Genomic DNA, 72,089 nt, shown 5'->3' on the forward strand with positions numbered 1-72,089 from the left:
AGCAATGTGACAATCCCCATATAAAATACCTAATAAGGTGTTAGAAGTGTTTCTCGTGGCTGGTCACACAAATGGGTTGATAGTAGAATCACGCGTTGCCAGATGCTCACTTCTTTTGCAATTTATTTCAAACTGAAATTCATTCAAAACAGTTGATCGTCAGGCCATTTTCTTATCGTTTTTACATATTTGTGGTATCCTGTTGTTAAGTACTTTTTTGTTCACATATAGCGTTCAGAAAACCAACTCGATGCGATCACCAAATGACATGACACGTTCATTTTGTCAAAAAATCTCTTTTGTGTTAGAAAATAATGACAGTGTTCCACTTTATATAACGAACATCTAGGATTAAAGTATTATTTGCTAACAGCATGGTGCCTGTGTTTTTGTGTTTGTCCATCGACAGAGATAGTATGACCTTCCTTGTTTGAACCATAAATAACATCCCCGTTCTTTATGTGTATTGTCTGTATCACAGTCAGCTGGCGCACAACTGATATAATAAAATAAATGCGATATTTACTATATGGGGCCGCCATCTTGAATGCCGCATAAAACTAAATAAGAGACAAGTTCTGAAACGCGTTTTTCAGAATCCTACAAATCAGGACAAAAATACCAATTTTTCACCGAAAACACGGTCCGTTGGGGTTATATTAAGCCAACCGATAACAAAATTCGGCGGAATTCGTCGTTTCTGTGTGGAAAAATCCCTTAAATACTAACACAGACTTCTTTCTCAACTATTGAACAAGTTGGCAAGGAAGGAATTCTAACCCACAACATGGTCCACAGAGGAATTAGGGATTAAAAGGACCATTTCAATTTGTATTTATGTAAATTGATACACGTCAAGTGATGTTCATATGTTCGCTGAGTTTTTGTGGTTTTGTGCGAATTTGTGTGATTTGCACACTAAATCTTCATACACTACCTGTACGTGGAATCAGCAATCTAAGTAACATCATATCATATTAGGTTATGTACCGTGTCTCAGTCCACAATCGATGACCAAGTACAGTCACTTCAATATCCACCACCTACATGTAGTATCAATGTGCAAGCATCATGCGATAATTCAGTAATATTTACAGGACGTAAGAATGAAGTATAGTGCAGTTAGAAAACAATAGTTATTGAAAGAAACGTTATATAGCGAACTATTTTCAGTTAAAAGTTATTTTCAGTTCTTTTCGAAGAGAAGAGAATTTAACATGATGTTGTATTGTTAGTTGACAAGACATTTAATCAATGTACAGAAATTGAAGTTTTTCACTATGATCAAAAATATAAAATGGTAACACAATTATTGCGAGAATTCCAAAAAGCGCCGTAATGTGACAGACGGTACTAAATATTACCATGTGAGGCATCAAACTCGTAGAAACCGTCAATGAAATAGGACAGTTTTAATATGATAAAATGATGATATGTGAACGTTCGTAAATATTTACCATGGGAATGGGACTGTCAAAATGGAATGATGTGTACGAATGATATGTTATTAGTTTGTGCAAATCACATTGTAATTCTTGGATGTAGTATGTACTATAAATTGGTCATAAAAACACTCAGTCTGACACCTATTGAAATCAACTTGTATGTTATTCAGGATATCGTGGACCGTTAATATGACTCCAAAAATGGTATGTATTATATAAATCGAAATCGCACTACAAATACAAGTCATTCAGTGGCGGACGAATCACAGTACACAATACAGAATCAGTTCGCCAGCTTTTCAACTGCAGACAAATCACAGTTCACATTACAGAATCAATTCACCAGCTTTTCAGTGGCGAACGAGTCCCAGTTCACATCACAAAATCCGTTCAGTGAGTTCATCGTTATATGAAAGCGAGAGTTGGCCTCAACAAAGCATTAAATAAGACAAACCATATTTTAAAATATCATTATATCCAATCGCATTCATGTATATCTACAGGACAGCTAAATACTGAATACATTACGAAGGTAATGGGATAATGCAAATGCTACATATCGGGCGACATTTTCATATCGTTTTCTCATAATATAAATAGCAGTATGTATACTAGAGATTTAATGAAAACTTATTTCATTTTCAATATTCGTTTAGAAGCAAATAAAATCAATGAAATGATAACATTCTGATTGTTATACTTTGTAACACTTGTTTTGTTTGACATATGCATGTCATGTAGGTATGTTCTTTTGTTATTGAACAAATAAATGCAAAGCTGTAGCATTACGCCCAGACGTAAAGACGTCGTCGAAATAGTGTGAACATTTCAAGACAAACTGACAAAAACTGTGAGAGCTAATTAAGTTTCAATCTCTCTGACCAGTCAGAAAATACGAACGGAGATAATGTCCGTTTTATGAAATCTCATACCTCATCCATAGAGTGCCTCAGTACAAGAGGTCGCCGAGCACGCCAATAGAACATACTTTGTGACATCGCGACCGGTACATGCTAGCTGACAAGGGGGTTTCCGATCAAAGTAACATCACTACAGAGTGCTTGAATTTTTCGTGGTGTTTATAAACAGCATATAGTTGTCGATTTAGTTATAATTTGGATGTAGCCGGAATTTTAACTTTCAATTTTTAATTGTGCCAAATACAAACGTGCACTTATGAGTGGTGAATCTGACAGGGATATTTCAATAATTTTTGAAAGGGTGCTCGACTATGCGCCTACTCCCTAAATAAATCATCAGTGATTTTCTGAGATAAGGTCACTAAACGCTTACACGGTCGGATACAATGTTATTTTTCAACTCTAAAAAGTGTTATTGATTTCTCAAAAAAACGAGCCTAATTGATATAACCGTACCAAATGTTTACGAGCATGATCATGGTCGCATTAATACTGTAAATTTGAAGTATTATCCAGCAATGTGACAATCCCGAAATAAAATACCTATATTAGGTATTAGTAGGGTTTCTCGTGGCTGGTCACACAAATGGGTCGATAGTAGAATCACGCGTTGCCAGATGCTCACTTCTTTTGCAATATTTCCCAAACTGAAATTCGTTCAACATTATTGTTCAAAACAGTTGATCGTCATGCCATTTTCATATCGTGTTGACATATTTGTGGTATCCGGTTGTCAAGTACTTTTTTGTTCACATATAGCGTGCAAAAAAACCAACACAATAAGATCATCTAAAACATGACACCATGTAATCTCTTTTGTGTTAGAAAATAATGAGTGTTCCACTTCATATAACGTACATATGGGATTACAGCGTTATTCGCTAACAGCATGGTGCCTGTGTTTTTGTGTTTGTCCTACGACAGAGATAGCATTACATTTAGAGTTGAACAGTTTTTTTTTTAGATTTACTTCAACAGACAAACAGTCTCATGTTAGAAAAATATACCAGAAAACATTTTAAACGTGACATTTTCATGTTGTATGGTTTATACTTGATATACAAATAACACGCATATAGTCAAAACTGAATTGTCATTGTTTGAACCATAAATAACATCCCCGCTGTATTAGTACTTGTTTATTTATGTGTATTGTCTGTACAAACTAAATCCCCCTGACCCTGACCCGGTTGACCTAGGCGATAGTACAAAGTACGGAAATGTCGCCTGGCACAAACAACTTTTTTTAAAACAAATATTACTAAATAAATTTCCCCTTGGTACCACGACGATCAATTTGGCCTGGTGTCACATGTATTGACCAATAAAAAAAATGACATATTAACACGCGACACTTGAATAATAATCTATATTGTGTCAATCACCACGTCTCCCAGACGTGAACTTTAACGCACAAGAGAGGGAACTTCTGTAAGTATTCTTATATTTAAAATGATAACTCTGTAATGTAGTTCTCAAATAGTCCCATGCAATACATACATTCGGCGTACCAATTTGGAATAACAATACAGATCCATTTCTTGGGCCGAATGCGTTCGAAATATCTGTTCCGCGTGTAGTTAGAATGACGCGGCAATGTGAATCTGTTTACATTTCTAGAACGAAAATACTGACTGTCTGCGTAACCCAAAACATTAGTACGTCTTGGATGTTAACGCGAACTATGTAAAAAGTGTCATATTATGGTTAGGAATCCGATTTGTGAGTATAAGCGTACCTCCACTGTATAATATATTTGAGCTTGCAGAAAAGAAAACAATTAATCCAATAGTGTTTATTCATGTAATCACATCGTGCATACATAATCATGACACAATTTGAAATAGTATATAAATTTAATAATAAGGTATGAGCTATTAATTTCGGCGTCATTGATTGTGCTTTTGATACTGGCACCATTAAATTAACTAAGACAATTGCAGCATGAAATATCTTATATCTTTTAGCGTGACAGGTCGCGCGTACTTTCGTCATGTGACGTTTACGTGGACATTTTAGTTGTGAGCCATTATTTTAGCTGTCATTTCTTATTGTTCCTCTCCTTTTCACGTTTGTGAGCATGCGTAATAAATACGTCACAACTTTTATATCATAAATACACCATGTATTCATTCAGATCATCATCATCATTTGTATCGTACATAGAATGTACAGTCTCTGATTTAGTTGAAGATATCAAAGTTCGGCATGGCAAAAATCGCTATATTTGTTTCGATATGTGTTATAATTGCATCGCTATGTAATGATGTACACGGAAAAAGCGTGAAAAAAAGAGCGGAAGCGGAAGCAGAAGTTACCGGGACTGATGCGGGTGTAAGTTAATGATTTTATTTTTATCTAGATGTTATAATAACTCTGTGTTGCAAAAATTCTAGTTGCAGGACTACATATTCAGTTTTTTAAAATATGTCCCCATTTTCACACATCCTCTGGCTTTATTTAGAATTATTGAAAATATTACTCTATAAGTTCATAGTTTCAGAAGAAGTTTGTTCTTTCGTGATCAAAGTGGAGATGCAACTTCGTCATTTTCTTACTTTACTTTTTAAACTTGAATTGAAGCAAATCTATGAGATAGTCAAATACGCCATATATGCTTTGTACATATTGCCTTTTTCGAGTGTCGTAATTGGGAAACCTTGTAGGCGTCCCATGAATATACAAATAAAATATACGAAAATTACCTTTTAATGGAACAATAGCTACAATTAGTAATTTTAACATAACATAACAACCTAATAAATTGCTCATTTCTGTAATGAACATGGCTGACGAGTTTACTATATACTGTCTGTATAAACACAGTACATATTTTTGTCGGAAGTCGAGGGTTCAGATGATCGATGATTGAAAACAACAAAAAACAACTATTTGGTAGAAAACAAAATTGGTTTTAAGTTCCAGGCTTAGGCATAGCTCGACTAATGAGATCTGAAGAACGTAGATGGTATTTCTTGCTACTGGTAGTAGAACTGTTCAAATTTTAAAGATGTTTTATGATCATGAAACTCGGGTATTTTTCGCACCAAATCCACCGCGAGATATTTCGTTTTACGCACAATGGAGGACGTGGATAACCGGACTTGAGCTCCGGTGCGAGTTTCCCAATTTCATAAAAATAATTGTATTCGAATCTCAGGCTAGCTAATTTGGAGTGGTGAGGAGCATACAGGCATTTATACCGCCTGGGGGAACGAACAACCAACTGGTCAAATAAAAATAAATACAAATGTAAAGTAAACAGATTTAATATTTTAACTAGTAATTCACTCAATATAGAAACGCCATAGCAACAACATGTCTAAGTACAACGACAATTTCTGAAATTACAAAATGCGTGCTTTACAGAAATTTGTCAGTGAAAACACAATAGCTTTACCGCTATCGTCAGTTCTCATAAAATGATACATAACACAATAATAAACTCATGTCAACAAAATCGCCAACCAGTTCACAACGTTCTGTACAGTCCTGTACAGTAAATTCGCTGACCACGAGGCAAGTATAATCAGCGATGACGCAATGGCGTCGCCAGAGAACACGGTCACTCCACAGTCACTTGGGGGCTGAAAATCAATAAATACTAATTTTCAATAAAAATCATCCGCTATACGTATATAAATAAACAAGTTGTGAAACACGGCACCGAGTAAATCGACACCCTGTCGGTTTCAAATGTCGATTTCTTACCGTAAAATGCGAAACAAACATTTTAGAGGGGATCAGGTGTTACGTTAATAACCATTGTTCATAATTGCTAACTTGGTTTTATTCAAAACTGCACAAATCCCGCGTTTTCTGACGATATCCGACGATTTCATGAACGAAAATGGCCAGCAGCCAGAATCAAGGGGGATTCGCATAGAGTTCTGGGTAAATCAAGGAAATACTCGCAGTTACGGCACGCCTGATTGGCTGAAAATGAGTATGCGCACTTGATTTACCCATAACTCTGCGCGAATCCCCCTTGATTCTGGCTGCTGGCCATTTTCGATCATGAAATTGTCGGATATCACCAGAAAACTCGCGATTTGTGCCGTTTTGAATAAAACCAAGTTAGCGATTATGAACAATGGTTATTAACATAACACCTGACCCCCTCTGCACTTTTTGTTTCGCATTTTAAGGTAAGAAATCGACATTTGAAACCGACAGGGTGTCGATTTACTCTGTGCCGTGTTTCACAACTTGTTTATTTATATACGTATAGCGGATGATTTTTTTTTGAAAATTAGTATTTATTGATTTTCAGCCCCCAAGTGACTGTGGGTCACTCTCAGGAAATCACAACTACTCCTGATGATTCTAGGCTCCTCGATCTGATGTACGTCAAGTTCATTGAGCCGTACGTTGCAAAAGATCACTCACCGCTCATCGATCAGTCCCCGAGTCGCATCAATTTGGTCATCGACGACACAGTCCAACGCTGTATGTCCACAAATTTGGTGCAACGCAAGTTCGACAGTCATTTTGATTTCTTCGCAGTACGGGAATAACATAAACTCGTCCGTGGGCTGCAACACCCTGAACTCAGTTCTTTCCCAGCTTTTCGTACGCTGACTTGGTGCTTTCCAGAACACGTTCGTGTTCACGGTTCCAACACAATCCCGTTTTCGGCTGCTGCCATCTTTGTCTGTCCTGCCCCCTCTTCTCTTGCGCGCGAAGTGGCGTGACATCCCGGGACGCACCAATCAGTGTAGCGCGTCTCAACAGGCGTCGATTATGAGACCAAAACTTGTCCATGACGTCACAAATACGGGTTTCCTTAATAAATAACGCACGGGCCCGTAGTAACAAGAAATATAAAGAAAACTACCTAGATTTAAAGAAACAGTAAAGTTACCCTGGTTTCAATCAGTTAAATTAAAAATCTGTTGTGGTCGAGTATCAGTTTTCGTCAGGGCTTGCACAGTCGTCTTAGGTACGGCGTAGATTGTATTTGTTCTACAGTGGAACATAGAAGCTATGCCTAAATGACACTATCTTTTGACTCCCTTCCGACAAAGAAAATACCACAGATATGAGATGCCAAAGTTGGTGAAAGAGGAAATGTAATGTGAAAATAAGCTCATCTCATTTTCGGACAATGTCGAACATGCTCTCTTTAACTCATATAGAAGAAATCGGACATGAATCATCATTACTGTTCATTGCGAGTTTTTACGTTGTGCTCTATCTATTAAATGCAGGAATTTGCAACGGGTACGTTTCATTCTAGTATACTATTACATGGCCAACCCTGTGTGTTTATTCCGGTATCTAGTTTTGAATTGAAGATGACATTTAAACGGGATAACGGGTGTCTTGCTACCAATACATGCTCCTTATTTTTTCTATCTTCAATCTAATAAATCGTCTGTAATTTTCCGAGGGGGGCGGGCATTTTCTATGATTATTTTAAATGACAGTGCGGTTGACCAAATGGAACACTGGTACATATAAAAGTGGTGGATATACTTCGCGTGACTAGCTCAGCCGTGGCCATTCATTTCGCATTCAATTCAACGCATAATTTGATAACGAAAACTGTATTTCTAAAATATGTTTTTACTTCAGAGACGGTGCTTGTTCTACATTAAAAGCATTGAATTTATGCCATTGTTCTAGCGATTAAAGTGACGTACACCTTGCCAATAAAACCGCTTAGTTTTCTAAACTAATAGATCAAAAACAAACTATAAATATAATTTCTTTCTACTATATTTTCTCCTCTGATGGCGCTGTAAACAATTGTTTAAAGTAGTCGTTTTCGTTTGTCAGTAATAGTGTCTTTATATTTGTTCTTATATTGAAAAAATAATCATTGATCGAACCTTGGTGTCGACTGCTGGGGTGTTTACTTTCTATTTTTATGCTGGGTGAATATATCGCCCCCTAGTGACCAAAACGCAAAACTTGGGGCTGGGACCATCCTTGCCTGGTATGCGTAAACGAACGCTTCGTTTCTCTCACCTGTTTCTTTTTCGTGTTCACTGAATACACGAATCGCTTATTTTTCAAGAAATTAAGTAGGGCTTTTAGTGTGTTAGCGTCAACAAATACTTAAAATGCTTAATCCTGGCCAATATATCCAGTGGTTTTGAATCTTGCAAATTGCGACCTGTTATAATTATTTTTTTCTAAACCAAAGAAATACTTTTTATTCAACTGTCAAGCACCTATTGACCCATCAATAATATATTTATATTCAACTTGTAAATTGTAATTGTAACATCTTTGCGCTCATTTAGCCACGGAACGAATTTGTGTAATAATCAAAAACGTGTAGTAGTTATGAAGCGATACTATCCATAAATTCCAAGTACCAGAATCCACGTTTTGACTCTTTTACCCGAGTAGAAAGTGTAATGGAGGAGTGATCTGAAAGTGCACATTGGAGTATTAATGACTGAAAATTACAGATAACATCGAAATAATGGAGGTTGTTTTCAACGAAAGATCCCGACTTCTTCAAATAAATATATATTTGGCGAACATGTATTATGGCATTGCATTCTAACCGCGTATAATTAATGGTCGTGGGGAAAAATGACAGAAGACTGTTAAACTGAGCCTGGAGATGTTTTTTCGATCTCAAGCAACGCTAATATCTGCATGTTATTTATATACAGATAACACTAATGTCTTTAGAGGAAGCTGTAGAAAACTACAATCTTGGTGGGACAGAATTTTCTAAAAGACAGCTGCCTCCTATACACCCGGGTAAGGTTTATTCACTTTAAAGATATAGACGAAAACATATATTGCTATTTGATACTGCGTACTGTAGTCCAAATCGAACAATAGTTCATCAGCAACTAAAAATTGATGTGTTTGCATGTCTCAAAAAAGTATTCGTTTGATCAAAAATCAAAACTTGTATTGTACGTACAAATTAAATAGTGTACATGCTTATTAGTATTTATGCTTATTTCATTGTTTCTTTGAACGAACGCACAAATGTGTGTTAAAAAAACAGTATATTGCAATATTGTTATGATAAATCATCAAAACAAAACTATAGAAATTTACATGTTCTCAGCGATATTGCATCCCCAAACAAATATTTGGCAAAATTAATCTTATCTGACTCCTTTTTATATTGTATTTGAGATGATATTCCATTTAGATGGAATGGCGGTATGTACTAAAGCATGAACCATTCAAAATGAGTAGCGCTGATTATCGTTATTATTGTCGGTATTAGCTTGAACATAACTGTGATCATACACGTCTTGAATATTGTGTATCTGTAAGAATAGTAGGATACACTGTGTTTGAATAATATCCGTGTTAAATGTAGCTCAGTAAAATAAACAATCAATTGACAACACCAAAATAAATAATGATCATACAATATGTATATTATGTATTCATTAGATACTGTGATGGTATAAATAATTAACATAGAATATGCATACTGTAAAACATGCCTTTTTTGCGAGCATGTCTTTTTCGCGAATTTAGGTAGAAAACTGACTGCTAATTCAGAATGTCGCTAATGACTTTATTATCAATTCAAAATGGTCGCCAAACAAAGAAATCAACAATGACAAGAGAAATTCGCTAAATCAACATTTCGCTATTACGTCATTTTACTACAATTCGCTAAATTTGCATGCCTCTTTTTTAACATGTATATTATGCATTGATTGGATACTGTGATGGTATAAATAATTAACATACAATATGTATATTATAAATTCATTAGATACTGTGATGGTATAAATAATTAGCATACATTATCTATATTATGTATTCATTAGATACTGTGATGGTATAAATAATTAACATACAATATGTACATGTATATTATGCATTCATTAGATACTGTGATGGTATAAATAATTAACACACATTATGTATATTATGTATTCATTAGATACTGTGACGTTATAAATAATTAACATACAATATGTATATTATGCATTCATTAGATACTGTGATGGTATAAATAATTAACATACAATATGTATATTATGCATTCATTAGACACTGTGATGGTATATATAATTAACATACAATATGTATAATATGTATTCGTTAGATACTGCGATAGTATAAATAATTTACATACAATATGTATATTATGCATTCATTAGATACTGTGACGTTGTAAATAATTAACATACAATATGTATATTATGCATTCATTAGATTCTGTGATGGTATAAATAATTAACATACAATATGTATATTATGCATTCATTAGATACTGTGGTGTTATAAATAATTAACATACAATATGTATATTATGCATTCATTAGATACTGTGACGTTATAAATAATTAACATACAATATGTATATTATGCATTCATTAGATACTATGATGCTATAAATAATTAACATACAATATGTATATTATATATTCATTAGATACTGTGATAGTATAAATAATTAACATACAATATGTAGATTATGCATTCATTAGATACTATGATGCTATAAATAATTAACATACAATATGTATATTATATATTCATTAGATACTGTGATAGTATAAATAATTAACATACAATATGTATATTATGCATTCATTAGATACTATGATGCTATAAATAATTAACATACAATATGTATATTATGCATTCATTAGATACTATGATGCTATAAATAATTAACATATAATATGTATATTATGCATTCATTAGATACTATGATGCTATAAATAATTAACATACAATATGTAGATTATGCATTCATTAGATACTATGATGCTATAAATAATTAACATACAATATGTATATTATATATTCATTAGATACTGTGATAGTATAAATAATTAACATACAATATGTATATTATGCATTCATTAGATACTATGATGCTATAAATAATTAACATACAATATGTATATTATGCATTCATTAGATACTATGATGCTATAAATAATTAACATACAATATGTATATTATATATTCATTAGATACTGTGATAGTATAAATAATTAACATACAATATGTATATTATGCATTCATTAGATACTATGATGCTATAAATAATTAACATATAATATGTATATTATGCATTCATTAGATACTATGATGCTATAAATAATTAACATACAATATGTATATTATATATTTATTAGATACTGTGGTGTTATACGTACTATTTGCGACGTGTACTCATGTAATATTTTGGATAAGTGACTTTACCGATGAGTTTATTGGAGGCGTAATGCAGATTAAATATGCAACTGATCTTACCGATATGCCGACTACCTGGACAGACATTAATCAAAACACATTCTATCTCTTTGGTCGTCCATTATGGACTATTGAGATTGGACCCTATAAACCATGCACCACAGTGCACATCAGTGCTCAATTAGAAAAGAATGGCGACACAAACTATTTGGGTAATTTTAGTGTAACGACTGGTACGTATAATATTCAAATAAAACAAATTTGTTTTTTTATCCGAATAATATGTAATTTTCAAATTGGCACCCTTGTGTATCGCAACGAATGTAGTGCATTTAACTCTGAATGTATTATTCTCAGTACACAGTTTGCTCCAGATATGTGTTAGCGTATTAGCTTGACAATTGATTGCCACTTTTTTTCAAATTTAATTGGAATTTATAAAGAGGAAGTGGAATTGTTGTGTTATGTATAGTATGAACAAAGTTAGAATTGTCTGAATAAAGCTTAGAGTTAAAGAAAGATTTTGGTATACCATTATTGTACACGAAGAATAGTATTGGCTCCATATATTGAAATATTGGTATATAAAATAGCTTTTAAACATTAAACAATATAACCCCATGGGCCATAGTGCACACTTTTTGAAATCAAAATAAAGTTATTTATCGTATCAAGAAAATTATTTCAGTATTCCGTAGGACGGACCCCTCTTATCAATCTCGTCCAACATCTTAAAATAAAACCAACAAGAGAATTTTAGGTATAGGAATATGACGTATATTATTTGCATGACAAAACAAAAACAACAATTTCAATAATTATATCTCTTATTTCAATGAATCACACACGTTGTTATTTACAGATTGTCCATGTGATTGTACAAGCTGTATAGGCGAGCCACACTACACCACCTTCCAGAATATCCGGTTTGATTTCAATGGTCCTTGTAGTTACATTCTGACTGACACATGTCTACCAGCAAGTCATTCATTGAAAATGATTGTCAAACACGTGTTTGTTAAAGCCAATGTTGAGAGTATAGAGAGTGCGACTGTGATTGCTGATGGTAATACTCTCGATCTTTTAGATGATGGGTCCATACAGGTATGTGAAAATCAAATAGCATACGATCCCCGTCTGGTATGTAAGTCGTGATCTCTATACGAAGTCCAACTGGATTCGGTCTGAGCGTGTCTTATAAACGATTGAGGTAACATCCTGAGAGGCTAACTGACAAAATCGGTCAAACAGTGTCCGGGAAATTGGGAGAATACACACACAAAATAAAACAAAATGGCGTCTAGTTGACTACTTTAACAGAGTCGTGTAGCAATGGGGTCAACCGTTTGAAATCAACGAGTATGGCTGGAAGAGTGGTACCAATACGATTGTTTTATATGTTCCAACATGCCTTTTTTACTGTCTAGCGCAAATTCCAGACACCGCCATGATTTCAAATGCTAAACCCAAAGATATTTCTAACATTGAATATGGTATTCAAGGCATGTCTGTAAATAGCTGAATAATGTAGGTCGAAAGTGGCTATCAAGTAGTTATTAAAGTAAATTATTGATATTAGCCCACAGTATGGTGATGAACAAAATCCTAGGAATACAATAGAGTGAAATTATTGTCATAACTGTTGCCAATAACTACATACAAATATACGATATTCTGATTACTAGCATATGAGTATATGTATTCGTTAATACAAATGTTTAAACAGAATTATGTACTATGTTCACACAGGTTGGCGGAGTGTTGGTTTCTGGTACTACATTTATATCTAATGATGGAAATATTCAAGTTCAGGTCATTAGTCAATACGTGAAGGCGATTTTCTCTGTAACTGCAAAATGGTGGATTTTATGGATCAAGAATCCACAGACTAATCGCAATGAAATACGTTTTGACATACACGACAACTCAGTTCTTGTTGAGAAACAGTGTGGAATGCTTGGTCCTAAGTATCTCGACAAAACACAACACCCGTTTTTAGGATTCATAATGCCAAATGGAGCTATCACAAATGACGCAATCGAGCATGGCAACAGCTGGGTGGTGATTGGAAGGTGCGTTTCTTTTATGTAACAAAATAATTGTTCACTCTGTAATTTATCAAACTGGTTCGCTATTATAATTATCTCTTATATAGATAAATTCAACTCGCACACGTTGTATACATTCAATACATTTTTGGCGATATTTCCGTAGCTCAGTTAACATTTCCTTGTTTTGACCCAGAGCGTTGACAATAGAGAGCACTAATAATGTATTTGAAATTATTACATACGATTGAATGTGAGTTGTATTCCAATAATCGAGTGCATCGTATATTGTTGTGTATCATGTATTGTTGTGTACCATGTATTGTTGTGTACCATGTATTGTTGTGTACCATGTATTGTTGTATATCATGTATTGTTGTGTATCATGTATTGTTGTGTATCATGTATTGTTGTGTACCATGTATTGTTGTATATCATGTATTGTTGTGTACCATGTATTGTTGTGTATCATGTATTGTTGTGTACCATGTATTGTTGTATATCATGTATTGTTGTGTACCATGTATTGTTATGTAACATGTATTATTGTGTACCATGTATTGTTGTGTATCATGTATTGTTGTGTACCTTGTATTGCTATGTACCATGTATTGTTGTGTACCATGTATTGTCATGTAACATGTATTATTGTGTACCATGTATTGTTGTGTATCATGTATTGTTGTGTACCTTGTATTGCTATGTACCATGTATTGTCGTGTACCTTGTATTGTTGTGTATCATGTATTGTTGTGTACCATGTATTGTTGTGTATCATGTATTGTTGTGTACCTTGTATTGCTATGTACCATGTATTGTTGTGTACCATGTATTGTTGTGTATCATGTATTGTTGTGTACCTTGTATTGCTATGTACCATGTATTGTTGTGTACCATGTATTGTTGTGTACCTTGTATTGTTGTGTACCTTGTATTGTTGTGTACCATGTATTGTTGTGTATCATGTATTGTTGTGTACCTTGTATTGCTATGTACCATGTATTGTTGTGTACCATGTATTGTTGTGTACCATGTATTGTTGTGTATCATGTTTTGTTGTGTACCTTGTATTGTTGTGTACCTTGTATTGTTGTGTGCAATGTATTGTTGTGTACCATATATTGTTGTGTACTATGTATTGTGTTGTTGTATACCACGTATTGTTGTACAACATGTGTTGTTATGTACCTTGTATTGTTGTATATCATGCATTGTTATGTGCCGTGTGTTGTTGTATACCAAGTGTTGTTGTATACTATGTATTGTTATGTACATTTGTGTCCAAATATGTAGTTTGTTGTTGATTACTCAAATCGATATTGATATATTGTCTGAAACTGTTTTTAATTACAGTTGTCCATAGGAAGATGTGCAGAAAAACTGACTGACAACGCCTCGAATTCGTTACCCAACTTATATTTTAGTGTAATTATCATTAGCATAAACATTATTAAATATTGCTTGCCTTGTAGAATTTCTTATCGGTATTAGAATTTTGAACTGTTTTGAAAGAAGTGACAAACATATGTCAATGTGCTTGTTTTGTTATAATTTACTCGCTGTCAAGTTCTGTTATCACCTGTTACTGTATAACAAATCAGAGATTTGAAATGGTTGATTACTTATGCAGGTTATACGTCAATTAAATTGAATAAATACAGTCTTGTACTTGAACTACGAGCACAATGTATATAATGACTTGCATAAATTCATCAGTCCGAGATGAATCACTTGAAATAATTGAACATTTTTTAGCGAAGGCTGCATGTGCATTTTAGACGTTTTTGTTATTTTCTTTTATTATAGAATAAATAGTTATGCATACAAAATAATAATTATCTGGTGAATACATTCCTTTGTAAAAAAAACAAAAAACAACAATGTAAGTGTAATTGGCCTTCAACGCGGCTGCCAACAGTACAATAATAACAGTGACGTCACTGTTAGACGACTGTTAAACGATTAAACTGGTCGCCTGGATCAAACTGGCCCGGGTTAAAAAAAGACAACTTAGGGAGTTGCTATACATAACACACGCAACACAATGAAGGTTATGATTCCTGAATCCACTCGTGGAAAAAACTATAGAATATATAGATCGTAATTTATCTTATATTTTGATATGGGACTTATTTAAACTTATTTCATTATAAATTATAATTCTTTATAACACTATAGGCTACCGATCTTATTTAGAAAATACCAACAAAGTTAACTGGTCATAGTAATATGAGGTTATTACGAGGGTAACTCGAGGTGTACTGTCTGAGTGCATACTTCGAGGTATCCTCGTAATAACTTTATTATTATTATACAAATTATAATAAAATAAATAAACTAAATAGCGACACAAGTTGAGAAACGTTTTTTTTTTTTTTTCAGACTCCTACGAATCAAGAAAATATCCAAATTTCACAGCCAAACGATCCATTTGGGAAATATAATAGGCCAACCTTTTAATTCGACCGCATTTGTCGTTTTTGCGTGGAAAATCCCCTGACTATGAACACCTCGTGACTCATACAACCTAGAACATTCTCGCGGGTTATTTAAAACCAAAATTAACGTTGAACCTAAGAGCCAATCAGCGACAAACCAGGATGGATCAATGTAAAACACTGTTTCGCAAAGGTCCAATCACAGGGCCAGTCCATTTGACTTGGAAAAGCATTCAATGCGCGTTCGTACTTTTGAACCAATATATTGAATCCTCAAAGTCAATGCTAAGAGCGCCCTCCGCGTTAACATATTGCATATGCACTCAATTCTACTCATCCTCGGGGGCGGACATCCGGGCATTTTCACCGCCTGGCAACCCTCGGCGGTGAAAACAAAGGCCCAAAACTCGCAGAAAACGGTACTTTGGGATGATTGTTGAGACTCCTCTGAACAGTGTAACAAGATTAGCCCTACGTGTGTAACATATATAAATTTGGTTGTTCAGGATTACTTCAAAGTTGAGTTTGTGTTGTTTTCTCGAATTTTCACCGGCTCGACCGGCGTTCCACAGCAGCGCGCACAGAGCCCATAGAAATGCATGTACAGTGGTGCGCGTCGTAGCAACGTGGAACGTCTGGTGACGTAGCTCCGCCCCCGAGGATACAAATAGCGGTACATGAGCATAGATTTTTATAAAAATTGCGCCCTCTATGTCCACTCATCACATATTTTACAAAGTACAAATAGATAAATACGAATGAATATTGTATGAATACTAAGGCAAATTTCACATAAAAAATGCAAATATGTATTATGAATACATTTAGCGAATACAAAGAGAGGCTTCACAAATATACACATGTCATTAATAAATATAAATGTAATTAATTGCACATAAATATTGTAATGTATATTAATTGGCATTCCATGCCGGAGATTCATTTGATAAATTATCTGAGAAAACAGAGTTAAATTTGTGGACTACTAGCTGCCACGCAGAATCAGTGAGCGATGTTGGCCTATGATCAAGCAATCAAGGAAGTGGAATGTCTATTAACAGATTGAATAGGAAGTGTAAAAATACTATAATATGGATGAGGAGCTAAACTTACAATCAGATGCATCTGAAACATATCTAGGTGCAGCCCTGTACAAGAATATACAAGAATAAGTTTTCTTAGTTGAGCATTACCAGATATGCAAATATAGAGAAAGAACTGTTATCGGTAATCTTTATGGAACGATACACAGTACATCTATTGCATTCTATTTACCGTACAGTCTGATCACATACCCTTAGAAATGATTCTTGAGAAGCCATCAGTAATACTCTAATGAAAGTGCAAAGAACGTTGTTGAGATAACAGTATTTTCATGATTATACATCTGTCACCGTAACGCTATAAGTTACAGCCGTAATTTTGCGGTATTTTACTGGGTATTTTCATCCTACCTTATTAGAAAATGCGAATTCCAAATATAAGCGTCCTCTAATAGTAAAAACAAACATAACCGGACTCCAAGAAGTTCGCTGATAATGTTCTGAACTTTTTTGGTTTCGCCATTCCCATAATGTATCATTAGACGAAAAAAATGTATAATAATAAGGTTATTACGAGGATACCGCAATGTATGCACTCATACAATACGCCGTCGCATCGACCTGTGCTGCATGTCGGTCGATACTCCCGGTGTACTGTTTAATTTAATTGATCACCATAGAAAGCACCTTGGTGATACATTTAAACTGTGCAAACCACCGAAGCGACCGCAGAAAGACACAGAAATGGTCAATATGGGTACAAGGTCTTCATATTTCAGAACCCAGATGCAATGATATTAAACTGCATACTGAAAATAATGATAATCTGCATGTGATAGATTTAGAGTGGGGTTTCTCAGTGCAAACAAATCGGCCACCTCATTTCATGCCTATGTATACAGAATGGTATAAACATCAAGAGCAGTCATGTCAAAGTCAGAAATTACATAATATGGGATGTTTAGGAAAAACCAAAGAACGTATATATGAATACAGAATTTAAGGATATTGAAAGGAAGTCGAAAGTGATCAATTTGTATTCTACAGAAATGATAACTTAGTCATATGTACGTCTGATGTACCAGGGATCTTAACGTCCGCAACCTTTAACGAACAAAGACACACACACACACACACAGGTAGAATACGTGTCAACTCTCTTCTCGGTCGCTCTCCAAGAATTCACCAAGCCAGAATGCCCCGGGGAAAAGTCCCCCAAGTCTCTCTCAAGGCTGACCCAAAACTGTGTGCCTCGTGGTGTTCTGCAAAGACCGACTAAAACTCCTTTATTCACTTTCAAACCATAGCCAATTACAAGGGAGTATAAAGACTATAAGGCGTAACCTTCAAGCATAAAGCCAATCACACAAAGTACTGAACACGTCATATCTTATTGATTAATAGCTCTCTATATCGGCAAACAACACATACTAAACTGTCAGAAATAGTTCCAGTAAATGATTCCAGCTCCGACCAAGGCGCTGCATAGGTCTAAATGGTGACATATTATGGGAAAATGATGAATGATATTAAACAGCTATAAACTAGGGCAGTTATCAAGTCGTATCAAATAAATCATGACTCTCACAGTGGACTGTTATTACAATCATGGAAGGTTGTCTACATTACGACGCCTCAATTTGCTCGTCATGGTATATACGATGTATGTTATTGAGACAATGAGACGCAGGAAACAACAGATGAAAGTAAGTACTTAGGGTATCCACAAAGTGCTGTAACGATAGGAAATGTAGCATAGACAAATCGAATTTCATTAGAATATCTAACTTAAATATATTCATACTAAATTTCAGAGACACTCAGGATTAGTGCAAAAAATCATGAGTAAGGAAACATGCATGCTACTACCATTTTCAAACTAACCATAGCTGAGAATGAGGCAAAGAAGATGAAGAAGAACAATGCAAAACAGGCCTACTAATATAACAAATGAGATCAAAAGCTCTATAAAGTACTCGAAAAAGATACTGTCAGAATAATGTAATTACCGAGATAGTTGATAAAACCTGGAAGAAAGGTGGAATCAATAAGTTAACATCAGATCGTTGTTTGTTTGTTTTTTGTTAAGATACAACATAGGATGGATGGGAATTCTGTCGAAATATTTACCAAATTCAGCAGTTGACAATGTTACAGCTCACCTATTGCATCCAACGCATTAATTAACCTTTTTTGTTAGGCCTTGAATTAAATACGTTGGTGTTTCGTAAAATAGAATAAGTATTTGAAAAGTATCATCAATGAAATATTCAATATATCTACAATGAAGATACGCTTACACTGACTAATCGTCACCGTTTTCGTAGCATACCAATGGCTTCCTGGCCAAAGTGGTATATCGTTCTTACGGACACCCATCATGGGCGTTGTCAGGATTCCCGCAGGTAACGCTTGTATTGAAACAATATCAAGCGTATCTTCACATTGCTATCAACAAGCGTGGTTTCTAAAACAATATCCGTGTCGCTTTTAGCAAGTACAAAAACATGTATGTGGTATATGGGCAGCTGAAAGTAAATGACACCACGTGTACTAATATAATTCGTAAAACATTATCACCTGCGACAAATCAGCCTAAAGAGCCTTTCACCACAATATGGAGGTGCTAAAATCAATTTTGTATTTCTGGAAACTTATGCGGGTGTATTGAATCACTGTCCTATCATAAAAGGTGTTTTGAGTCATGTGTTGTATCAAATTGAATCACGTGATTTACCTTATGAAAAGACATGTTACTTTAGATGGACAGATAGAGATAGGGAGACTCAGATATACAGATTCAGACAGAGACACACCAGACCCGGTCCACTCTCTGGGCTTGGCCGTTTGACCAACACCCAGATACAACTTTTGTTCTCCATGCTTCGTTCTTCCCGATGTCACCATCCGAATAATGATCACCAGTTCACACCGCCACCTCTGCCTCACAGTCGAAATTCACTATTGACAAAAAAATGACACCTTTTTCACCGTTTTGATTAGGTCGCGTTGACTTTCATGACGTAACTATGTTTGGAGTTAGCGCCCAAGACATGGATGTTAGTATTCCAAACCTATAAGGGTTTGTTTGAGAACTTGATTACAGAGTCATTGTTTTAAATGTCATGAATTAGTTTTCGTGCATCTGTTGACCGACTTGTGTGGCTGTGTTACTAGTGAATGGCAGTGTTATGTCTGTCATCGTCTAGACTCACGCGGCACCTTCGTCGGAACTGAAATCATTGACTGGAACTATTTCTGACAGTTTGGTATTTGTAATTTATTAATAGCGGACGATTTATCGGGGTTTTTTTTATTTCGATTATTATTATTATTATTATTATTTTTTAACCATTACTTTGGTCTTAATGTTTTGTATTATTAGTCTAGTTTTGTTTAGTGTAAATGTAACCATTTTAATTCCTCCTGGGGAATTTTACGGGTTTAATAAAGTATAAGTATAAGTATCAGTAGATATGGCGTGTCCAGTACTTCGTGTGATTGGCTGTATGATTGAAGGTTACGCCTTATAGTCTTTATACTTCCTTGTAATTGGTTAAGATTTGGTACGTAATAAACGGTCTTAGTCCTTGGTCACAGAGAGCACTACACGTGTTTGACAGTCCTGGGCAGAATCTCCGACGAGGCAGTTTGCCTTGAGGCGTTCTCGATGTGGCTAAAGACTAGCTATTGAAACGTATTTCGCTGTGTGTGTCTTATTCGACTGTAAGACTTTTCCGATTTTGTACCTCAAGCAGACGTGTATAGAGACAAGACGATTCTAATCCCCCATGACATCAATATAAATCTCTCACGCGTTCATGTTCACGTCTGTGGACGTGGTGATTGACCTCCAGATGGATTGTTCAAAGGTCACGGTTAGGTGTTCTTATGTCAATTTGTTTGATTGGTCAATACATGTGAAACTAAGACAAATTGTTTTTTTTCGTGGTACCAAGCGGGTAGATTTATTTTTGTATTTTTCTCATTTTTTGTGTATAGCCAGGTGACAATCCGGACATTAAAATCACATTCACTAGAACCCGCAGTACGAGGCGAACAAGCTTATCACTGTAACTTCGATTTGCCATATAACTTGACAATGTAATGTCAAGATTTGGTAATAATTATGGAGATTGTTAATTTTATACGCATTGCATGGCGTTTATATTTTTCTCACACGTGCCATGTAAAAAATGTGTATGCAAAATCACATCTAATAATGGACAAAAGTTCAACTCTAAAGATTGTTTTATCTCTGTCGATGGACAAACACAAAAACACAGGCACCATGCCGTGGACGAATAACATTGCAGAGGGCAAATGCTTGTTATTTGAAGTGGAAACACTGCTATTATTTTTTAACAAAATCTGAAATAATTGACAAAAGGGATTACATGGTGTCATGTTTTTGTTGATCCTAACCTGTTAGTTTTCTGCACGCTATATTTGACAATTTGACAACTGGATATTGTAAATATAGCAAAACGATTTGACTCTTTTTAGACAAAAATATCGAACGAATTGCTGAAAAATATTGTTCAAGAAATGTGCGCCAGACACTGTGTGATTCTACTATCACATCAGACAAAGTGTAAGTCGAGCTTGAAATTAGAAATAATAGTCCTGTCATGATTTATATTTCCATGTGTTTAGGTTAGGCCGCTTTTAGCAGTCATAGCGACTTTCAATGGTGACCCCTGGATAATCCACACTTGCTCACAATTCGTCATGGTCAGTTTCATTTGCATGTTAGTGAGATTAGTGTTGAAACAACTGGCGGATATAAATCTTAACTATGAAGTGCTGTTCTAATACTTGTGGCGCCGAACTAACGGGTTCATGTAGAAGTTATTCCCGACATAGAGGGCAATTAATCAGACATTATGGCGTGTTAAATACTTTGTGTGATTGTGTGAGTTGAATGTATGGAGGCTACGCCTCAAGCTCAAAAACTCCTCTGTAATTGGCTAACAGTTGAGAAGTGAATAAAGCTGATCTCAGTTAGTTGTGGCAAGCTCACCACGAGACACGCAGTGTTGGCGCGGTCTTGGGAGAGTTACAACGTGGGCCGAAACCAAATGTGACACAATTCGATTCTCTGTGTGTCTTTGTTCGATAAAACGGATGGCGAATCCTCCGATCACTGGTACCTGACTTGAAGGTTTAATAACACTCAAATTAATCTTTCAAAATCCACTCCTAATACCTAATATAATATGAATTTATCCGTGGATGATGGGCACTGTCATATTGCTTGACAATACAAAATTACAGTGTTACTGTGATCCTGCTCTTCCTGCTCTTGGTATGGTTAAATTCAATTATGCTCGAGAAAAAAAATAATATTGTAATATTATCCGGTGTCCGGTTGTCAAATTGTCAAAGTATAGCGTGCAGAAAACCAACACAATGAGATCATAAAAAACATGACACCAAATAATCCCTTTTTTCAAATATTTCAGCTTGTGTTCGAAAATAATGACAGTGTTTCCACTTCATATAACGAACATCTTTTGGAATTACAGTGTCATTTGCTCACAGCATGGTGCCTGTGTTTTTGTGTTTGTCCATCGACAGCATGACCTTTAGAGTTGAACAGTTGTCGTTTTTCGATTTGGTTTTACAGATAAATTGTCAACAATCTCATGTTAGAAAAATATAACAGTATACATTTTAAACGTCATGTAATTTTTATAAAAGTAAAATTACATGAAAGTAGTCAAACATATTTGTTTGAAAAAAATAAACTGCATATGTGTTTGTTTATGTGGATTGTCTTTAAAGACTAAATGAACTGAGCGTTGGTACACTGGTAAGCATGTGCACCTCGTGCCGGGGGGAGGGGTTCTAGTGATTTCGATGTCCGGAAATGTCACCTGGCACAACAAATATTTGACAAAATGAAATAAATAAATCCCCCCCCTTGGTACCAACCACGAAGATAAATTTGTTCTAGTATTACATTATTGACCAATAACAAAATGACATATGAACATATACTCCTGACCTTTAAACAATAATTTATCTGGGTGTCAATCACCCCGTTTCAAGACATGAACGCGTAAGAGATAGAAAATCTGTAAGTATACTTACGATAACTCTGTAATCTAGTTTACAAATATTCACACGCAAAAACCCATTTATCAATTTGGAATAATTAACACAAATTCATTTTTTGGGCACGAATGCGTTCGAAATAAATGTTTCGTTTGTGGTTAGTATTCTACGACAACGTCTTTGCATTTTTAAAACGCAAATACAGATTGTCTGCGTGACGCCAAACATCGTTTACGTGCTGGAGGTCAGCGCGATCTATTTAAAACGTTGAAAAACGTGTTATTTTTTGGTTAGAGAGCCATTGGTATGCGCTACGATGATGGGGACGATTTGTGAGTATAACCGTACCTTCATTGTATAATATATTGAACAGCTATTCCAATAAGTGTTTATTCATGCAATCAAATAGTGCACAAATAATCATGAGACAATTTGAAATAGTATATATATTTATTAATAAGCTGTGAGTTGTGTACCACACTGAAGGAAGCAATAAAAGCAGTGAGAATTTTTTGTATTTCCCTGTCAAAAATAAAACAATGTTACACAATATTAATTTTGGTGTCATTGATGGTGTTTTTAATACTGATTCTATTTTACAAAACAAGAACATTATTTAAATAAGACATTTGCCACATGAACTGTTCTTTAATGTGACAGATGTCGTGTACTTTCGTCATGTGACGTTTATGTGGACATTTTAGTTGTGATTAATATAAACATTTCAGATTTCGTTTTTCATCTCCTGTCACTTATGTGAGCATGCGCATTAAATACGTCACAAATTCAATACCATATACACACCACGCATTCATTCATATCGCTATCATTCGTGTCGTGGAAAAGAGTGTACAGTATAGTTGAATATATCAGACGAGGTTCAGCATGGTGAAAGTCGTGATATTTGTTTCTATATGTGTCATAGTTGCATCACTATGTAGCGGGAAAAGCGTGAAAAAACGAGAGGAGGCAGAAGTTGTCGGAACTGATGTGGATGTAAGATAATGTTTTTTTAACTCTTACTTATGTATACATCAATTTCCGTTACACGATTATTTGTCCAGTGTTCTAACCATATTTACTTTTGCACATAAGCTCTGGTTTTATTTAGAATTCCACAGTTACTTTGTTGAAAACTATTACTGTTTTAGTTTATTGTTTTACAAGAAGGTTGTTTTCTCGTGATCGAAGTGGAAAGTGCAATTTCGTCAGATTTCAAACGTTACTTTTTTAAACCTAGATTGAAGCTAACGTTTCCCATGAATGTCACATTAGATAGTCGTGTCACCATATATACGCAACATCTACAATTAGTTATTTAACGGCTGTACATAAAAATCTAATACATTGTTCATTTTGGAAGGATGAACATAGCTGAGTTCTCCTTTCACTGTCTGTTCGAACACAACTCAATACATACTTTTGTCGGCGATGGTACGGGGGCCGAGAATTGTTGATTGTGAACTACAACAGAAAACAACTATTTGGTAGGAAGCTAAGTTCCAGACTTAGGGGTACCTCGACTAATGAAAGTACGTAGACGGTATGCTTTGGTGCTGGTATCAGAAGACTGTTCACATTGTATGGAGATTTTATGATCAGTTATCGTAAAAATATGTTTTGGTCGGGTATCAGTTTTGTCATGGCTTGCACAGTCGTCTTCGAATGTGTTTTATATTTTGGTCTAGTAATGAGCATGGAAGCTGCGGCCCATTCCTAAATAACGCTATCATTTGACTGCCATCGGACAAGAAAAATATCAGAGAAGTGGGATGCCAGAGTTAGCGAAAGTGAAAACGTAATGTCCAACTAGTTATAATTGTCGGGCAGTGTCAAAATGCTCTTTGCAGAATCGGAATCGTATGTTTATCAACTCATTTTCCATTGCGAGTTTGTAGGCATTTGCAACTAGAACCTTACTAATTAGAACCTTACTAATTAGTAAGGTTCTAGTACATACAGGACCAACCCTGTGCGTTCATTCCGGTATCTAATCCAAATTAGTTATATATTAACAAGTACTAGAGCGTGCGATTTAAGGTGACAGCGGCCTCAGTTCATCTCTACATTGGATGCACCAAGAAATAAAGAGAGCCTGACCTTGCAGCGTCGGGCAGTCATGGTTCGACTCGCATAGTGCGTATCCACGAGAAAGAGAAGGTGTTTTACCCACATGCCGGCCTTGTGGCATTCGAACGGGAAATGCCTCTTTTAGAGGGCTAGTAAAGCTGTCGGTCCCGTGCACCGCTTCTACCCTCAGTACACGTAAAATGCCCAGTTATCACTGTAACAGTTTTCGCATGATAACAGACGCATTTCTTTCAAAACACGTCTCTTGTTTCCAAGTTTGTGTTTATACCCTCTAGCTGTTGACAGGAAATGAGTATATGAGGGGGTTATATAGATCTTCAATCCGATAAATATCAGCTAAAAATAGTCCTTTTTGAGGGGAAACCAAATTCACTGTGATTATTTTAATTTGCGGAGCGGTAGTCCAAATGTGGTGGATACTCCTCGCGTGACTATCTTGACTTCCTGTCCAATCGTTTCGTATTTAACGCATAGTTTGGTAACGAAAACTGTTGTTCTAAACTATGTTTCATTTTAGAGACGGTACTCGCTCCATATTAAAAGCAATCGTGTTTCCTACAGTTTCATGATCGGATTTGAATGTACGCCAATATTCGAGCAATTTCAGTTTTCGAACTGTGAAGTACATCATCGATCAAATAAGTTATAAATGTGATACTCAACCGATGATGGCGCTGTTAGCGATATGTTAAAACGGTCGTTTTCGTTCGCCAGAGATAATTTGTCTGATTGTTCTTATATTAAAAAAAATAATCATTTATCGAATATTGCCATTGACTGCTTCAGTGTTTTTCCTTTGTTATGCTGGGTTTAACGTTAATATGGCCAAAACGCAAAGGGAAACTCGGGGCTCGGACTATCTTTGCCAGGGGATCTGCTTTGTGTAATCGAACCGGAGCCTCGAACGCTTCGTTTCTACTTACATCTTTAGTTGTTGTTGTTTTTTTGACTACAGGAATTGCTTAGTTTTGGAGCTGTAAGTGTGTTAGCGTGAAGAAACAGGCAAAGTGCGACTTTTCTAATTGTTCTAAGAAAATAGTCATACCGTATCCCAAGCTCCCAGACACCTATTTATCCACCCCTCAATAATATATTGTTATTACATGGCTTCACCCGCCCGCCAATCAATCGCAAACTTTAGAATATAAACATCCGGGGATTTTTTACGGTCCAGTCAGCCATGTACGGACCGTCGTCAATAGCAACAGAGAGATCCAATAATCGAAGAAATTCGCGGAACTACAGCTTGATTTAACTTGATTTAAAACGTACTTTTTTACCAATAAGAATTACCTTTAAACATTAAGATATAAACCCCGTATTCTTTACGTTATTAAAGGTATGTAATAACAATATTACAGCCAGAATATGGGCATTAGTGCCCTCCTAACGTCGGGCAAATGATCACCTTGGTCGTGTTTGTATCACCTGATTCGTTCGTTGGTCGTATCTCTGGAGTTAGCAACTTATTTTTCAGGGTATCGATATTTGGTATTTTCTGTTGCTGTAATTAATGGTCTTACTTTTTATTTTGTATTTGAAACTGTCCCACATAATTGAGCTGTTTTCAACCCACTCATCTAGGCACAAATCAAATTGCGTATAAACCAAAAGAAGCGTAGCCGTTGGCAAGAGATGCTGAGTTGTTCGATTTACGAAAACATTTACACAAATGAGCACGCCCATATTTTAAAAACCACGCCCACTATTGAGAAACCACGCCCAAATTGTAACTCAATGTTTAATTAACAGTTAACAGAACTTCGAGTGACGAGCAATATATATTTGTGTTGTTGTTGAACGTCCACATTTAGTAACTCGAACTTTAATAAACAGTTAATTGAACACCGAGTTACTGGCAACATAGATGTGTTGTTTTGTTCAATGTTCAAATTTAATAACTCGAATTTGAATTAACTGTTAACCGAACTTCGAGTTATGGGGAGCATAAAACATTCACTTAGTTTCCCGGATAGAAAGTGTGAGTGGAGGAGTGATCTGAAGGTGCACATGGGAGTATTAATTATCGAAAGTTGCAGCAAACTAATAATGTATAAAGAAAAATGAAATAATGTAGGTTACTTTGAATGAGAGATCTCGACTCCTCCAAATAAATATTTGTGATTTTGGAACTGAGTAGTCATGTACTCTGTCATTGCATTCCCATTACACTTATCTTAGTGTATATGATTAATGCTCGTGGAAACATTTGCCACATTTCATTTTTTACTGAGTAAAAGTACAGACTGAATGCATTTGAAATTTCTTCTCAAGCGATGCTAACATCAGTTATTGCATGTTATTTACACACAGATAACGTTAATTTCTTTAGAGAATGCCGTAGAAAATTACAATATTGGAGGGTCAAGCTCAACCAAAAGACAGATGGATATCGATTTAACTTCAACTGACGGTCAGTTTTATTCACTTTTATTAACTTGACAAAAATGCAGTATGGACGAACGCATATATCTTATAATGGTACTCTTATACAATGATTTATTAAACTACAAAATGATGTGTCTGCATGATTCACAACAGTATTCGTTTAGATAAAAACTAAAACTACTAATACACATGTCTACTGATTGTTTACATGAGTATTAGTAAATTTCACTGTTTCTTAAAAAGAACACCCAGATGTGGGCTACACGTGGGCGTTTTCAGTTCATGGATAAATCATAGTCCAATGCACATATGATTATACAGTATAAAACAAAACTAGTTAAAATTACATATTCTAGCAAATTGGCCATGACGCATTTCTAAAAAAACAAGTCATTGTCAATGACACGTCCCCGTTCCGTTCATATTTGAGTGACATATACATTCAAAGCAGATCATGACCGAAATGCACCTGCATATGTACAACACATTGTGCTAAATCTGAACAAAATCCATCCATGCATGACTGAGATCCGGTTCTGGAATTGTGAAAATACGTGATTTTGATGCATTTTCGGCCTTAAAATGGCCATCATTCCGCTATTGTTAAGCAGATCATGAAACAAATGCACATATCTATTTGTGACATGATGTACCATGTGTGTGTGAAGTTTGAACTTGATCAATCCAGACATGTCTTGGATACGGATCCAGAACTGAATTCTTTAACAAAATGGCCGCCAGTCGGCCATTTCGAACTTGATCCGAAAAAAAAAACGTGCATCAAGGTCCTATTATGTTTAATGTATGTACCAAATTTGAACAAAATCCATCCATGCATAACTGAGATCCGGGTCCGGAATGGTGAAAATGTGCGATTTCAATGCATTTTCGGCCTTAAAGCGGCCGCCATTTGGCTATCGTTAATGAGATCATGAAACAAATGCACATACATATTTGTGACATGATGTACCTTGTGTGTGTGAAGTTTGAACTCGATCAATCCAAGCATGTCTCAGATACGGATCCAGAACTGCATTCTTTAAAACAAAATGGCCGCCAGTCGGCCATTTTGAACCCGATCCAAAAAAAAAATGACGTGCATCAAGGTCCTATTATGTTTAATGTATGTACCAAATTTGAACAAAATCCGTCCATGCATAACTGAGATCCGGGTCCGGAATGGTGAAAATGTGCGATTTTGATGCATTTTCGGTCTTAAAATGGCCGCTATTCGGCTATCGTTAATCGGATCATGAAAAAAATGCATGTGCATATGTCCCATATAATGTGTGATGCATGAGTGAAGTTTGAACTTAATCGGTCCATGCATGTTCGAGATACAGGTGATCATGGACGGACGGACGCACGGACGGACGGACGGACGCACAACGGGCAAAACAAAAGTCCCCGTTTTCGGACTGCGTCCGAACAGGGACTAAAAATTGTCGCAATTATTCATTTCAGACTGTCATATGTATTGTGCTTGTGATCGTATTCTTTTTTTAGATGGCATGGCGGTGTCCATTAATGCCATACTCAAAATAAGTGGCGCTGATGTTATTATTAGTATTATTTTGAACATAATTGTGATTGCACACGGTTTGCTGTTGTGTATCTGCAAACATGATAGGTGTGTCTTTGTTTGAATGACATCCGTATTGAATGCAGCTAAGCACCTTATAAGTAATGTCGATTGATAAACATTCCGAATTCGGGAGCGAAAGGCTTTAATTACAACGTTATAATTGGTCAAATAAGATGGTTATGATTAGCTACTTTTTACATCCGGTTGTATTAGATTGGTTGCGTAATTGACATGTATGATTAGGTGAGAGGCCATCGTCTGTAATTGGCCTTATAGGGAAGGTATGTGATTGAGTATAATATTGAAGTTGGTATCCGAAATTTTCACCAAGCTCATAGAATACAAGCTTATAAAACGCATACAATTTGTATAATATGCGTGCATTAGGTACTGTGATGGTATAAACAGGTACTGTGATGGTATAAATAGGTACTGTGATGGTATGAATAGGTACTGTGATGGTATAAATAGGTACTGTGATGGTATGAATAGGTACTGTGATGGTATAAATAGGTACTGTGGTGGTACCAATAGGTACTGTGATGGTATGATTAGGTATTGTGATGGTATGAATAGGTACTGTGGTGGTATAAATAGGTACTGTGGTGGTATAAATAGGTACTGCGATGGTATGAATAGGTTTTGTGATGGTATGAATAAGTACTGTGGTGGTATAAATAGATACTGTGATGGTATAAATAGGTAATGTGATGGTATAAATATGTACTGTGATGGTATGAATAGGTATTGTGGTGGTATGAATAGGTACTGTGGTGGTATGAATAGGTACTGTGGTAGTATAAATAGATACTGTGGTGGTATAAATAGGTACTGCGATGGTATGAATAGGTTTTGTGATGGTATGAATAGGTATTGCGGTTGTATAAATAGTGGTATGAATAGGTATTGTGATGGTATGAATAGGTACTGTGGTGGTATGAATAGGTACTGTGGTGGTATAAATAGGTACTGTGGTGGTATAAATAGGTACTGCGATGGTATGAATAGGTTTTGTGATGGTATGAATAGGTACTGTGGTGGTATATATAGGTACTGTGATGGTATGAATAGGTATTGTAGTGGTATGAATAGGTACTGTGGTATAAATATGTACTATGGTGGTATGAATAGGTACTGTGATGGTATGAATAGGTACTGTGGTGGTATCAATAGGTATTGTGGTGGTATGAATATGCACTGCGATGGTATAAATAGGTACTGTGGTGGTATGAATAGGTAAGGTAGTGGTATAAATAGGTACTGTGGTATAAATATGTACTATGGTGGTATAAATAGTTACTGTGATGGTATAAATAGGTATTGTGATGGTATAAATAGGTACTGTGATGGTATGAATAGGTACTGTGATGGTATGAATATGTACTGTGGTGGTATCAATATGTATTGTGGTGGTATGAATAGGTACTGTGATGGTATAAACAGGTACTGTGATGGTATGAATAGGTACTGTGATGGTATGAATAGGTACTGTGGTGGTACCAATAGGTATTGTGGTGGTAAGAATAGGTACTATGGTGCTATGAATAGGTACTGTGATGGTATGAATAGGTACTGTGATGGTATGAATAGGTACTGTGATGGTATGAATAGGTATTGTGATGGTATGAATAGGTACAGTAATGGTATGAATGGGTACTGTGGTGGTATAAATAGGTACTGTGATGGTATGAATAGGTACTGTGATGGTATGAATAGGTACTGTGATGGTATAAATAGCTATATAGGTACTGTGATGGTATAAATAGGTACTGTGATGGTATAAATAGGTATTGTGGTGGTATGAATAGATACTGTGGTGGTATGAATAGGTACTGTGATGGTATAAATAGGTATTGTGATGGTATGAATTGGTACTGTGGTGGTATCAATAGGTACTGTGATGGTATGAATAGGTACTGTGGTGGTATCAATAGGTATTGTGGTGGTATGAATAGGTACTGTGATGGTATAAACAGGTACTGTGATGGTATGAATAGGTACTGTGATGGTATGAATAGGTACTGTGGTGGTACCAATAGGTATTGTGGTAGTAGGAATAGGTACTATGGTGCTATGAATAGGTACTGTGATGGTATGAATAGGTACTGTGATGGTATGAATAGGTACTGCGATGGTATGAATAGGTATTGTGATGGTATGAATAGGTACAGTAATGGTATGAATGGGTACTGTGGTGGTATGAATAGGTACTGATGGTATAAATAGGTACTGTGATGGTATGAATAGGTACTGTGGTGGTATCAATAGGTACTGTGGTGGTATAAATAGGTACTGTGATGGTATGAATAGGTACTGTGATGGTATGAATAGGTACTGTGATGGTATGAATAGGTACTGTGATGGTATGAATTGGTACTGTGATGGTATCAATAGGTACTGTGATGGTATGAATAGGTACAGTAATGGTATGAATGGGTACTGTGGTGGTATGAATAGGTACTGATGGTATAAATAGGTACTGTGATGGTATGAATAGGTACTGTGGTGGTATCAGTAGGTACTGTGGTGGTATAAATAGGTACTGTGATGGTATGAATAGGTACTGTGATGGTATGAATAGGTACTGTGATGGTATGAATAGGTACTGTGATGGTATGAATAGGTACTGTGATGGTATGAATAGGTACTGTGATGGTATGAATAGGTATTGTGATGGTATGAATAGGTACTGTGATGGTATGAATAGGTACTGTGATGGTATAAATAGGCACTGTGATGGTATGACTAGGTACTGTGATGGTATGAATATGTACTGTGGTGGTATCAATAGGTATTGTGGTGGTATGAATAGGTACTGTGATGGTATAAACAGGTACTGTGATGGTATGAATAGGTACTGTGATGGTATAAATAGGTACTGTGGTGGTATGAATAGGTACTGTGATGGTATGAATAGGTACTGTGATGGTATGAATAGGTACTGTGATGGTATGAATAGGTACTGTGATGGTATAAATAGGTATTGTGATGGTATAAATAGGTACTGTGGTGGTACCAATAGGTATTGTGGTGGTAAGAATAGGTACTATGGTGCTATGAATAGGTACTGTGATGGTATGAATAGGTACTGTGATGGTATGAATAGGTACTGTGATGGTATGAATAGGTACTGTGGTGGTATGAATAGGTACTGTGATGGTATGAATAGGTACTGTGATGGTATGAATAGGTACTGTGATGGTATGAATAGGTACTGTGATGGTATAAATAGGTATTGTGATGGTATAAATAGGTACTGTGGTGGTACCAATAGGTATTGTGGTGGTAAGAATAGGTACTATGGTGCTATGAATAGGTACTGTGATGGTATGAATAGGTACTGTGATGGTATGAATTGGTACTGTGATGGTATAAATAGGTATTGTGATGGTATAAATAGGTACTGTGGTGGTACCAAAAGGTATTGTGATGGTATAAATAGGTATTGTGATGGTATAAATAGGTACTGTGATGGTATAAATAGGTACTATGATGGTATAAATAGGTACTGTGATGGTATGAATAGGTATTGTGGTGGTATGAATAGGTACTGTGATGGTATAAACAGGTACTGTGATGGTATGAATAGGTACTGTGATGGTATAAATAGGTACTGTGGTGGTATGAATAGGTACTGTGATGGTATGAATAGGTACTGTGATGGTATGAATAGGTACTGTGATGGTATGAATAGGTACTGTGATGGTATAAATAGGTATTGTGATGGTATAAATAGGTACTGTGGTGGTACCAATAGGTATTGTGGTGGTAAGAATAGGTACTATGGTGCTATGAATAGGTACTGTGATGGTATGAATAGGTACTGTGATGGTATGAATAGGTACTGTGATGGTATGAATAGGTACTGTGGTGGTATGAATAGGTACTGTGATGGTATGAATAGGTACTGTGATGGTATGAATAGGTACTGTGATGGTATGAATAGGTACTGTGATGGTATAAATAGGTATTGTGATGGTATAAATAGGTACTGTGGTGGTACCAATAGGTATTGTGGTGGTAAGAATAGGTACTATGGTGCTATGAATAGGTACTGTGATGGTATGAATAGGTACTGTGATGGTATGAATTGGTACTGTGATGGTATAAATAAGTATTGTGATGGTATAAATAGGTACTGTGGTGGTACCAATAGGTATTGTGATGGTATAAATAGGTATTGTGATGGTATAAATAGGTACTGTGATGGTATAAATAGTTACTATGATGGTATAAATAGGTACTGTGATGGTATGAATAGGTACTGTGATGGTATAAATAGGTACTGTGATGGTATGAATAGGTACTGTGGTGGTATCAATAGGTACTGTGGTGGTATAAATAGGTACTGTGATGGTATGAATAGGTACTGTGATGGTATGAATAGGTACTGTGATGGTATGAATAGGTACTGTGATGGTATGAATAGGTACTGTGATGGTATGAATAGGTACTGTGATGGTATGAATAGGTACTGTGATGGTATAAATAGGTATTGTGATGGTATGAATAGGTACTGTGATGGTATGAATAGGTACTGTGATGGTATAAATAGGTACTGTGATGGTATGAATAGGTACTGTGATGGTATGAATATGTACTGTGGTGGTATCAATAGGTATTGTGGTGGTATGAATATGTACTGTGATGGTATAAACAGGTACTGTGATGGTATGAATAGGTACTGTGATGGTATAAATAGGTACTGTGGTGGTATGAATAGGTACTGTGATGGTATGAATAGGTACTGTGATGGTATGAATAGGTACTGTGATGGTATGAATAGGTACTGTGATGGTATAAATAGGTATTGTGATGGTATGAATAGGTACTGTGATGGTATAAATAGGTACTGTGATGGTATGAATTGGTACTGTGGTGGTACCAATAGGTATTGTGATGGTATAAATAGGTATTGTGATGGTATAAATAGGTACTGTGATGGTATGAATAGGTATTGTGATGGTATGAATAGTTACTGTGATGGTATAAATAGGTATTGTGATGGTATAAATAGGTACTGTGATGGTATGAATAGGTACTGTGATGGTATGAATATGTACTGTGGTGGTATCAATAGGTATTGTGGTGGTATGAATAGGTACTGTGATGGTATAAACAGGTACTGTGATGGTATGAATAGGTACTGTGATGGTATAAATAGGTACTGTGGTGGTACCAATAGGTATTGTGGTGGTAAGAATAGGTACTATGGTGCTATGAATAGGTACTGTGATGGTATGAATAGGTACTGTGATGGTATGAATAGGTACTGTGATGGTATGAATAGGTACTGTGATGGTATAAATAGGTACTGGATGGTATAAATAGTTATATAGGTACTGTGATGGTATAAATAGGTACTGTGATGGTATAAATAGGTACTGTGGTGGTATGAATAGGTACTGTGATGGTATGAATAGGTACTGTGATGGTATGAATAGGAACTGTGATGGTATGAATAGGTACTGTGATGGTATAAATAGGTATTGTGATGGTATGAATAGGTACTGTGATGGTATGAATAGGTACTGTGATGGTATAAATAGGTACTGTGATGGTATGAATAGGTACTGTGATGGTATAAATAGGTATTGTGATGGTATGAATAGGTACTGTGATGGTATGAATTGGTACTGTGATGGTATAAATAGGTATTGTGATGGTATAAATAGGTACTGTGGTGGTACCAATAGGTATTGTGATGGTATAAATAGGTATTGTGATGGTATAAATAGGTACTGTGATGGTATAAATAGGTACTATGATGGTATAAATAGGTACTGTGATGGTATGAATAGGTACTGTGATGGTATAAATAGGTATTGTGATGGTATAAATAGGTACTGTGGTGGTACCAATAGGTATTGTGATGGTATAAATAGGTATTGTGATGGTATAAATAGGTACTGTGATGGTATGAATAGGTACTGTGATGGTATGAATAGGTATTGTGATGGTATGAATAGTTACTGTGATGGTATAAATAGGTATTGTGATGGTATAAATAGGTACTGTGATGGTATTAATAGGTACTGTGATGGTATGAATATGTACTGTGGTGGTATGAATAGGTACTGTGATGGTATAAACAGGTACTGTGATGGTATGAATAGGTACTGTGATGGTATAAATAGGTACTGTGGTGGTACCAATAGGTATTGTGGTGGTAAGAATAGGTACTATGGTGCTATGAATAGGTACTGTGATGGTATGAATAGGTACTGTGATGGTATGAATAGGTACTGTGATGGTATGAATAGGTACTGTGATGGTATAAATAGCTATATAGGTACTGTGATGGTATAAATAGGTACTGTGATGGTATAAATAGGTATTGTGGTGGTATGAATAGGTACTGTGGTGGTATGAATAGGTACTGTGATGGTATAAATAGGTATTGTGATGGTATGAATTGGTACTGTGGTGGTATCAATAGGTACTGTGATGGTATGAATAGGTACTGTGGTGGTATCAATATGTATTGTGGTGGTATGAATAGGTACTGTGATGGTATAAACAGGTACTGTGATGGTATGAATAGGTACTGTGATGGTATGAATAGGTACTGTGGTGGTACCAATAGGTATTGTGGTGGTAAGAATAGGTACTATGGTGCTATGAATAGGTACTGTGATGGTATGAATAGGTACTGTGATGGTATGAATAGGTACTGTGATGGTATGAATAGGTATTGTGATGGTATGAATAGGTACAGTAATGGTATGAATGGGTACTGTGGTGGTATAAATAGGTACTGTGATGGTATGAATAGGTACTGTGATGGTATGAATAGGTACTGTGGTGGTATAAATAGGTACTGTGATGGTATAAATAGGTATTGTGATGGTATGAATAGGTACTGTGGTGGTATGAATAGGTACTGTGATGGTATGAATAGGTATTGTGGTGGTATGAATTGGTACTGTGGTATAAATATGTACTATGGTGGTATAAATGGGTACTGCGATGGTGTGAATAGGTACTGTGATGGTATAAATGGGTATTGTGATGGTATGAATAGGTACTGTGGTGGTATGAATAGGTACTGTGATGGTATAAATAGGTACTGTGATGGTATGAATAGGTACTGTGATGGTATGAATTGGTACTGTGGTGGTACCAATAGGTATTGTGATGGTATAAATAGGTATTGTGATGGTATAAATAGGTACTGTGATGGTATGAATAGGTACTGTGGTGGTATGAATAGGTACTGTGATGGTATGAATAGGTATTGTGATGGTATGAATAGGTACTGTGGTGGTATAAATAGGTACTGTGATGGTATAAATAGGTATTGTGATGGTATGAATAGGTACTGTGATGGTATAAATAGGTACTGTGATGGTATAAATAGGTACTGTGATGGTATGAATAGGTACTGTGGTGGTATCAATAGGTATTGTGGTGGTATGAATAGGTACTGTGATGGTATAAATAGGTACTGTGATGGTATAAATAGGTACTGTGATGATATTATTAGGTACTGTGATGTATGAATAGGTACTGTGATGGTATGAATAGGTACAGTGATGGTATGAATAGGTACTGTGTTGGTACCAATAGGTATTGTGATGGTATGAATAGGTACTGTGGTGGTATAAATAGGTACTATGATGGTATAAATAGGTACTGTGATGGTGTGAATAGGTACTGTGATGGTATAAATAAGTACTGTGATGGTATGAATAGGTACTGTGATGGTATGAATAGGTATTGTGATGGTATGAATAGGTACTGTGGTGGTATAAATAGGTACTGTGGTGGTATAAATAGGTACTGTGGTATAAATATGTACTATGGTGGTATAAATAGGTACTGTGATGGTGTGAATAGGTACTGTGATGGTATAAATAAGTACTGTGATGGTATGAATAGGTACTGTGATGGTATGAATAGGTATTGTGATGGTATGAATAGGTACTGTGGTGGTATAAATAGGTACTGTGGTGGTATAAATAGGTACTGTGGTATAAATATGTACTATGGTGGTATAAATGGGTACTGCGATGGTATGAATAGGTACTGTGATGGTATAAATAGGTACTGTGATGGTATGAATAGGTACTGATGGTATGAATAGGTACTGTGATGGTATAAATAGGTACTGTGATGGTATGAATAGGTACTGTGATGGTATGAATAGGTACTGTGATGGTATGAATAGGTACTGTGATGGTATGAATAGGTACTGTGGTGGTATGAATAGGTACTGTGATGGTATGAATAGGTATTGTGATGGTATGAATAGGTACTGTGGTGGTATAAATAGGTAGTGTGATGGTATAAATAGGTATTGTGATGGTATGAATAGGTACTGTGATGGTATGAATAGGTATTGTGATGGTATGAATAGGTACTGTGGTGGTATAAATAGGTACTGTGATGGTATGAATAGGTACTGTGATGGTATGAATAGGTACTGTGATGGTATGAATAGGTACTGTGATGGTATGAATAGGTACTGTGGTGGTATGAATAGGTACTGTGATGGTATGAATAGGTATTGTGATGGTATGAATAGGTACTGTGGTGGTATAAATAGGTACTGTGATGGTATAAATAGGTATTGTGATGGTATGAATAGGTACTGTGATGGTATAAATAGGTACTGTGATGGTATAAATAGGTACTGTGATGGTATGAATAGGTACTGTGGTGGTATCAATAGGTATTGTGATGGTATGAATAGGTACTGTGATGGTATAAATAGGTACTGTGATGGTATAAATAGGTACTGTGATGATATTATTAGGTACTGTGATGTATGAATAGGTACTGTGATGGTATGAATAGGTACTGTGGTGGTACCAATAGGTATTGTGATGGTATGAATAGGTACTGTGGTGGTATAAATAGGTACTATGATGGTATAAATAGGTACTGTGATGGTGTGAATAGGTACTGTGATGGTATAAATAGGTACTGTGATGGTATGAATAGGTACTGTGATGGTATGAATAGGTATTGTGATGGTATGAATAGGTACTGTGGTGGTATAAATAGGTACTGTGGTGGTATAAATAGGTACTGTGGTATAAATATGTACTATGGTGGTATAAATGGGTACTGCGATGGTATGAATAGGTACTGTGATGGTATAAATAGGTACTGTGATGGTATGAATAGGTACTGATGGTATGAATAGGTACTGTGATGGTATGAATAGGTACTGTGATGGTATAAATAGGTACTGTGATGGTATGAATAGGTACTGTGATGGTATAAATAGGTACTGTGATGGTATGAATAGGTACTGTGATGGTATAAATAGGTACTGTGATGGTATCAATAGGTACTGTGATGGTATAAATAGGTACTGTGATGGTATGAATAGGTACTGTGATGGTATGAATAGGTACTGTGATGGTATGAATAGGTACTGTGATGGTATGAATAGGTACTGATGGTATAAATAGGTACTGTGATGGTATGAATAGGTACTGTGATGGTATGAATAGGTACTGTGATGGTATAAATAGGTACTGTGATGGTATGAATAGGTACTGATGTGGTATCAATAGGTACTGTGATGGTATAAATAGGTACTGTGATGGTATGAATAGGTACTGTGATGGTATGAATAGGTACTGTGATGGTATGAATAGGTACTGTGATGGTATGAATAGGTACTGATGGTATGAATAGGTACTGATGTGGTATGAATAGGTACTGTGGTGGTATAAATAGGTACTGTGATGGTATAAATAGGTACTGTGATGGTATAAATAGGCACTGTGATAGTATGATTAGGTACTGTGATGGTATGAATAGGTACTGTGGTGGTATAAATAGGTACTGTAGTGGTATAAATAGGTACTGTGGTATAAATATGTACTACAGTGGTATAAATAGGTACATTATGTATATTATGAATTCATTAGATACTGCAATGGTAAACATAATTAACATACATTATGTATATTATGCATTCATTAGATACTGTGATTGTATAAATAATTAACATACAATATGTATATTATACATTCATTAGATAGTGATGTTATAAATAATTAACATGCAATATGTATATTAAGCATTCATTAGATACTGTGATGGTATAAATAATTAACATACATTATGTATATTATGCATTCCTTATACACTGTGATGGTATAAATAATTAACATACACTATGTATATTATATATTCATAATGTACTGTGATGGTATAAATAATTAGCATACTATGTGTATATTATGCATTGATTGGATACTGTGATGGTATAAATAATTAACATACATTATGTATATTATGCATTCCTTAGATAGTGATGGTATAAATAATTAACATACATTATGTATATGTATGTATTCGTTAGATACTGTGATGGTATAAATAATTAACATACATTATGTATATTATGCATTCATTAGGTATTGTGGTTGTATACTTACTATTTACGTCCTGTACCTATGTTCCGTTTTGGATAAGTGACTTTACTGATAGGTTTCGTGGAGGTGTAATGCAGATTAAATATTCAACTGATCCTGCCAATATGCCGACTACCTGGACAGATATTAATCAAAGTCCGGTCGATTTCTTTATCGGAAATCATTCATTATGGACTGTGTATTTCGGACCATTTGCACCATGCACCACAGTATACATCGATGCTCAATTAGAAAAGAATGGTCTAACATCATATTTGGGTAATTTTAGTGTATCGACTGGTAAGTACAATAAAACAGATTTATTTAATTATTATTGCTAACTAAGCTTAATATTTTAGTTTAACACTAAACGAATAACAGGACCATCGAAATAATTGTATTTGTTCAGAGGAATGTTTTTGTTCTTGTACATTGTATGCATGTTCAATTGCTGTGAAATATATGTGAAAAGGTGGAGGTAGTATATTTTTAGCTGTGTTTGACCTATAGAATATCCGATATAGCTTACTAATAAGTTGTCATCTTTGTCTTCTCTGAATGCGCCATCAATATATGCATTATTAAGTTTGCTCCTGGCATATGTACCCTATTTAGACAAATTTGGGGAAGCTATAGTTAATATTTAGCTCATATAATTCAAATATATTGATATAGTAACAGCTTTAAAAATAAATCTTAAACCAAAGTAACAGTTTACCTCTCAAGCTCACGTTTTGCAATTAAAATAAAAGGATTTGTCGTATCAAAGGCTTAGGAGGATTATTCCATACGACCGACCCCTTTTTTCCATCTCGTCCAAAATCTCTTGAATAGAAAACTGATAAAGAAATTTGAGGTATAGGAATATACTAGTAACATGGGTGTACAATATGAGGTATATTATTTGCATGACCAAGTAAAAACAATAATTTTAATAATTATTTCTCATTTCAATGAATCACACATGTTGTTTAATTATTCACAGATTGTCCATGTGATTGTACAAGCTGTATAGGCGAGCCACACTACACCACCTTCCAGAATATCCGGTTTGATTTCAATGGTCCTTGTAGTTACATTCTGACTGACACATGTCTACAAGCAAGTCATTCATTGAAAATGGTTGTCAAACACGTGTTTGTTAAAGCCAATGTTGAGAGTATAGAGAGTGCGACTGTGATTGCTGATGGCAATACTATCGATCTTTTAGATGATGGGTCCATACAGGTATGTAAATTGCATTCTTCTACATTTGTGGAGCTTTTTCTTTGGGGGTCATTATGTTGTTTGGATTGGTGTTTTCTTTAAATTCCTTTTATTTTACGGTGTCATTCATGTTTAGATTTCATTCCGTTGATGTCGAGAGTCTGATTCAAATTCACTGTCAATTCAAGCCACTTTGTTTGCTGCTACTATATTTTATTCGACATTCCTAGAATAATTACGTGCACACTTTGTTCACACAATCCCCTAATGGGTAAATGAAAGGCATCGGCCATTTCAAGATATAAATATCTTGAAGTTAAACATTTCTACCACTTCTTTGCTTGTGATCCCAGGAAAGGGCGAATGATCAAATTTGGTTGAATTATCATGATTTATATTTCAGTCAGTTTGACAGTGGTTGTCATGACATATACTGATAAAGGTTAATGACAAGACCAGATGGCGAGCTGGTCGAAATCAACCAAAAACATCTTATGACTCTGCAGTTTTTAAGATACAAGACAGTAGCTGTAATTCTAAACCAATGTTGTTTGCGAGTTTAAAAAAGGTAGTATCTTGGTGGAATGTTAGTGCGAGATTATTACCCCATCAATATTAGTTAGTGTTGACAATGTATAGAAATGTTTTCTCTAGACAGCTTGACGAGTAATTAATTGATTATGATGTGTAAAACTTTCATGTGATTGGTTGTTTGTTGGAAGGCAAGGCCTTGGAGTCTCTTATACTGATTGTAATTGGTTAAGGGGTGACAAGAAATAAAGATGGATTTAATGCTGTCTCGGGTGAAAACCCGGGACTGGGCAGAGAATCGTTTTGGGAACATGAACGAAGCTTGTGTGTGTCTTTTGTTAGCCTAGCGTGGAAACGACCGAACCCCGGTTACCTAAGTGAAAGGTTTTTAACCATCAAAAATACCTATCACAGAATGACTATTAATATTACATTACTAGAACGATTGCATTCATACAATAGAATTGTCTTTAGTACTAACATATTGCAACTAGCATGTTTGTCTGGTTGATATAAAGATTAACTAGTAACCTGATAATATTTAGGAAGAGTCATGTTAATCAAGTGGTGAGATTACAATTCTGATATGACGAATAAGTTTATAGTTATTGTAAATCAGTCAACGGAATAGTCAACCTCATGATATATATATTCTAAAAGCGAACCATCAACCAAACTCTGATTATGAGCCTATGATGTGAGTATATGGATTCGTTACTTCAAATAGAATGTGAATGCAAATGTTTAAACAAATTCATGTAATATGTTCACACAGGTTGGCGGAGTTTTGGTTTCTGGTACTACGTTCGTGACTAGTGATGGAAATATTGAAATTCAGGTCATTAGTGAATACATGAGGCTGATTTTTTCAGTAACTGCAAAATGGTGGATTTTATGGATCAAGAACGAACAAACTAAACGCAATGAAATACGTTTTGAAATCAAAGACAACTCAGTCCTTGTTGAGAAACAGTGTGGAATGCTTGGTCCTAAGTATGTCGACAATACACTACATCCGTTTGTAGGATTCATAAAGCCAAATGGAGCTATCACAAATGACGCAATCGAGCATGGCAACAGCTGGGTGGTGATTGGAAGGTACGTTTCTTTTGTGTAACACAACAAAGTATTGTTGTATACAATGTGTTGTTGCGTACAATGTATTGTTGTGTACCATGTATTGTGTACAACGTATTGTTGTGTACCAAGTATTGTGTACCATGTATTGTGTACCATGTATTGTTGTGTAACATGTATTGTTCTTTATACAATGTGTTGTTGTGTACCATGCATTGTGGTGTACCATGTATTGGGTACCATGTATTGTTGTGTAACATGTATTATTGTGTAACATGTATTGTTGTTTATACAATGTGTTGTTGTGTACCATGTATTGTTGTGTACAATGTATCGTTGTGTACAATGTGTTGTTGTGTATCATGTATTGCTACGTACCATGTATTGTGTACCGTGTATTGTTGTGTAACATGTATTATTGTGTAACATGTATTGTTGTTTATACAATGTGTTGTTGTGTACCATGTATTGTTGTGTACAATGTATTGTTGTGTACCATGTATTGTTTATACCATGTATTGTTGTGTACCATGTATTGTTGTGTAACATGTATTGTTGTGTACCATGTATTGTTGTGTACCATGTATTTTTGTGTAACGTGCATTGTTGTGTACCATGTATTGTTGTGTACCATGTATTGTTGTGTAATATGTATTGTTGTTCATACCATGTATTGTTGTATACCATGCATTGTTGTGTACCATGCATTGTTGTGTACCATGTATTGTTGTGTTCCATGTATTGTTGTGTACCATGTATTGTTGTGTAATATGTATTGTTGTGTACCATGCATTGTTGTGTACCATGTATTGTTGTGTACCATGTATTGTTGTGTACCATGTATTGTTGTGTTCCATGTATTGTTGTTTATGCCATGTATTGTTGTGTAATATGTATTGGTGTTTATACCATGTATTGTTGTGTAATATGTATTGTTGTTTATACCATGTATTGTTGAATACCATGCATTGTTGTGTATCATGTATTGTTGTGCACCTTGTATTGTTGTGTTCCATGTATTGTTGTTTATGCCATGTATTTTTGTTTATACCATGTATTGTTGTGTACCATGTATTGTTGTGTAATATGTATTGTTGTGTGCCATGTATTGTGTACCATGTATTGTTGTGTACCATGTACTGTTGTGTACCATGTACTGTTGTTTATACGATATTTTGTTGTTTATACCATATAATTTGTACGATGTATTATCTACAATGTATTGTTACGTACCATGTATTTTGTACCATGTATTGTTGTATACAATGTGTTGTTGTGTACAATGTATTGTTGTGTACCATGTATTGTTTATACCATGTATTGTTGTGTACCATGTATTTTTGTGTAACGTGCATTGTTGTGTACCATGTATTGTTGTGTACCATGTATTGTTGTGTAATATGTATTGTTGTTCATACCATGTATTGTTGTATACCATGCATTGTTGTGTACCATGCATTGTTGTGTACCATGTATTGTTGTGTTCCATGTATTGTTGTGTACCATGTATTGTTGTGTAATATGTATTGTTGTGTACCATGCATTGTTGTGTACCATGTATTGTTGTGTACCATGTATTGTTGTGTACCATGTATTGTTGTGTTCCATGTATTGTTGTTTATGCCATGTATTGTTGTGTAATATGTATTGGTGTTTATACCATGTATTGTTGTGTAATATGTATTGTTGTTTATACCATGTATTGTTGAATACCATGCATTGTTGTGTATCATGTATTGTTGTGCACCTTGTATTGTTGTGTTCCATGTATTGTTGTTTATGCCATGTATTTTTGTTTATACCATGTATTGTTGTGTACCATGTATTGTTGTGTAATATGTATTGTTGTGTGCCATGTATTGTGTACCATGTATTGTTGTGTACCATGTACTGTTGTGTACCATGTACTGTTGTTTATACGATATTTTGTTGTTTATACCATATAATTTGTACGATGTATTATCTACAATGTATTGTTACGTACCATGTATTTTGTACCATGTATTGTTGTATACAATGTATTGTTGTGTACCATGTATTGTTGTTTAACATGTATTGCTGTTTATACCATGTATTGTTGTGTACCATGTATTGTTGTTTATATCATGTATTGTGTGTACCATGTATTATTGTGTACCATGTATTAATATTGTTGTGTAACATGTATTGTTGTTTATACTATGTATTATTGTGTACCATGTATTGTGTGTAACATGTATTGTTGTTTATACCATGTATTGTTGTGTAACATGTATTGGGTACCATGTATTGTTGTGTACCATGTATTGATGTGTTCCATGTATTGCTGTGCACCTTGTATTGAGTATAATGTATTGTTGTGTACCATGTATTTCGTACCATGCGTTGTCGTGTATTGTTGAATACTATATATTGTTTTATGACATGTGTATCAAAGTTTTGTTGAAATTTGCGCTACACACGTATTCATGGAATGCAATCCGTAACTCTTAAATTGCGATTTTACAATATATACTACTTCAAATGCATACTTGTTGTAGATTACTTATTTTGATACTAAACTATTTTTAATTACAGTTGTCCATAGGAAGGTGTGCAGAAAAACTGACTGACAACGCCTCGAATTCGTTACCCAACTTATATTTTAGTGTAATTATCATTAGCATAAACATTATGAAATATTGCTTTATTCGCTTGCCTTGTAGAATTTCTTAAAGGTAATAGAAACTTGAAGCGTGTAAAAAGGACATGTCAATGTTTTTGTACATGTTTTGGTATAATTTATTCGATGTCAAGTTTCATTGTCGCTTGTTACTGTATCAGTTATCAGTGATTTGAAAAGATTGGTTATTTTTGCAAGTTATACGTCAATTAAATTAAAGAATTACAGGCTTGTACTTGAACTAAGAACACAATGTATATAATGACTTGCATAAATTAATTAGTCTGAGATAAATCAACTGAAATAATTGAAAGCCTTTTAGCGAAAGCTGCATGTACACTTTAGACGCTTATGCTGTTTTATTATAGAATAAATAGTTATGCATGGAACATAAATCATCAAGTCAATATATTCGTATGCAAAATACAATGCATGTGCCATTGTTCTGTTGTTTGCCTTTAACGCGGCTACCAACCATACAAGAGAACGACGCCAATAACAGTGACGTCACTGTTGCACGACTTGTATATCTTGGAGGCAAGTGTCAGCTGGAATTTTGTCAGAAGCGACAATACCGAAAAATGCTCCTCAAATAAAATTCCATTCTTTACCGTAATGGCGTCAGCTGTTCCACTGACATATGTACCTACATCGGTACAGTGAACGTGGTAACCAGAGTGGATAAAATATCATTTAAGGAACAATAACAAACTACAAGGCTCGCTCGAACTCAACGAGATCTCGGTGGTTATTTGCATCTTAGAAAAATCAACACTCACCGTTATTTTATTAGATTAGTACTAATTTTACAAAAAAATACAGTTGAAACGACAGCCATTTATAATTCAAACCAATACATGAATGTTGATATTATGTCAAACTAAACAAAAACCATTTTTTCGGGAAATAAACTCTGTCGCATACAATCAGTTCTGCCAAAAGCAAGACTGGTAGAAGGCTTAAATTATATACTCAATTCGAAGGTGATATGAGCTGTTGTAAATGAGCGCACAGATCAGCAAGTTCGACAAGAACGGTACTATTATTCGTATATCCTGATTGCGGGTTATACATATTTGATAACTAAGCATAACGATAATTGGCCAACGACCACTCTATTGCAATTTCAAGGTTATTAACACACACTGTTATAATTACATGTCACCAAACACTAAAGCACCAGTAACAGATGTAAAATAATGTTAATGTTAAGTGAAAAGGCAGCAGTCAAATAGATTTTTTTTTATGTTCAGCGTGTACCCATCGATGGTCAGGAGATCACACGACTTCGCTGAATTGATCACATTACATCGTCACCTGCAGCTGATCGCTAAGACCCCCTCTAATGGAACGAATACGATCTAATGGAATGGCACGAGATAGGTCTCTCTCATTAAATGTGGTGTACATTTTCTCACAGGGGACTACAAGGAGCAATTCAAGCATTTGACCGCTGAACTAATAAATATTTTCGTTATTGGTAACCAAAATTTTGACTGGGTCAATGATCTAACTAACCATGCAAGCATGCTCCAAGTTTAACAACAACAACTACTCAAATCCTCACCTGCCTGATTGTAGTATTGATTATGGACGAATCAAAAATTATGTTAATGAATTGTTTGACTGCCGACATCCTACCACCTCAAGCATTCCAATTAACTGCAGGGGCGTCGATCCATTCTGAAAAGTGAGGGGGACACTTTTGTGTCCGCGTAAACGGCCAATGTCCGCGCTTGCGCGAACAGGGGGGTGTCTGAGAAGGGGGGACTGCCCTATGCTCCGACATCTCTATGTTCCGACACCACTATGTTCCGACACCCCTATGTTCCGACACACAGTATACTTGTGTCAAACTTAATCTGACTAGCCGTGCGTGACTTTTTACTACCTTGATATAATCAGGATGTCCTGTGGGTTAATACTGGAAATCCAACTGTAGTGTAGTCCGGCCATGATGCTCGAAAGTCCGTGAAGGCGGGATCTTGCATAATGTTATCGGATAATTATCAGAGAATTATCAAACAATGTTGCCCATTGTATCATTCTAATACTTCGACAATTATTTGACAATATTCGTGTCTGTTGGATGTGGTTCCAACCTTAAATCCTCCGATTGCCTAACTATCGAAGTTTTAGATCGATAATTATCGGAGAATTATTTTACCTTTTTATGAAAGTTGTACTTCGATATTCATCAGTCGCGGAATTGCAAGGTTGCCGTTTACATTCGGTAGCACCTTTCCAAGTTTATCTACATATTAATTAAAATCATTTATTTATTTATTTATTTATTTATTTATTTATTTATTTATTTATTTATTTATTTATTTATTTATTTATTTATTTATTTATTTATTTATTTATTTATTTATTTATTTATTTATTTATTTATTTATTTATTTATTATGCGATAGATGAATAGGCACTGCATTTAGCATTCCGTAGTGTTTGCATAAGTTTTTTGAGATTGCCAAAAAATACAAAGGTTTCACACTATCTCTTTCCATTTCTATATTGTGTGTTTTCGGCCAACAGTCCTTGTTTACCTCCACACGTTATACGTTTTCCTATCAATCTAAGACATTGATAGGTCTCAGAGAATTAAACCACCACCCAGCTGTAGACCCTGTCTAATATCAATCTAAAACATCGAGAATTATCAGATATATATCCGATAATTCAAATGTACAATAGGCCGGCTTCCTCTAATGCGAGGATATTGCACGAGTTTATAGTACCTGCAAATTTGATGCATAATTCATCGTTCAAGGTTAAGGTCCATATTAGACAGATTTCATTAAGGAAGTCAGAAAGCACTATTCTATTCTATTCTTCGTTGTTCCATTGCATTGTTCTGATATTCCTCTTTATTCTGAAAATATTCCCATATGTTACACTCATAAATTACAGTTGGTATAATTGTCATGAATTTGTTTTCGCGTATCTGTTAACCGACTTAATTAATTGATTATTAGCTGAATTGCTGTGTTATGTCTGTCATCGTTTAGGTCTATTTGAAGTTTTGGACGGAACTTGGCTCAGTGATTTGGAACTAATTACGAGATATCCGTCGCGATTCTGACAGTTGGTATTCATAGTTATTAATGTAGTGAACGATTAATCAAAAGATATGACGTATTCAGTACTTAGTGTGATTGGCTGTATGATTGAAGGTTACGCCCTAGAGTCTTTTTACTGCTTTGTAATTGGTTAGAGTTTTGAAAATGAATAAAGAGAGTTTGAGTTGGTCTTGGCGAATACTCCACGACAGACGCAGTCCGAGAGAGTCCAGGGGCGAGCCTTGAGGCAGTCCAGTCTTGGGCGAGTCTTGGTTCAGCCTTGTGAGAGTCTTGGGGACTTTTCCCCAGGGCGCTGTGTCTTATAGAGTGCTCCACAGATCGACTAAGACGAGAGCTGAAACGTATTTCGTTGTGTGTGTCTTATTTGACTGTAAAGTTAAAGTGACTTTCCCGATCCCGTACCTCAAGGGGACGCGATAGAGAGACGAGACGAGATTCCCCCCTGACAAGTGTGGAGAACCCAGAGAGAAGAGATTTTCCCCCTGATATAATACACAATTTAAATACTTATCCTTATATCTGCCAAAACATGTATATCCCGTATTTATACTTTACATTATTTTTTTGTCAATATCCTTTGTGTTCTGCAGATGTATTTGAAACAGCCTGATCGCTCCATTGTGCAGTCGTCGATTTTGTATTTTACGTTTGTGTAAATTACCCAAACTTCTTTGCTACATATGTTACTTATGTAAATCTTAGGCCAGGCAACGTCTCGCCATCTATTTGAATTCCATTTTTATCTATATGTTATAAATAAATAAATAAATAAATAAATAAATAAATAAATAAATAAATAAATAAATAAATAAATAAATAAATAAATAAATAAATAAATAAATAAATAAATAAATAAATAAATAAATAAATAAATAAATAAATAAATAAATAAATAAATAAATAAATAAATAAATAAATAAATAAATAAAATATTGAGAAAGCATAAAAGACTTATTTTCAAATAAATGAATATGTCATGACTAATTCATTTTATCATAGACAGGATTTGCCCAGAAAAAGCCATTTGATGATTTTGAATAACGTATAATAAAGTTAATGAATTCATAATGTCAATAAGTAATGGATTATACAATGTAATATCCAACGAAATATTTGTACGCTACACCAATATAGCTTTAATTTGATATATAACATGATGGTGTTTGTCTAAGGTATTCCTATTTAATATGTGACAGGCTATTACGTAATTATATCTTTGTATAAGGTTGATCCCATAAAATTCCCTTTTATTTGACGCTGTGTATAATTTTTTAAAGCTAACATATTTACCCTGATTTTCGGCGGTAAAACGGCTCAGATTCTACAGCCAAAATTGACCAAATTAATTCCCATGTTTCTGTCTATTTTATGGCATGTAAATTTGACAGCCTTTTTTAAATTTTAATTGTACAGTCAATATTCTGTAACTAGACTGATCGCGCTGAACAGAGAAAAAACATGTTGCTTTGTTCTACCATGGGGAGGGGTATTTATCCAATTTTGGCTTCCGACCACTAGCGTACATATTTCCATTGAAAATATGGCACATTCTGGCCGGCTCAGAATTTATTGAATGATTGTCGAACATAAAAGTACTAAACAATGTAATTTAGGTCTCCCCGAGTACAAGTTGTCAGAGGCCCACATGAAGACTGTCAGGTACATAGTTTATTGTTGACCTGAACGTTTGGCAATAATTAAAAAAATAAATATTTTGCGTCTGAAGCTTGATAGGATACATCGCGTCTGAGAATATTGCCGACGATGATCACAAAAACACCTCCATGAAAACCCATGGCCAGAAGAGTGGCAAGTATTATAATCCGGCATAGTTATTTTTTAATGTAAAGAAATGTAACACTGTGTTACAAAAGGTGAGCGTAGAATAGTGTTTGAAGAAGAATAATGATATTTTTTCTTATAGTAAAGAGATAAAAACGCAGTGAAATGTCAAAAACGTTTCTAAAATTTCGTAGGTGTCAGAACCTATTAGCATCATAGGGTTGTCGGAATATAGGAATGTCGGAACATAGGGGTGTCGGAATATAGGTGTGTAACCCCGAGGAGGGATGTGCCCCCCTCAGAAGGTAGAAATTTTTGAAAAATGCAACCAAAATGAAGTCATTTGGTGCATACTTGGGGATTTTCATTCTTGATCATTAAGAATACAGTACATGTACACAGAACCAAAGGCCTTACACAAACGCAGGCTTTGATATAAGCCTATTATTGATATTTGGGTAAGTCTGGAAAGTGGAGGGGACAGTTGATATTGTGTCCCCATCCTTCAGAAAGTGGGGGGACGTGTCCCCCCTGTCCCCCCCCCATGATCGACGCCCCTGATTAACTGAGCTTGGACAACTATAGAGATCGGCCCAGATCGGCTCTACTCGGTACTATTCAGATTATCATCTGATGATATGCATTCGCAATTACCGACATCAATCATCCGACATCAGACCGTCTCGAGCTTTCTGTGAACTGAGCCCAGATCGGAACTTCTCTATGTTAATGACTAAAGATAAATCGGGAGGCCTATACAGCAATAACATTATTTTTTTACAAAAATAAAATTGAATTTTGATAAAAGGTACCCGTTTTGGTGTTCGTATATTATATATAATTTGGGGTGTTCTCTTAGAAAATAAATTGCAGGGTTAGGGAAATGTCCGAGATTACATTAATTTTGAATTCAATATTACATAATTATTGTCTGTGTGATTCAGGGATCATAAATGGCGAATAAAGGTATATGGTAGACATACGTTTCAAGTGAAGTGACAAGAAACGTTTTCCCTTCAAAGCACCTCTACAAAACGTGTGTAATTTTAATCCACTAATTAGTGTTAAATTCGAATAAATTCATGTTCTCGAAAGAAATCCCACATTATTAAGTTTCGATGTTAATAGAAATACTATGATAGATACAATACTAATAGAGCAACTTATTTACAGTTCACTTTATCTATAATAAAATATATTTAATTTGCCCTAACCATTCCCTTATGTAAACCTGGAAAATTATGTGTTTTTATATTTAGAACTTAACGTCTACGTCACATGTGTACCTTCCCCACGACAACATTATGATTGTCTTTCCCCAGTGTTCATTGAATTCTGCTGCCTTCTAAGTAGGCACAATTTTTATTTACTGCTCAATCAAAACAATCCTTGAACTAACAATGACCTAATTTGTTTGCTTATGTGTATAAATGGTAAGAGCTGTTTTGGAAGAAGACGACACGAAGAGAGCAGCAGCGAAGATCAGAGCAACAACGACTGAATCGACATTAACATCAGCTCGATTGGGAACGAGGGAAGCTGCAGTCAAATGGACTGTTAGTGATTTTACCAGTCATGAATTGGATCTACTGTGTATTAAGAATAAACCTACTAAGCGTTACATACTGGACTACATGTATCTGTATCTCTTCTTTGTGTACGCCCTTACCGCCTGGTAACGATTCCCGTACGTACCTCTAGCCTGCCAACTTATTGAGCTAATCTACGATTGCTGAGTTCCCCAAACTCAGCAGATACCCCAACCACAGTTGATGGTAGAAGCCCCGACCACACTTATATTGGAACGGAGTATTCCAGGCCACTCTTTGTCATATACTTTGCCTGTGGTATTTTAATGTAACATTAATTTCAGGAGTTGAAATTATGAGTTAGGATTCATATTGTTATAATTTCAAGCTATGGAGTGTATAACGAGCTTGTAGTAAAACACAATTAAACTATTAAACAAGCGTTCTGACGGTAGAAATAGCTCTGCTTTCCTACAAGAACATTATTGTAGCAAAATCAAGCAAACCACAGCCATGAGAAAATGTACACATCTACTATCAAAACTATCGGATTGGTAGTTTTCAGGAATAAGTCAAAACATAGAAAATTGAAGATATCGCCCAGAAATACACAAATAATCTGACAGAGGTCTACCCATAGTACCTACATATCAAATACCCAAGCAATTGAGCTTGTAGTTTTCAAAAGAAGACAAAATTACATGTTTTACCAAACATTATAAATATATTCGCCCAAAATAGAGGATTAAATATATCATCGCTAATTGAACAAATCTGACAGATGTCCATCCAAGGTACCGTCATATGCCAAGTATAAAAGCAATTGAGCTGATAGTTCTCAAGAAAAAGTGAATGAAATTGTTGACGGACGACGACGGACAACCACCTATATAACAGTTCCGCTGTCAGCGGAGCAAAAAATGTCCTCAGATGTCAACAATGTCCTTGTCTGATGTAGATCTTATGTTTTGTGCAGAAACCAATTGATTATGACTCAGAATGATTTATATATGACGTCACATGCTCCTGTAAACCAGGAGATCACTATATATCTCTTTCACTGATTTGTCCGTGGAGTGTGGTGTATTTGTCAGTTTTGTTTTATGGAGTGTTTCGGCGATTATTGACAGACGTTTTGTTTGTTTCTATAAAATGAATTCACATATCCACGATTATTAGATGTCTACCAGTCTTTTATGCAATGAAATGAAATGAACACAATAAGCCTTTACACCAGCGGAATGGCTTTAATAACTAACTTTACCGAGCCGAATCAACGTATTCTTTCAAGTTGTTTTTAAAACTCATTACGCTTGGTATGATGTTCCCTGATAATGAAATTGAAACGCAAATGTACAAACATTTTACTAACGCTTGCATTTGCAAATACGTTTTAATCAATTCTACAAAGTAAGCTAGTGAGTTATTGGTTCGTACCAAATCATGAATACTGAATGTTGTTTTTGTTGTCCGCCATTCAGCTTGTGTATTTCCAGTCACCGTGAATGGATTGTTTTCGTACATATTTTTGCTTGTTAAATTATGCACGTTCTTTTATGATGGGTATTAAACTTTCCGATGGATATTAAATTTTCATTAGATCATGGTAATACTATAAGACACCCGTATGCATCTGCACTGGAGACATTTGTATCATGCTCGACAATGTTTAGCGACATGATTTGACTAATTGTGATGGCTTAAAATAGGATACACTTATTTCCATGGTATTCATAAAAAGTATTGCGATTCACTCATTCAAGCAACTGACAGGTATAATTTGTGATAAACACAAAAACAATTATTTTACATGTGTTAACAATGCACATTGATTTTGCTGGTAATTTCCCATCCCATGATCCGAATTGTTTGCCGGGTTTGGCCGTTCTCGAAAATGCGGAGATCTAGCAAGAACAGTTTATCTCCGTGAGATATCACATTTGTTTGTTACAAATACACGTCATTTGATCTGCGATTAAATATAAATGTCAAAGGCACTGCGCTGTTATTTGATGTTTACAGTTCTATTTTCTAAAAGCTCGATAATAGGTTATAGGTTATAACAACAATCACAGTCGCCTTTCTATATACGCAATATTGGGTTTAACAACGTGTTTAACAACTACTAGTATGTTCAATGAATGACTAGATGGCCTGCATGTATGTATCAGTCAGAATGTAACTACAAGGACCATTGGAATTAAACCTTTGAGATCGGAAACTTGTATATTGCGGCTCGCCAGATTGTACAGTCACAGGGGCATTTTGTGAACACAAATGTGTTGTTCATTGAAAAAAAATATATATTTCATTAAAAAGTTATCATTTAGACCTTTAATAAACAGGGGCGCATCAACCATTCGTGTGTGTCATTGAAGGGTGTATTTTGTTGCCAGTTCCAAATATAACAATATGACATAAATATATTTAGGTAAAAGTTAGAAATAAAAAATTCCAACATGATACATACCAGTCGGTATACCAAAAAATACCCAAATAAGCGGTGTTCCCATTCTTTTCTAATTGGGCACTGATGTGCACTGTGGTGCATGGTTTATATGGTCAAAGCTCAATGGATGTCCAAATGAATTGAATAGATTTTGATCAATGTTTGTCCAGGTAGTCGACATAGTATATATATGTAACACAATTAGTTGAATATTTAAAATGCATTACCCCTCCACCAAAATAAAGTCACCTACCCAAAACGTAATATGGGTACATGTCGAAAATAATACATATTATACCACCGCAGCACCTAATGAATGAATAATATACATCTTTGTTATTGAAAATAAGAAAATTATATAAAGTGCACACATAATAGTGTCCAGCATTACGTAGAAAATGGTAATTGTTCAATCTTTCCTTGTCATTGTTCATTGCTATAGACAATCGTAAATGCCATATTGACATGCCATATTGCACTGTCTGTCTGTTTTCCATTTGACATACATTGATATGTCACATAAAATGAAACATCGCCATTATAACTTACAAACGACATCAATGTGATTGGATTTGGGTAATAAGGTACGCAATACAACAGTAGCGAACATTACGTCGACGCAACGTTATGCTGTTTACATTATAGCTTGTGCATGTCTGACAAAAAGGCAAATATTACTTAAAAATAGAGATCTAACAAGGGATTGGAAATATAATTAGTCACTGAGGCGATTAGAATAAGAGCAGGGTATTAATACATCTTGCTGGAAAAAATCATTAAATTGGAACTGATCTTTTGTACTTTATCATAAACTATATGTTCTATGTCCTCTTACACATCAGAATGTTTCTAGCCATAGCGAAGTGAATAGACCCTCTCTCAAGGAACAACAAGTTATCACAAGTCTGAAAACAAAAATAAAGGAAGGCTAAGCTAAATATGAAGTACCCGGGCGTCATCATAGTGTTAGTCTTCCCGGGACATAATAGTACTTACCACGGCAGTTATTTGGATGGTTGTGTTTCTCCAACATTATATTGTAATTTTCTACAGCATCCTGTTGTGAAATGTTGAAATGTACAGTGTTATCTGTAAATAATAGCATGCCCCCACTAATGTTATTTGTGATTTAATTTCTAATAAATTCAATCATTGGCAGTTTAACTCGCAGACTCGGTGGGTGATTCTAGACGTACATGTTTAATTTGTATATCTGTTGTTGAGTCGGATCGTTTCAGTGTATGTCCGAGGCCAAGTCTGAGACCATGAAAAAGTGGTTATTTTTCATATAGAACATTTGGTTCTTTATCGAACGTTTTTTTTAACGATTTCCGAACACAACACTCTATCCGAATTAGTGGTATGGGGCCCATTATTGTCCACAAATTCCTAATTTTCGAGTTGTTAGTTTTCTACGGAATTCCGCTGGAGGGCGCATCCAAAATACCCGGATGACGAGCCTGAGTGGGGTTGTTTTTATTGAAGTTCTGTATTCTTACATGCGTAAATCAATAGATTGGAAAAGCAAAAAAAGTCCCAGAACTCCGCAAATTTCTTCAGGATCGTGGCATAACTTGCAGCAATGTTCGTAAAGCTAAACTGTTTGAACTTGTTGAGTTAGCAAACGAGTTAAATGTTCGCCAAAAGTCAAACAATCGTCGTCGTACTGTAAAACACGAGTCGACGATAACTCTGGTAGATCCGTGTAACGTAAAAACTTGACAAAAAAACTTCATACTTTGCCTTTGTTTGAAATAGCTGATATGTTCGCATATTTGTTGCATCGAAGTGACTGGACAACAGCCAGACTGAAAGAATATCGACTTAATAATGGTTACTTACTTCATAATTTCCGTAATTTCATCATGTGCAGAATACAGAATTTAATTTCATTATGGCAGAGTGTATTCGGCAATGATCCATGAAGGAAAATCTTTACAAGCCATGGTTTATTATTAAATCAAACTCTAAAATAGTTTCTGGTGTTTGTAACTGTGTAGTGTAAGTTTGATTTAATATTTTATTCACAAGGCGATCAGCAGATGCAGTTAACATAAATGGACACACGTTTTTTTTTCCTTCCGTAGTTATTTTAAATTCAACTTCGCAAAAAATGCCATCATAAGGATTCTGAACAAGAAGATCGATGTGGGAATCGGCAACGAGCGAATTTTTCATCAAATCCAGCTCAATGTTTTCGTTTGCGCTCGTCCCGGGAATCTGACAGAGTCTTCGTTTTTCAATCGATGTATAACTGCGGTTGAAAGACGGATGTCTTCAGTTATTGAACTAAAAAAATACTGGCGCAGGATGGAAAATGCCGTGAACAAACCCGGGAATATAGTTTGGCGTCCACTAAGATTCCCGACGACGCATTCGAATCCACTGGCGTTGAAGTGTTGATTTCTTGGACGAAAGAAATGTATGAAAAGTTATGCCTTTCTTCTCAGGATATTTCGCTGTTTTTTCTTTTTAATCGAACCCAAGGAATAGTCTGGGGCATTACAATGCCAGTTAACCATTTTGACCAATTCTTGCAAAACGTTTGTAAAAAATAAGACTTCGGCAACAGTAACCACTAGTATATTGCTTACAGCAGACGCCGCTCAAATTTCAACCCCACCACGAACGTTGAACGGACTGTCATCCGGGTACTTTGAGAACGCGCTCTATCGAATTTCGTGAGAAAAATAGTAACTCGGAAATTAGGAATTGATCGGTATTGGCAGTGTGATAATAATATAATGCATGATCCTGGTGTGAATATTTTTGTCTTACAGAAAAATCTAATTTTGAAACGCCAAGAAGAAATAAAACATGATACTGTTTGAATTAAAATTGTCATTTTCGTTGGTACATATTACAAAAATTATCGTTTAATAATAATCTATTAGTGGTACCGTGTGTACAACAATGTATGCCCCTACACACAGCTATACATGATAAACACTCACAATAGAGTAAATGATGGTAGTAAGTATAGAAATTGTCCACTCCATGTGATGTAATGCAATTGTGTGCCCGTCCGTGTGGTTGTTACCTACAGCAGTATATGGGTACGGGCATTTCGAAAACAATTAAATTTGAAATAATAACTTCTCGAGAGCAAATTGTTCACGATAAAATCTGCATCAGAATGTTATGCATAACATGTCTTACTTTTGCCATTTGCTATTGTAATTTAATCATTTCATTCAGTTGCCCTCTAAAAAGGCATCCATGTACATCTCCTCTCCCAAAGTTTCAAATCAACACGTTTATAATACACTATATACAACCATTACTTTTTCTGAACGCTGGTATGTTCCTTGTTAGTCAAGCCACGCAAGCTCATTTCCCAGAATTTAAGTTTGCTACCTAACTTTTAAAGTACTTTACCCCAAAATGAATTATAGTATAATGAACCGATTCTCAAATATTATATATACGTAAAACGTGGTTTTATGATTCCAATGAGTATGTTTGATATGACAGTACATTTTAAACTTGTCAGCCAAAGTGCTGTTTTTTTTTTGTTATTCACCTTTCTTTTTCAAGTATGGGGGTTTATTATAATACATCATACATCACCGAAAATACGGATGTTACAATATCAAGAACAAACAATCAAGTACTTCACTAAAGCACTGTCAATTGTTTACTTGCAGAAGACTCAAACTTTGCATTGTGTGATAGTCTTGTTAGAAGTGCCTGGATTGTAATTATAAGGAACAAAATAATACACAAGAGGTGTAATTATGTACTTATATATTATAACGAATTTGTACACGAGAGATTATTTTTATATTCAATAATTATCTTAATATAAAGTGATAACAGCTCACACTCAGAGGTGGTGTTCATAACCAAGGGTTTGACAGTACATGTACAAATGTCTCAAACGGTATTATACTTCACTACACTGGATGAATGTATTGGTGGTGAATGTACAGGAGTTTTATGAATTAACAATTGAAACAGAAAACTGCGTGATGTCATTGGCGTCTTTCCAAAGGGTTCCTGTTAAAAGATTTTTCACAATGAAGTTGGGTGATCCTGAAATGTGAGCACATCCACGTAGTAGCATTACCGAACCTGATGTTAAACATCGATGTCTGAAATCAAACTGAAAATGACAACTAGTAAAGCTATATCCATTCACAAATTACATTACATTCACTGGGATGACCAACTCCACGTTTGACTGCTACGACTTCACACACTTACCAAATATTCCTGTTCACAGGCCCGGGCTTTCAGTTATCATACTATGCTTGTTATTGCATGTACTATTCGCCTGGGTAGTTTTATGTGATATTGTACAAATATATATGTGAATGTATTAAATATTGTTTGTCTTTCTTGTCACTTGATCATTAACAATCTTGCTGTGGTGTATCTTGCTAAGGAGTAACCTTTTGTTGTGGTGCGTGGTGAATATCAGAAGACAAAATATTGATTCTTATGTGTGGATTTTTTTCAACAAAGGAATTGAACAGTTATTGAAAACAATGTACGCTAACAAAAAAGAATGTAAATCTTCTAACACAATTATTTGCAACAACCCACACAACATGAAAATGAAATAGAAGTTCTATGTGTCCAAAATAACTTTTGCGTCCTCTCTTTTTTACATTGTTACATAATGATACCACTATTATGCATAATGGAATAAGAAATATCGCGATTTTCACCATGTTGAATATAAATGTTGATGTCGCGCACTAAATCAGATTATCCACTACAAATGACAACGGTCCGATTGGGTACAACTGGTTTTATTGTGTGTAGTTAAAATGTACTCAATGAGCATGCTCATACTTTGGTGATAATTGACTATAGAGAACAATGAGAATCACACAATGACAATATCTTCAAATCTTTTGCATAACGGTGTATTGTTTGTGGCATCTTAATATAATTCAAACAATTAAAAGGTGTCAATTTAAAAAAAATCAGCAGTATACCACATGACGATAAACCACATGGTATTTCCAAAAGCATCATAGCATGCAAAACATACACTATGGAAAATAACATGATGATATAAACAAAGACTTAAATAATATCAAGTCTCTTTTTTTACAATATCGTTATAATAAAAATATGCCTTATAAAATACATTCACAATCATATATTTAAACAAAACCTTTGGCCAATCTGTACAAACACGAAATTAATTATATTTCACATCCAGGATTATAGGTTATATTGATACTTCAATGAGCAGCGGAAATAATGGTAATACCCAGCATATTGATGCCTCTGAACAAGACCGATAGCTACAAACAGAGCCCAATTGTATTCATTGTTGCCACGAGTCTTGTCTTTTGGTCTACCAGGAATTATTAGTCAGTAGTCAAACATCAAACTTTGTCACATTTAAAATGTAATCATAAATATTTGTAAGTTAATTATGCGTGGTTGCGGACAACTTCCATCGATAAATTCCGAGGCATTATCATCCCCACCAACCCCCTCAAATTGTTGAATAACATACTTGTTAAAATTGCTTTTAGTGTGAATATTACATTGTTACCCTTTGCATCAACCCATGTTTATAATTTATAGGAAAAGGGGTGATTAAACAATATAGGACTGATTTAGCGCGTTTTTATACATATACAAATCCATGACTTTTTCGTATCTATAAATGTAGAACTAATATATCCAACCGTAGATTCTAAAACAAAAGTTACAATTCCAAGAAAACAAAGCAAATAACTGACAATTAATAAAACAATTCATGAAAACTAAATAAAACTGACAAGTACATTACATAGTCATTGATTATATTAAAATTAAAATAATCGTTCTTATCATATACAGTCAAATAATATATATGTGCCTTATATAAAGTATAAAGCAGAATCGGCAGTTTCCTTCAACACAAGTTCAGCTGGATATATCATTGGAACGCCATGCTCAATTCTCAGACTTAAATACCGAAATTCAATCTTATTATAAAGAATGACCAGTTATATAGCTATTCCAATACCTTGATTCATTTGCAATATGATTACGTACTAAATTTGTATACAGTTACAAATGTTGTGATTTTTTACCAATTGTTGGCTTACAATACAAGATAACATAAGTTTACTATTATTGTTATTAGGACAAACTATATGTAAGACATTTCTCATTCAAAACCTATTGTTTGCATCACATGTCGTCTGACTTCCAGGTGCCAATTCACATAAAGATAAATTGTGTGACAATGACGATGTAGCATCACAGTTTGAACAATAATAAACAAATTATGTGTGTTAGATTTGTTTTTGTTTTTCCAAGAGGCTAATGGAGTTAGACAATAATTGTCATATAGCTGGCTCAAATGGTCTGGCGTTTCAACAACATTAAAATGAAGGTAATATTGCTCCTATTTATTTACATATTTTGATAACAATGCTGAATGCTTTATACGGTATTTAAGGTGAAAGTATATACATCTTACTATTGTTAGTTACATGAACTTTTTCAAACATTGTTAAAAAAATCCAGTGAAACAAATAAATATTAAAATAATATACATAGCTGGAGAATCATTTCTATAGTCTGCGTGATGGTTAAGTGTACATCTTTCTGTCGCATTTCTGAATAAAAAGTGCATGCAAACACATGTTTGTACTCGACGTTTCTATTTTTGTAGTTGGATAAACCCCAGCTCATTAAATGCGACATATCGCTTGGGTGCATAATTCAAATCACCCTCAGCATGCAGAAACTCCACCCTGAACTGTTTTTCAGGAGGTGATGGTAAATGATGTTACTATTGAAAACGTTTGGATGGCCAATACCTAATTCGGGTACTAATTACAATAGTTATGTATGCAACCCCCTACACAGAGGCAATGTTATACCTTCTCACTTCGTCACAATGGTATACCTTCTCACTAATCAAGGTGTTGACAATAACAATGTGTGGATGATGTTATGCAAGAGGTTAGCAAATTTCTGTCCAGGACTTGAACTGTTGTACAGTTCTTCTACTCCTGCATACAGAGAAAGCCACCTTAAGGTAGTAGCCTAGTCATAATTTTTGACAAAATTGGTCATAAATCGCATGACAATGTTCATTAGTTTATTATGTACAATCATGAAGCTCATGTCTCATGGTACAATGAAATGGCATTATTTTGTGTGTTACAGTTACGCTTTTTGAGAAACGTGTCCTAATATTTTTTGAAAATTGCTATTTTTAGAACAATTCCATAGAACACAATGTTAAAGAAAAATTGCATTTTTTAAAACCCAGATTTTTTAAATAATTCAGAACAACAAAAAGTACACCATCATTAACAATATATGATTTTTTTCAGCCTATGTCACCAGGTTAGATTTTGAGATATTGCATAATATAGAAACCTGTGGTAAAAGTGTTATAATAGTGTCAAAATGGCGACTTTCCACTAAAATACAACCATCAATTTCTCCCAAAAAAATGCTGGTGACCCCCATTTTTTTTAGATCAATATCCTTATATTGCCTTGGAGTACAATTTATTGCAAAATAAATAAATTCTGGGTTTTTTTAATTTATGAGTAGGCTTCTACCTTAAGAAAGATTCTCGTCTGCTGTATGGGAAAACAATGAGAGGTACAATGACCATCCTGCTGGAGATTTGGACAAAGTATATTAGCAATCCTGAAACTAAGGGTACATATGTATATGACATTGACACCACCATGTTAGTGAACAGAATGCCTATCGTATAGAAAAGATGGTACAGATAAACTGTATCATGTAAATGTAAGAATGTCTCGTATTGACAATGAAAAACATGAATGTATACACTTGCATCTCATCTATGTCGCTGGACATGCCATGTGTGTATCTACTGGCATGATTGAAATTGTACCTACTGAGCATGACACAGAGGGTCCAGAACACATGAATACTGACTTGATGGAGTAAGTCATATTGCAAATAATGAAACTCTCCAGAATGTACATCCGGGCCCTGAAATTACTGATTGTCAATCCGAAGAATCGCAACAAAAATATTGAGAGAATATACTGTCAAATGTGACATACCACATGACATACCAGGCAAGTCACACATTCGTTGCATTGACCTTGGAATATCCTGTTCATTCTAAACCATACATTACTCATTATGGCAGCACAAAATACAGTGTTAAAGGGATGTGAATATGTGAAACTGGTAATCATCCAACAGTATGCTTCATCTTACTGCTCGTCCATTGTACCATTGAAACCTGATAGAGGTCTTCCATTTTGTATGGATTACTAACTAAACTAAATTAGATCACAATGTTTGATTCTCGGCCCATGTCTAACCCCGAGGAAATGTTTGCACAATTGGCTGTTGGTAATTACTTCATATAATCCGATCTCACTAAAGGGTTCTAGTAAATACTATTTGCCAGTGAGACAAAGGATGAAACGGCTTTTCGTACCCCTCTGGGTCTTTTCCAATATTGTTATCCCCATTTCGACTTGTAAATGTTCCTAGTAAATTAACTGCACATTGCAAACAGTTTTGATGGGTACTGAAGTGTGTTTAAAGATGACATCTTGGTATACAGTAGGATATACCCATCTGACGAGTTTTGAGGGCTGGCTTATAAGAAAATTATGTTATGTTAGATGGGGTTTGTTGGGCCCAATTCCAGAAAAAGTTTGCACATTACAGAATGCTCCGAGTCACCTGACAATAACAAATGTTAGATCGTTTGTAAGCCTGGGTATTATAGCAAATTTGTCATTCATTGCCATTGCTGCACCTCTGTATGAACCAAGAAAGGTAAAGAAAAACAATAGACCATTTCCGTTCACTGCGAGAATCGCGCAATATGCGTGAAATCGAACATAAAAACAGGACAAGCAGAGGTCATAGGGTCGTAGTGGCGTCAAACATCGCGTGGGATTCGACAAACGCGAACGTATTTTTAGGGACATTTCCATGCTTAATAATGTGCTGTACACAATGAATGATGGGCAATTTCGATTAAGTCAGGGTATTTGAAAGCAGTATTCCTCTGTCGAAGATCTGTCGTTTTGTAACTCGTTGCTACAAAGTAAACTTAACCAGAATAAAGAGGGAGACACACACACAAGTTGACGGGTTGTAGGTTAGCGGTGAAGTGCCACATTTTATTGCGTAACACGTGATCAGCTCATAACAACATACATGGCGTAATGTGATTTTCTAATAAGGTCATGGTCATGCCACGTGATTATGTAACCCTAACCCAATGAATAAAAGTATAAGAAACCATAGCAAAGTCAAAGATACATTCCTCCCCTCTAGACATTAAAACTTGAGGAAGAAAACCTTTTTCTAATATACAATACTTGCAATCAATTCCATCAAATACAGTTGCTATGAAGTAAGCATGCATACGGGTTATATACAAAATAGAAAACACTTGGCTCAAATCGAACTGGAGGTCGAATTATTCTGCCTGAACGTGTAACAGGTGTTCTGGTTTTTGAAATCTGGTCTAAATTTACCTTTGGAATACTTGAAGTAGGGTGAGAAATATATACTTCATGACTATTTACTAACTACTCAGTTTTTGCAGGCAAAACAACACTACTTGGTGTGTTCACACTATTCGGCATAATGTGTTCAATACTCATAGGGCAGTGCTGATCAGGGTACGGTTCTGACTGTTGAGTTTGTTCAAACCTGACATTTTGACAGTCATCCGGAATGAGATGAACAACATGAACAAATCGTTTATTGTTTCCTGGTACTCTTAATAAATACGTTAATGGACCCTTGTTTTTTAAAATTGTCCCAGGAATCCATTTTTCTTTCCCTCCCCTCATGTTTTTTACTCTCACAGGCTGATAGAGATCAAAATATCGCATATTTAACTTGTTACCATCATGCTGTGCTTTGCTAGCACTTTGTTTATTTTCAACTTTTCGCTGTAGCCTAGGTTTTACCAGTGAAAGAAGAGGAACGCGTTTCAGAAATAATTCTGATGGAGTTTTCCCAGTTGTGGTATGAGGGGTATTTCTATAATGAAATAACGCATTTGCCAACCGGTGTGGCAGTGCACACTTTCTTTATTTTGTTATTATTGTTTTAAAAGTGTTAACATGCTTTTCAGCCAATCCATTACTAGATGGATGGTATGATGGACATAACGTGTGCTTGATGTCATTTTTCTCAAGAAATGTTGAGAATTCTCCCGATATAAATTGTGGTCCGTTATCACTCACAAGTTGGAGTGGTAATCCATATCTGGCAAATAGAAATCGCAGTGCATTGATTGTTGCAGTTGAAGTGGTACTACTCATAGGAAATGATTCTAGCCATTTGGAAAGACTGTCTACCACCAGTAGAAATAATTGACCTTTTATTTCAGAAAAATCAATATGAATTCTTTGCCAAGGTTCCGTAGCCCAAGGTCACAATATAAGAGGAACCTTTTTAGGAATATTATGATTTTCAATACATTCGTTACATGTTCTTACAACATCTTCAATATCCTGGACGATACCAGGCCACCACACGAACGACCGTGCCAGCGCTTTCATACGAGACATACCTGGATGACACTCGTGAAGTTCACCCAACACTGCATGTGTGTGCGCTGCGCGTTCGGAATAATAACTCGTCCGCCCCATAAGTAAAATCATCTTCGAGAGTGAGTTGGGGGCGGGGGTTATTTTCGTTCAACGTAATTGCAATATTTTTTTTGTTCGTACAACTTAAATTGAAAAAATAAATTCCGTAATTCTATAATCACAGGCTAGACGTACAACGTAATCAATCAAATATTTTGTTCGTACACTGTGAAAATATATGATTTTTTCCGGTACGTACAAGAATTTTCTAGGTTTTTTTTTTTAATTTTTCGTAAAATGTGAAATAACCTTTATTTTCTCTGTAAACTGTAAACATTCAATTTTCACTATAAACTGTAAAAACGTCTTTTTTTCCTTGTAAATTGTAAAAAGCCCTTTTTATTTCCCGTAAAAATGTACTAGCTACCCCCTTGCCCCCCCCTCTGAGTTCATGTCTCCTCAAGAAATATGGTTTGATGGCCTCGTTATATGTATGATTCGACCATCCAGACAATGTATAATCTAATACTTTTGGCAATATTGTGTCTTTTCGCGTTTGTTCAGCAATTTGTTTGGCAGTGACAGGCAACTCATCTACTGTCACTTGATGTACACTCTCCTCATATGGGTCTGCAATAACTGTAGACAACGGTAATCTACCAAGTAAATCAGCATTAGCATTTTGTTCTAATGATCTATAGACTATTTTGTATTGATAACTTGACAAAAGCAAAGCCCACCTCTGCATGCATTCGCGCGGCAGCAAGAATGGGTATTCCAGCTTTCGGTCCAAAAATACGTGTCAACGGCTGATGATCGGTAATGAGTGTGAAATCTCTACCGTAAAGATGCAAGTGAAATTTCTTTTCTCCAAACACAATTGCTAAACCTTCTTTGTCAATTTGTGCATAGTTTTTCTCGGCCGCTGCCAATGTTCGCGACGCATAAGCAATAGGTTTTTCTGTGTTATCATCCTATTTATGACTCAGAAGTGAGAACGGCACTTAACCCATATGGGCTGGCATCTACATTTAATATTAGCAGTTTTGAGGGATCGTAATGCACTAATACATTGTCGCTAACCAGCATGTTGTTGGCATATGTGAATGCTTCTTCACATTTTACATTCCAATCTCATTCCATGGAGTGGTGTAACAGTGAATAGAGCGGATGTAATTTTGAACTAAGATTTTTTACAAATTTTCCATAGTAGTTCACTAATTCCAAGAATGAGTTCAACTTCAATACATTTTCTGGTCTTGGTGCGTTTTTAATGGCTTCCTCTTTGTTTTGAAGTGGTTTGATACCATCCGCGGTGAGTATATGTCCCAAATATTTGATTGATGGTTTCAAAAATTGGCATTACTCACGATTGAGTCGTACATTAAACGTGTCTAAACGTTTAAAAACCTCAATAAGCGTACGCGTATGTTGCTCGTGTGTGTCCGTCGCTATTAAAATATTTCTAAACTCATAGTTGCTGTCGACATAGGAAGTAAAGTAAGCAAATAACACCGATTAAACGGCAAGGTAAAGACTATGTCTAATTATAGTAAATACGTACTGCGTGCGTGACTCGAACCGGCGTGAAGCTAGGCGATTTGGTGCCGTACGCGAGCGCCGGTTCGAGTCACGCACGCAGTACGTAATTACTATAATTAGACATAGTCTTTACCTTGCCGTTTAATCGGTGTTATTTGCTTACTTTACTTCCTATGTCGACAGCAACTATGAGTTTAGAATTATTTCTCAGTACTTATTCACTGTTACAATGCTGTACCAATATTTTCACCATCCTACTACAGCCAGATCTGAAGGCCTTTGCCGCATTCTGGCCATGCTGTGTGGCGCGTATCGCGTGGACGGGTTTCATGTTCTCTGCACGTAATAAGCTCGGTTATTAGGCATTCTTTTTTGGGGATGCCCGGTGGCCGAGGGGAAGACGTGTAGTGGCGTGAAGCTAGGCGATTTGGTGCCGTACGCGAGCGCCGGTTCGAGTCACGCACGCAGTACGTATTTACTATAATTAGACATAGTCTTTACCTTGCCGGTTAATCGGCGTTATTTGCTATTAAAATATCATCGATTTAACAAAACACATTTTGTATACCGGATAAAATCTTGTCCATAGTTGCTTGAAATATCACTGGACCAGTTTTCACCCCAAAACACAATCGTTTAGGTGCAAGTAGACCTTTATTTGTGCTCATAACCAGAAGCGAAGCTGATTTGTCGTCCACAAACAGCGGATTGAATGGCCCCGATAAATCAAGAACAGAATACACTTTAGGTGCAATGCCATTTTCAGAAATTCTGTGCAAGTTTAGCAAATAAATCTTGAGAATTCACTAGGTAATTTGTAGCCACCATTCTCAATTAATTAAATTATTGACGCGTTTATAGTCACCACACACACGAATTTTCCCTTCCGCTTTTGGCACATGGACAGTAGGCGAAGCCCATTCACTATGGTCAACAGGGTATATCCTCAGATATGAGCCTATCATATTGGCGCTCGACATTTTCGTGTAAAGCATACATTTTTAGTTTAATTTTACTGAGCCAGTCTCTTCCAAATAGAGCTGACCGTTTTCCTTTTACAACCAAAAGATTGAGATCAAATGTCGGACTTTCCCCAACACTGACTAGAACTGTGATACTCTCCAAAACGGGAACTTCCTCTCCACTATAACTACGAAGTACAACATTGCTTTTCAACAAAGGATACACACTCAATTTGGCTCGGTAAACTACGTCACTAACCGTAGACCTAGAAGCCCCAGTATCGATTTCCATATCAATACTTGTATTCCCCACATTTAGTTGAACTAAATATGGTGAAAAAGTACGTTTGCACTCACTCTGTACCTGAATGTTATACACTGTATTAGACACTGTCTCAATGTCATCATTATTAGAGTTCACGCAGTTCTGATTTAATTTCACTGACGATCGGCAAACGGATTTAAAATGTTCTTTCTTCATACAGTTGTAACATGTAGCGTCTTTAAATCTACATTTCTCAGCAGAATGTTCGCCTCCACAGCATTTACATTTGGTGAACAATGTCTTTCCCTTCGACTTCACAGAGGGGAGGCAATGGGGGTAGCTGGTACGATTTCACGGGAAATAAAAAGGGCTTTTCACAATTTACGAAGAAAAAAAAGACGTTTTTTCAGTTCACAGTGTTAACAAATGGAACATTGAATGGTCCGAAGAGCTCTCCGACTCAAATTCTCCGCCATTGCTGAGCCGTGTGAAGAGACGCATGCGCATATTACCCTCGTAATGCTCTTCATTCGGTTAGAGGGCCTTTTACGTCTTGACATTCTATTTTGTAGTGAATTGTGTCATCTAGTCGTTTTACAGTTTCTAAAATGTAATTTCCCTGGATTATTCTTTACGATTTTTTTTATTTGGATGTGAATTTTTGTACGTACGAGAAAAATGACACATTTTTACAGTGTACGAAAAAAATATTTGATTGATTACGTTGTACGTTTAGCCTGTGATTACAGAATTACGGAATTTATTTTTTCTATTTACGTTGTACGAACAAAAAAATATTGCAATTACGTTGAACGAAAATAACCCTTGCCCCCCCCCTCTTCACAGTATGTTGTTGCGGGCGTTTTGGGGTTATTGGGTGATGCTGCAGTCGCGTCTTGTTGACTTGCGTTGATTCCCATACGCTGTTGGTTGGCTGCTCCCGCCATTTCCTCGGCTATACATTTCGACTTGGCGTCCTCGAACGACAATTCACAAATCGAAAGTAATTGTCTCTGAATACGAGACATTTTAGTGCAGTCCCGATACAAGACGATCACGTAAAGCTTCAGTCAAGAATGCTTCAAAAGCACACGTCGACGCAAGATTTTTCAATCGAACAACAAAGTCCGCCACCGTCTCGCGCTCTCTCTGTCGCGCGGTCCAAAATGTGTGTCGTTCAGCAATGACGATCGGTGCAGGTTTAAACCACAGTCAGCTGGCGCACATCTGATATAATAAAATAAATGGAATATTTACTATATGGGGGCCGCCATCTTGAATGACGCATAAAACTAAATAAGAGACAAGTTGTGAAACGCGTTTTTCAGACCGTATTTTTGTGAAAGATTGGTATTCTTGTCCTGGTTTGTAGGAATCTGAAAAACGCGTTTCACAACTTGTCTCTTATTGTACAAACTTGCGCTTGTACAAACGCATCCATTCGTTCGGAATAAGGGATTGGTCAGTTACTTCGGCCTAGGGGGGGTCGGCAGATTCCATTTTGCCAGCTGTAAATCTCAGTTGACCCACCCCCTATCAAATAAAAAAAAGTGGGTGACCCCCCCCCCCCCACCAACATTATATTATTATGTGCTTATGAAAACAAAGGAAACTTTGATTTTTGCTTAAATTTGTGTTGGATTTTGGTATTTTACAGAGCAAAATATGCATATTTAAAAGTTAAAATTTAAAACAAAAAAATAATTTATTTATTTTTTCATCATTTATTTTAATTTATATCAGCATTTTCACAAATTTAACTTTTTTGATTTGCTGAACAAAAACTGTCACTGCTCTTTGTACTAATTGCTACATGTTGTCTTTCCGTCTCCTGTTATAATTGGATAAATCCAGTAAATATTTTATACAATGGTGACTTCAGACTTTAAATAAATAATCAGCAGCACATGGACTTGGGATGTGTTTAAATCTTAACTGTATAATTGGGATTCTAGCCGCATTGCATAATCTGTTAGTTATTTGGCAACTTTAACCTCAGAATATTTAGCCTATAATATTTTTGCATCAACAAATTTATAGGCAATATAGGTAATAGTTATTATTAACAACACATTTGTACGATTAACTTTTTTATCGTTTGTTCTGAAATATGTTTTTTTAAATATATGCATGAGCGCGTGTGTGAATTCTGGAAAACATGATATCAAAAACAGGGTGACCCCCCCCTATTCGCACAATCAAAAACAGGGTAACCCCCCCCCTACTGATCCACCGACCCCCCCTAAGCCGAAGTAACTGACCAATCCCTAATCTTCATCAAAACTGTCGATATTTTCGTATACAGCCATGTCGATGGGTACTTTAAGATCCTCGTCGCCAATTTTGTAGCTCGTTGCTACAAAGTAAACTTAATTACGTAAAAATTCACGTATCAGAATAAATAGGGAGACACACACACAAATTTACGGGTTGTAGGTTTGCGGTGAAGTGCCACTTTATATTGCATAACACGTGATCAGCTCATGACAACATACATGGCATAATGTGATTTGCTAGTAAGGTCATGGTCCATTCTCCTTCCCAGAGTTCCTTGCGGTTAGATCACCGAAAGTATCTCTGCCACCACACACCGCCATTTTGTGGTGAAACACCACAAGACTTTTACTACGCGTATCATTTGCGTATTTTTGTTATTAGAGTGCTCTCGTGTTGATTTACTCCTACTGGAAAACAAGTTTTAAAATATATTATCGATTGCTGAAAACGATTTTTCCGTAAATGCACTGTCAAGGATGAAATAGTTATAATTTAGAAAAGAAAATAATTTCATCGCGGAATAACGGTTACGAAGGTGTTACTCGGTTCATCAAACAGACCGTCTTGTCGATTGCCAGACAAAGAAATATAAAGAAACGACTGCACTTAGGGGTATTGACGGCTAAATCGTCCTTCTGTCACACCGTTTGTGCTACAAAAAAAAAAAGCTTCTAACTTTGAAAACGGCCAGTATATGCAAACAACGCGTACACGTTCGTCGGGTTCGAAAATCACTTCCATGGCAATGTTTTGGTGAGCGTCTTTGAAAGTAGTACCACTGTGACGCATTGACCAATCAACGACAAGCATAAGATCGCGTGGTGGCAGAGATATATTCGTGGAATAGAACTCTGCCGGGGCGTTGTGTCGTCACCGGAAGCGCTGTCCCAGCACAAACCTGTGTCATATGACGCCTTACTAGCCGATTTTGGCTAAAATTCCGCTCCGTCGCCTCTTTACAACAGTGTTTATACGCGGAACTTGATATTGCTTTTTACAATTTGGGTTGCCTTTTAATCACATATTTTTGTGAAATATTGTTTATTTAGTGAAATATTATTGTTATACATAATTCAATTTTTGAAACAACAGAAACTAACACATAATAACGATAATAACATTTGTGTTTGAAGTTCGAAAGTAGTTGCGTTATTTCCGGTTTCAACTAGTTCGAAAATAGAACGTCCTTGAGCGCAAGTAAATCACACGTAGAACGCATTCCGAACCAGACATTAGCAGCGTAAACTTATTGCAAATTTGTCCAATTTTGGGGCCAGTATGTCCTTACAATATTTCTAAGTTTTATTTATCGTTTTTTAGTAAACATGCCCCTGAAACGATTTGATATACCCGAACAATACGTGCCGGCCGACGATTCACTTCTAAACATTCGAAATTTCGAACAAACTCCCGACACACCTTGCGCGATATGCGTCAGATCGATGTTGAAAGAACGCCGACCTGCAGCGTCAATGCTGCCGGGGAGATTGGTCATGGTCATGCCACGTGATTATGTAACCCTAACTCAATGAATAAAAATATAAGAAATCATAGCAAAGTCAAAGATACAACAGGCCAGTCGATGTGAGCTACGAAATAAAGAAATTAAAGTTTAAAATCAAATCGTTCGATTTTTGCGGCAGACGTTCGACGCGCGTCTTTCATGCATCTCGCGAGACTTCGCAGTTGAACGGAAAATCGCCATTCTCTACCATCCGTCCAGTTACCGGAGGATGGCGCGTGACCCTTGTTACGCAGGATGGAAAATCGCCTATCGGCGGAGCTGCGTCTCAAGACGTTCCACGTTGCTAAGACGCGCACAACTTTACTTGCATTTCTATATGGGCTATGTGCGCGCTGCTTTTGAACGCCGGTCGAGCCGGTGAAAATTTGAGAAAACAACACAAACTCAACTTGGAGGTAATCCTGAACCACCAAATTTATATATGTTACACACGTAGGGCTAATCTTGTTACACTGTTCAGGGGACTCTCAACAACCATCCCAAAGTGCCGTTTTCTGCGAGTTTTTTGGCTTTTGTTTTCACCGCGAGGGTTGCCAGGCGGTGAAAATGTCCGTATGTCCGACCGAGAATTGGAAGTTTTGTCAACTCAAAGAGATCTGTGCCTGTGTTGTGTCTTCCCGATTTTGATCAAATTTTCGTTTTGTGGTCAGATGACTCCAGATAGGGTGGTTTTATTGCAGTATTATGATGAAAATGAATGTCATATTTTAGGAAATATAATAGTTCCAGCTTTTGGGGTCAAAATTGATAAAATGATAAAAGATAAACATGTGATATTTGATGTTTGCAGATTTATTTGTATTTCCTGAATTTTTTGTCCAATTTTCATTTTTAACAAAACATTTCTTTATGTCATAGAGCCAATTTGTAACAGTCATCGTCGAAATGTGGACATTTGAAGCATAGCATATATGCTATATACTGACTGTTTACTTTAAATCATTTGCAAATGAAAAAAGATGGCCGCTTGGTTATATACAGGTCTCGCGAGGACGTCGTATTTTTTTCACAGAGTTTCTAGTAAGGGGATTTTGGATATTCGCACCTATATTCTTAGATATTACGGCAACAACATATTCAAGCTTTGAGTTATGATGTACAATCTAAATTCCATTCATTCCGACATTTGAGTAAAAGGCTCTGTAGAGGG

General features: G+C 35.7%; 1 protein-coding gene across 1 annotated transcript; it reads left to right on the top strand.

Moving 5' to 3' along the window:
- Positions 1 to 23,989: 23,989 nt before the first annotated feature.
- Positions 23,990 to 51,543, top strand: LOC102807543 (uncharacterized). The gene is made up of 7 exons (XM_085502690.1): positions 23,990 to 24,100; positions 27,509 to 27,586; positions 28,088 to 28,100; positions 39,548 to 39,844; positions 40,530 to 40,771; positions 42,057 to 42,379; positions 51,303 to 51,543. The coding sequence occupies exons 1-7, from the start codon at positions 23,990 to 23,992 to the stop codon at positions 51,541 to 51,543; spliced, it is 1,305 nt and encodes a 434-aa protein (XP_085358816.1).
- The last annotated feature ends 20,546 nt before the right edge of the window (positions 51,544 to 72,089 follow it).

The sequence above is a fragment of the Saccoglossus kowalevskii genome, chromosome 8, assembly GCF_978046115.1.
Source record: "Saccoglossus kowalevskii chromosome 8, keSacKowa6.1, whole genome shotgun sequence".
NCBI classification, from domain to species: domain Eukaryota; kingdom Metazoa; phylum Hemichordata; class Enteropneusta; family Harrimaniidae; genus Saccoglossus; species Saccoglossus kowalevskii.

What these genes read in the sequence shown, in the direction of transcription:
- LOC102807543 (XM_085502690.1), top strand. Translation starts at nt 23,990, where the DNA reads ATGGTGAAAGTCGTGATATTTGTTTCTATATGTGTCATAGTTGCATCA. An exon ending in TTGTCGGAACTGATGTGGAT is followed by an intron (nt 24,101 to 27,508) that starts GTAAGATAATGT and finishes ATTTACACACAG; the next exon opens with ATAACGTTAATTTCTTTAGA. An exon ending in TAATTTTAGTGTATCGACTG is followed by an intron (nt 39,845 to 40,529) that starts GTAAGTACAATA and finishes AATTATTCACAG; the next exon opens with ATTGTCCATGTGATTGTACA.